This window comes from Triticum dicoccoides, chromosome 5A (assembly GCF_002162155.2).
Source record: "Triticum dicoccoides isolate Atlit2015 ecotype Zavitan chromosome 5A, WEW_v2.0, whole genome shotgun sequence".
NCBI classification, from domain to species: domain Eukaryota; kingdom Viridiplantae; phylum Streptophyta; class Magnoliopsida; order Poales; family Poaceae; genus Triticum; species Triticum dicoccoides.
Window position 1 is genome coordinate 678,159,151 of NC_041388.1, and position 72,089 is coordinate 678,231,239.

Consider the following 72,089-nt stretch of genomic DNA (forward strand, 5'->3'; position numbering starts at 1 on the left):
GCGCCGCCCCTAAAAATATGCTATTAGCGCGCTATAGCGAGACATTGTATACTGATCAATTTAGCGAGCAAAATTCTCTACATGCTATAGCGTGCTATTAGCGGCGCTATAGCGCGCTATTTTTTCAGTGTATATAACGGAATTTAGTACTAGTTTACACAAATTGGGTAATACATATGGATATCACAGAATATAATATATTCATAGAATTGACCATAATTTCGAATTTCCACCTTATAGAAATACTAATTGTTCAAAGATTGAAGTGGCAACATCTAAGATATATAGAGATGGAAAATAAATAATGATAAAAAGCTGACAAATTACAGGTTGCCTGTCCTATCCTTGATGCTTTGAAAATGAGTTTATTTAACTAAGAATCTGCATGTTTGGCAACACTGGAGGAATTTTAGTTTGCTAGTCTGTTAGAGGGTATTCTCTTCAATAAACTATTTAGAAACAAGCTGAGAAGCATGAGATACAGAGAGAAATCAATAACCAAAATCTAATTAGCAAGGTGAATACATCTAATTTCGATGAACAGATCTTATGTACTACTATGTGAACCTAGGGATTTAAAAATGAAGACCAATGTGTGCAAAGAAAAGTACCAGAGAGAGGGGGCGATGGATGACGTACACGTACAGCTGGAATCTGGATGATGCGTCGCTCGCCCGTGGCTGCCGCCGGTTCGTGACCTAGATCGATAGTATTTGGGAACAGGGAAGGTAACTTTTTTTTTGAGGGAACAGGGAAGGTAACTGAACCAGCGATGGATGCATGACGTGCGCGCACGGTGCAGCCTGAAGCATTTTGGGCCTATGGGCCATGGCGTGGGTGGTGAGGGAGGATTGCAAGCTGGGTTTTTGGGCTGAATTGGTTAGCTAGCACGTTTATTGCATCAGTTTCGTTTTTTCTTGTACATACACATGATATACAGTATATATATACCTAGTTTTTTGGCAAAAATAATTAATTGAGGTGGGCCCGCCCCTGGCCGGTGGCTGCCCGTACCTTGTCACTGATCACGCTTCCCCATCGCATAGCGCTGCCTCCGCCCCCGTCCGCTCCTGTCTTGACCATGGAGCCGAGCTTGGGCTCGCCGAACATGCAGACGCCCTGGCGTGTCACGGCCGCCGCGTACTCGCCGGCAGCGCGGGCCTTGCCCTTGAGCACCGCCGCAGCCTCCTTGAGCCGCGGGAGCGGGGCGGCGTTGACCTTGACGCTCTCCGCAACGGACGTCGCCGCCTTCTTCTCGTCCTTCTCCGGCGCCCTATCGGGGCACAGATGACGATGACATGTTATCATGCCCTCCGTGGACGTCGCACCCCGCGCCTCCATACCTGTCAAGGTCAAGAGCGCTGCCCCGTCCTCCAAAGCCCGTGGATCAAATCCTATGTTTTTCTCCATCACCATTCACCAATGTATCACCACGTTACGCTACGCCGGCCGAGATCGGAAATTAATTTGGTGCTATAAGGCCTCGTATATACGCATATTTATATAGCTAGGGCCGATTGATGAATGATGAGGGAGCTCCGGCCTGGACTTGGAGTAAGGGACAAGAAAGAAGGAGATGAAACAAAAATAGGAGTAGAACCAAGTGAAACTTTGGATAATTACGCAGGAAAAGTAACATTTGCTTTCCGTTTAACCACAAATCTATTTGCATATTTCCGTCACCGGCCGTTACATTGCGGGGCACCCTTCTAACATGTCACTGGTCAACGGCGCCAGCTGGCCGATCAGGTGGGCTCGGACAGATTTTGGACCTGAATGACACACTTACCGCACTTCGAAGATGTGAATGCCGATTTTCATAATTTGAGGACCTATATGACACTCCTGAAGTAGTTTAGAGACCTACAATGCACTTAACTCCTAATCTTGAGGCAATGAAAGATAGACTCCAACTCCATCCCTGCATCAAACCTGGAATTATTTTACACTTAAAGGCAGCATCAGAATAGACTTTAGGACCTTTAATGAGAATATCAAATTTACGAGATTGACCCTGCATAGTAAGCTGATTAGAAGAGAGGTGGACCTGAGCTGCAATCTTGGGCCTAGAATGGCTTACCAAGTGATGAGATTCAACAGAATGAGAGGACAAAGCATTAGCAGCAATTTGCACATGGTGAGGTAGAGACTTTTTCCTATCAAAGAGAAATCATTTCTAGCCTTCCAAAGACACCATGATAAAGGCAAGGCAGATGATAAATGTTGAGGAGAGCAAGAATAATAGCATGCATATTAGTATGGTCCTGAAGTAAAACAGGAGCTCTAATGAACCATGGCTGATAGAATCATGCCGCTCTAGCAAAATCACATTGAAAAAACAGGTGAAGTTCATTCTCCTGCTGCATCTACAACAAAATTGAGAAGTGTGAACAGAGAAACGGCCAGCTAACCTACTTGTATACGACTTCTAATCCAGCCTGAATACGGGCTGGCACTAACTCCTGATACGTCACGGACACATACGTCCTGAACGGACCCAGTGCAACTCAACATGCAAAGCCAACTCCAACGTAGACTCCTAGTAGGACTCCAACTTGCACTAACCTTACTGCTAGTCTTACATAACTTAATTAATTCAAGATTATTTCTAACATTCTCTCCTTATTAATCTTGAGACACTTTGTCTTCTGTGCTTCTTTGATCTTGACTCAATGATGATCCGCTCCTTGTCGACTCATCTGTCTCGCACCACAACAAGTCAAATAGTTGGCCTGGTTGTTCGAACAAGTCGGACTTGGAGCCATGGCCGTCGTCGTCGCTCGGGTCCTTGAGGGCCTTGCGGCGGCGGCGGCGCTCCTTCCGAGACAGTCGGGGAGGGTGCATGCGTCTCTCCTCCTCGTCGTGATGCAGGACCGCGATGATCGAACACCGTGTCGCCTCGCCCAGCAACTCCCACCCCACATCGGTGAACAGGCCGTCGAACTGCGGCGAGGGCCGGGGACAGGGTTGCCTTCACCAGAAGCTTCTTCCATCGACGACAGAGATTGATGGCGGAATCGTTCGTTCGAGATTATTGGGATTGGAGATTCAGTGAGGGGTATATATGGACGTGAGATGCCTCCGTGTGTGCGTATGTCCGAGTCGAGCCGGCCCCTCTGTTCCGTTCTGTTGTCGGAACGGACTGCATACTAATACTGATATACTGTACGAAAAGGTCGTCGCGTATATAGATATAGCTGCAATCTTGTAGACTGATACTGTACGTGTGTTTATAGTACGTGTGTACTCCCTCTGTAAACTAATATAAGAGCGTTTAGATCACTATTTTAATAATTTAAACACTCTTATATTAGTTTACGGAGGAAGTACTGTAGTAGTACTACAGAAGAGGCTAACTAAGCCATTGGCTCGGAGTAGTAGTAAATTGTGTAGCAGTACAAGAAAGTGTGTAATTAAGCCATTGGTTCGGAATGAATCTTCTTGGCAGCCTCCCGCTTCGCCTGCACGTCCATGTCGACGTCGATGGTGTCGGTGGACTCGGCCCTGTACTTGTAGCGGTGGGCGAGCACGGCGAACACGACGCAGTTGGCGGCGGCGAGCAGCGTGAGGAAGGCGTAGTAGTAGTCGAGGTGCGCGGCGTTGAGGTTGTCGGCCACCCAGGGGCTCCCCCGCCTGCCCGTCACCCTTGTCACCAGCGACAGGATGAAGCTGCTGAGGACGTTGCCGACGCCGTACGCCGTCAGCGACAGCGCCGTGCCCAGGCTCTTCATGCTCTCGGGCGCCTGGTCGTAGAAGAACTCGATCTTGCCCACCACCAGGAACGCGTCCGCCAGGCCCATCAGCACGAACTGCGGCAGCAGCACGAAGATGCTCAGCCGGAGCTTGCCGCCGGTCTGCAGCCCGTGGCTCCGCGCGTAGCTCAGCCGCTGGCTCTCGATCAGCGACGCCGTGCCCATCGTCAGCACCTGCACCAGCAGCCCGATGCCCATCCGCGTCAGCAGGCTGATCCCTCTCGGGTTCTTGGTGTGCCTCCGCACCGCCTTGACGAAGACCCGGTCGTACACCACGATGGCCACGAGCATGGTGAGCGTCACGAACGCGCCGAGGCTGGCCGGCGGGATCTCGAAGCTGCCCGCGCCCATGTGCCGGTTCATGGTCGTGCCCTGCTTCACGAACAGGGTGTTGGTCTGCGCGATCAGCGTGCACGGCACGAACATGGTCACCAGCAGAGGGATCAGCTTCATGATCTGCTTCGTCTCCTCCACCTCCGTCACCGTGCACAGGCTCCACTTCGCCACCGCCGACGATGACCCGCCGACAACGTCCTTCACGGCGGCCTTGTTGAGGAACCTCATGGAGTTGGTGGAGTCCATCCGGAACTTGTGCTTCTTCGTGTAGGCCTCCAACTCCAGCTCGTGCAGCTCCTTGGCGTCGGCCGGCACGGGGAGGCGCCACTTGCGGAGCGCGGCGCCGACCACCTTGCCCATGCGCGTGAAGGCGCTGCCCTGCGGCAGCTTGTGGCGGTACACGGGCGTGCCGGCGAGGAAGATGGCGATGGAGGCGATGAGGCCGAGCGTGGGGATGCCGTAGCCGACCGACCAGCTGACGTTGTCCTGGAGGTAGACGAGGACGGTGGAGGAGAAGAGGATGCCGACGAAGATGGTGAACATCCACCAGTTGAAGAAGGAGAGCTTGTGGGACTTCTCGCGGGCGTCGAAGTCGTCGAACTGGTCGGCGCCGATGGTGGAGATGTTGGGCTTTGTGCCGCCGTTGCCCAGGGCGATGATGTACAGCCCGCCGAAGTAGACCCCCGCCTGCAGCGCCGACGCCGGCGGGCAGACTTTGCCGACGCACTCCGGCGGCTTCAGCGCTCCCACCGACACGGACAGTGTCAACAGCAGCATCCCCTGCATCAGGACACGCACGTCATTTCTGGTCTAGTACTACTACATCACACATGCATGCATCCATGACAATGAGTCAGCAGAATACATGATACGGTACTTTTATAAAACTTCAAAATGGTTTAACTTTCAATCTCAAATTCGACTTATGATCCGTCGTCATCGTCGGGGTTTTTGACAAGTGTTTCAACACTATATCCCATTGACACCCAAAGGATTAATGAAGTTGCTACGGTATTGGTCGCAAAGTTGTACACAAGAGCAATTGAGCGAACGTCAGTTCATTACCTCGTTTCTAAAGTAGATATAATTTCAGATTTTACATGTAGACAACTTTGACTATTAATCATTGTACAAGTATTTAGTAATTAGTAATCACAATAAACATGTAATTAGTGATCTAAAGGCTCTTATATTTCTTGACAGAGGAAATATCATGCAATTGTTTTCTCATCTCATAATTTCTATTTAATGAAATAAATTGATATTTTTTTGACAGATGGTCCAAGACAAGAAGATTAGGTTGTAGTATCTTATCTTATAGTACAAATACGGCCCTTCTTTTTCTCGACGTTTGTACATTCTATGTTGGTTGCTAATAATCGCCATGGATCATTATTGGTGTATTTTATAAGTAGTAATTAACTACAATTAGCGCCTGATGTGTTAACTATTCAGGTCGCGAATTGATCATAGCTCAGATGGCCCATCAAATTTCAAATCTTAAACTTGATACTAATGATCGCATTTTTCTGATCAATTTTAGGCTTTCCGGTGACGGCGTTTCGTGAGAGGAGACATTTTCGTCGACTGTGAGGCGCATGTGATCACTTCATCAATCTCAAAATGTTGTGTCGTCTCAGTATATTGGAGGTGCTCGTTGAAGTAGAGTGTCCATGTGTGTGTGACTTTATAGGGATGAGTGTATGCATGTAATAGAACACTTGTGTTTGTTTTTGGTTTAAAAAATATATACAATTGGGCGTGTTACCCATAGTTGATTACAGAGCAAGTTTCTTGTCCTATGTGATGGAGCCATGCTATCACTGCGGCCATTTTGGCACATGCCGCCACCTTAGGTGCGTAAGTTGCAAATGATTGTACTAATGACTGATATGCTACTTTAATACTATCACTAACAGGACATGCAAGACGTGACGATTTAGGGGTGGCCACAACTCTCGTGCACTGACTTTTCACCAGTGCATGGAAATTAGCTTACATGCATGCATACATGCGACACACACATGGAATAAAATTATAAAAGGAAAATTCTACCACAATTATTCCACTACTCCACTGATTTGTGTTGTGATAATAGCGTATGTCCCTCTCCAAGAGATACAGAAAATCTACCGTAGAGCACAACTTATTTATTAGCAGATGGTCAAAGATAAGATGATTAGGAAGGATTATCTTATTTATTTATGACAGTAAAATTGAACCTAATTCCAGATTCCAGCAGAACACAACTTCAATGTTTCTGGCCATCAGTTTAAGCGATTTAGGCATTCGTAAAAAGAAAGAAGTTTACACGATTTAGGCGATATTGGCCATCGGATTTGTTGTCTATTTAAGCCTCGACCGTAGTACATATACGGCACTTCTTTTTCTCGGTGTTTGTAGGTTGGCTACTCACAATCGCCATGGATTATAATTGGCTTAATTTATAAGTCACAATTAACTGCAAGTTAGCACCTGATGAACATTCAAGTCAAAATTATATTATAATGTTAAAATTGGACGTCAGATTTTTAATCATGATAAATCAAACGTCGTTTATATAATAAATTATGTTATCGTGAGGATAGCAATTGTTTTTAGCGAGACAACATGACGTGTTACCCATAGTCGATTACTACAAAGCAAGTTTCTTGTCCTCTCTGATGGATGGCCATTTTGGCACATGACATATAGGTGCTCAAGTTGCTAATGATTAATTGTACTAATAACTGATATGCTACTTAATACTACTACTACTAAAAGGACATGAAAGACGTGCCAATTTAGGGGCGCCACAAGCCATGTGCACTGACTTTTCACCCGTGCATGGAAATTAGCTTACATACAAGCGCTGGTATTTACTTGGAGATGATTTACTCACATGGAATAAAAGGACATTCTCCCACAATTATTCCACTACCGCACTGATTTCTGCGTATGATAGTGGCAGATATCGCTCTCCATGAGATACAGAATCTACTGTATTCACTTGCTGGCATTCAACGTTTGAAATATTTCTGTACCAGTTGATCTGAATCGAACGGCCCGTGTCACGCACCACTGACCGCGACACTTTAATGGTCTCCTCCTCCAATAATTGAGCCCGAACGTACGTACAACATAAATTTCGGATGAAGTGGTACATCACGCGTCGTGCGTATGCGTCACACTTACGTGCATGTCATTTGTTCTTTCTTTTTGTGTTGCTGCCGGGGAGCATGTAGAGCCACCGTATCCGTATCTCGTGCATGCACGGTGAGCGTGAGAATCAAAAAGGTCTTGTGGCCAGTCAAAACCTACCGTGCACGTGCAGTGACTTAGGCAGTGTGCTAGACGATAGGGTCGCACACTAGATATGTAGTAGGTCCACTGGACGAGTCAAGATTCCACGGCTGGATCGATCGATCAACTAAGACGGCTATTCTCTGGTCCATGGTGTAGCCCACGTACGTGGTACTCTAAACTCTATAGAGTGTGGAGTCAACAAATATGCACGTCAAAATCAATGGATCGACCTCTCCGGTGCGGCAGTCACGATCTGGACCAGTACGTCCGATCCAGGGCCAAGACAAGATGCTAGACATCTCAGCCCGATCTCGTCCGTATCCCACCATACGCCGGCCATCCCGGCAACGGGAACGGATCAGCTATAGAGTACGTGCGACTCATTCATCTGCACATGCGTGCTACTGGCCCAAGCTCAATCATCCATCCGCGCCAATCCGTCCGAGCCAGGCAGCTGGCTCTAGCTGCGTGGACAAACTTGGAGCACTGGTGCTGCTAGGCTGCCTCCGTCCCGGCTTACTACGCTCCCTAGTTTTTAAATCAGAGTTTGATCATCCATATGACTAACAAAATACAAGACATATGCTACAAAAAGAACATTGTTAGACTTATATTTGAAAGAGTTTTTCGGCGATATAATTCTGTTGACATGTAGTTTATATTTTATTAGTTAATTTGTTGGTTTAATTTTATTTTAAAATGAGAGAGGGGCCTAATAAATCCGGACGGAGGGAGTACATATGTGCTACTGTATGATAGAAATTTTCTACTACTATGCTACATACTACTAGGCAGCTAGCTCTAGTATGTCTCGTGGCTAGGGAGCTACTCGCCCGCCTCCAATTTTCTGTGGCGCGACACGGACGGACGTTTTGTGCCACACCAAACGCGTATGTACTTTTTTTCAGGGTGCCAAACGTATATACTGTATGTATGATACAAATTCCCATCCGACTCTCAAAGACTCCGCCGTAATCGCTCGCTGCCACATCATCGATGATGTTATCACGACAGACCGCAGCGACGTCTTCGGCCGGCGCATATACGCTACGTATCTACGAAGGTTACCACGACCATGAAGTATACGAGGTGAAGTATAGGAACGTGTTGTCAATTACCATGAGGTAAATGGCGGAGCCGACGACGAAGGTCCAGTAGCGGCCGAGGTAGGCGTCGGCGACGTAGGCGCCGAGCAGGGGCGTGAGGAAGACGGTGCCGGACCAGTTGGTGACGTTGTTGGACGCCTCCACCGTGCCCTGGTGCATCTTGTCCGTGAGGTAGATGAAGAGGTTCGCCGCGATGCCGTAGTAGGCCATCCGCTCGAACAGCTCGTACACTAATTCACATATAAAATATGCATTCAGCTTCAGACAAATATGGAGCAGCCCGTGCATGCATCCATGGCGTATGATATTGAGATGGATTGGCTAGCTGGATGAACCGAAGCAATCATGTGTGCATTGATTGGCTGGTACGGTGCGTAGTACCTACGATGAAGGTGCAGGCGGTCCAGCCGCCCCTCTTGGAGCGGAGCACGGGGTTGCCGCGGAGGTCCACCGACCCGTCCTGCGTGTACTCCTTCCCGCCGGCGCCGGTGCCGGTGCCATCCTCCACGGCCAAGCTCTGGTTCGCCACCGCCATCGCTGCTACCTCCTCAAGGCTCACTCTCTATCTAGCTAGCTAGCTAGTCTCTCTCTACACTCTTCGTGGCCGGCCGGCTGCAGGCGGGTATATGTCGACCTCGCCCGAGCTTCAAATAGGGCTGGCTGCACTAGGCTGCTAACCTATCGCTGGTGACGGGACCTCCATTTATAGACTTGGTACCAGTGCTCCTAGCGCTACTCTCTGGTGGTCGTAGCGTCGTCCCCACCACGGAGCCGGGCTTGATGTGGCCTCGGTCGACCACTTGTACGGGGCACCGGCACCGCGGCGTTGTCATCACTTTGTCAGCTAGTACTAGTAGTATCTTGTTACGGTGTGGCCAAAGGGCCGGGGAAGCGTCCGTCCGATTGGGCGACTGCTCATGCTCAAGCGAAAGCGATGCGGATGCTACTTGCGGGTTTGTGTATCTGAGGAGGGTAGAGAACAATCGGTGTTGGATCTCCTCTCCTCATTGTACTACTGGTCCGATGGATGGACGCTGAGCCGCAACCTCGGGTGGCCACACGTAGAGGGACTGCAGCCGCGTACAGCAAATCCGAGCCTGCGAAAGCATCCGGACGCCTCCGCGGGCAATGATCGGTCGTATCTTCTTAATTAGCTCCTCTGCATACGGGTACTTGGTTTCTGAAAGCTTAAATCCATACAAAGCATACAAACAAAGAAATCCACTTACTACATAGATAAAATGACCTATATTACCCTAATTCTCTTCGGAAATGTCCACTATCTCTGTGGCCGGTTTCGGGTACATGGACGGCAGCCGCAACTTCGCTGCTCCGCGTCGGCTTCCACCTCCGCGCCGTATGTTCCTATCGTATGAACTGCCTCTTGGCCTTCACATAGGTCTTATCCCGAATGAACTCCAGGATGGCCTGTTGCTCCGCCATCTCGGCCGTTTGCGCGACCGCGAACTCTGCCTTTGCGTCCTCCATGCTGAAGCCCCAGCCGACGCCAGTGTCACAGCCCTAGAATATTGTTTGTAAATAGTTGCATCTTCATCCAGGCATCATATTTAAATTTCTGAAACATGAGTTGAGGATTGTTGGAAGCCTCAAAACCCTAAATAAAAGAAGGGCAGAAACCCTAAAAATCTCATTCATTGTTCCAAAAATGCTCTTCTTAAATGTTTGATAATTTTTGGCAAGGGTTCTGGTCCCAACCAAAATATTGAACATTTTTAAGGATTTATTTTTGGGACTTTGAATTTAATTCATTAGCTATTTGAATTTGAATTATATTCATATAATTAGAATATAATTTCAAATATCCCTGAAATTTTATGAGCTTTTGGAAAAGTCCATCTAGCAAAATAAAAATATTCAGAGGAGCTTTGGCATTGTTTGAATTATTATTTTAATTCAAAACAGTGGCAAAAGAATTAAATAAAAGAAAAACAGAACTGAAATAGAAACAAAAGACAGAGGAGAGAAACCTTACCCGGCCTCACCCGTGCAGCCCACCAGAGCCGGCCCAGCTCCTGTGCTGGTCCAGCACTGTGCGGCCCAGCCCACCTCCTCCTCCCTGTCGCCTTCCTCCTCGCGCCAGTAGGCAGAGGAGGGACTCGGCGCACGCGCCCGAGCTCGCCACGCCACCACCCTGCTCGTCTGCATCGCCTAAGGCCACCACGACGCCTCGCGCCTTCTCCTCGGCGCCGCCTCGACCCCTGGAACCCTCCCGCTCACTCCCTCGTCCCCATCCCCTCCTCTGTTCTTTCTCTCGCACGCACCCGAGAGCGACCGTCGCCGCCGCTTGCTGCTGCCGCGGCCACCGCCGCCCCCTCGCTTCTCTGACCAGCCCACGAGCTCCGCTTAGAACCCGAGCGCCTCTCCGCCGACCCACGCAAGGCCGGAGGACCCCAAGACGACGCCGCGACCCTTCTTCCCCGACCACGGCCGCCGGATGCCGCCGCCCGATTCGTCGTCCACAGGGCCTCCCTGAGCTCGCCGTCTTCTTCATACGACTCCCTGTGAGCCCCTCTCCCTTTCCCCTCATACCCCGTGGTGGATTTGGTTCGCTAGCTCGATTTCCGCCATCACCGAGAGCTTCTCGCCGCCGCGCTCGTCACTACCAGCGCTAGCAAGCCCCGACGACCAAACCGAGCTCGCAGACTACTTCCGTGTGCTGTGTAGATGCCGCTGCGCTGCTCAGCTCCCTCGCCCGCGAGCTCTAGCCCTCTCAGCCGCAACCACCGAACTCCGGCCGCCGCCGCAAGCTCTGCTCCGGCGAGTGCTGACCACCCCGCGTCCTTCCGTCACCTCCTCCGGATGCGCACGAGCGCTAGGAACCCACAGAGCCTCTCCGCGCGGCGTTTGGCCGCCGGAGCAAGAAATCCGAAGGCCTCCGCCGTCTCGGCCTCGCCGGCGTCAAGCCGCCGGCAGGTTAGGCCCTGCTGACCAGGGGTTTGACCCCCCCTGGGTCGATGACAGGTGGGCCAGCCCCCCCTGTTAATTAGTTTAGTTTATTTTAATTTATTTAGCCACTGTTTCACTGCCATGTGGGCCCGAGGCCCTGCTAATTTGGTTTAGGTACTAATTAAATTTTAGCTAACCCACTGACCCGCTGACTGTGGGCCCCAGCCCTTCTAATTACGTTAGTTAAGAATTAACTAAACCCTGTTTAGTTCCTGTGTCACTGACGTGTGGTCCCCACACGTCAGGTTTGACCGGACCAGCCCAGTTGACCCTGCTGACGTCATCATGACGTCAGGCTGACGCAATAAGTATTTTCTGGATTTAAAAATAATCAGGAAATTTCAGAAAATAGCTAAAACTTCAATAAATCATAGAAATTCAACCGTAACTCCAAATTAAATAATTTATATATGAAAAATTATCAGAAAAATTCAAGGAATCCATCTGTACCATTTTCATGCATGTTAGAACAACTTATCACTACTGTGTAGGGCAAATGAAGTGAAGGGCATTTAAATAATCACATATGGAGTTTGAATTTGAATCTTGTATTCAAACCAACTTCATTTAATCTGTTGCTAGTTGCATTGGCTCAAAACACATTCATTTTGCCATGTCATGATCATGCATCATATTGTGCATTGCATTGATTGTGTTCCCTTCTGTGTTGCCGGTATTTGTCCCCTCTCGATAGACGTGATACCGATGATGTGATCGTTGACACTGATGAAGACTCAATGTTATCTTCAGAAGTGCCAGGCAAGCAAAACCCCCTTGTTCATTCCAATACAATCCTACTCTCTCGCTCCTGCTCTCTTTTACTGCATTAGGACAACACCGATTCATCTGTTACTTGCTGCGGTAGCTGAACCCCTTTATCCTTTGCATGACCTGTCATTGCCACAGTAAATAGATGAAACCCACTAGCATGAGTAGGAGTTGTTTGAGCCCTGCTGTGCCTACTCATTCATGTTTGTTTGTCATGCCTGCTACTGCTTAGAGTTGAGTCAGGTCTGATTCATCGGGGATGAATCAGAGGTGTGTGAACATGTCCTACTGTGTGTGAGCTAAGTGTGTGAACACGATTTGGTAAAGGTAGCGGTGAGAGGCCATGTAGGAGTACATGGTGGGTTGTCTCATTGCAGCCGTCCTCAGGAACTGAGTTCTGTGTTTGTGATCCATGATTCAGCTACTACCACGCATTGGGCCCGAAACCAATGGACCCTCTCGGCTTCTTAATCACCCTTGTCCTCTGTCCAGGAGTTGCAAGTAGTTTCTGGTGTTTGTAGTATGCTGGAGGCCGTGGACAGCGCTGACCGTAGGGGTGGGCTGTGATGCGGTAGGCACGTGGCCGGGTAAACCGGGCACCCGTTTGGTGTCACGGAACCCTGTACACATCGTTTCGGGCTGTGAGCGAAACTCCGGCCGGATCTCCTCATGGATGGAACCCGAATAGGCGATAAACCTGGACTAGAGACTTGAGTGTTTAGGCAGGCTGTGGCCGACACCCACGTTGGGCTTCCGCTTGAAGGTTGCCGAGTACATGTCGTGTAAACGGCGGTAAGTGGTGAGAGCGTGTGTGAAGAAGTACACCCCTGCAGGGTTAACCTAATCTATTCGAATAGCCGTGTCCACGGAAAAGGACCTCTGGGTTGCTTATATCAGTTCATAGACAAGTGAAAGTGGATACTCTAAAATACGCAAGATAAGCGTGAGTGCTATGAATGGCGTTCTCGTAGGGAGACGGGAGCGGATCCATAGTGGTGTATTGATATGGTGAATATGTGGACTCGTGTGCGCCACCTCAAAAGAGTTACTTGCAGTCGTAGTTCAGGATAGCCACCGAGTCAAAGCTGGCTTGCTGCAGTTAAACCCCACCATCCCTTTGTTGATAATGATGCATATGTAGATAGTTCTGATGTAAGTCTTGCTGGGTACATTTGTACTCACGTTTGCCTATTTATGTTTTTGCAGAGAGACTTCGGTCTCGCTAGTAGTTCCACGTGGACTTCGACGTTTAGCTTGATACCTCAGCTACGATCTTGTGCCCCGGCAGGATCTGGTAGATAGTCAGGCTTCTCAGCCTTTTTCATTTATAGATGTCTGTACTCAGACATGATAGCTTCCGCTTGTGCTTTGACTTGTATGCTCTGATTGTTGGGTCATGAGACCCATGTTTGTAATATCTCGCTCCTCGGAGCCTATTGATTAAAATACTTGATTTGTAGAGTCATGTTGTGATGCCATGTTGTATTTGCACATATCGAGCATATTGTGTGTATGTTGTTGAAATGCTTGGTATGTGTGGGATCTGACCATCTAGTTGTTTATCTTTAGTAGCCTCTCTTACCGGGAAATGTCTCCTAGTGTTTCCACTGAGCCATGGTAGCTTGCTACTGCTCCGGAACACTTAGGCTGGCTGGCATGTGTCCTTCTTCGTTCCTGTGTCTGTCCCTTCGGGGAAATGTCACGCGATGAATACCGGAGTCCTGTTAGCCCGCTACAGCCCGGTTCACCGGAGTCCTGCTAGCCCAGTGCTACAGCCTGGATTCACTCGCTGATGACCGACACGTTCGATGCTGGGTCATGGATGCCTGTCCCTGTAAGTTTGTGCCACTTTGGGTTTACGACTAGCCATGTCAGCCCGGGCTCCTTATCATATGGATGCTAGCGACACTGTCATATACGTGTGCCAAAAGGCGCAAACGGTCCCGGGTAAAGGTAAGGCGACACCCGTGGGAATACCGTGCGTGAGGCCGCAAAGTGATATGAGGTGTTACATGCTAGATCTATGTGGCATTGAGTCGGGGTCCTGACAGCGTTGGTATCAGAGCTTGACTGCCTGTAGGATTACCAAGCCAAACTGGTCGAAGTTGAGTCTAGAAATTCTTTAGTTATATAAGGGAATTGATTGTGGGATGGAACGTAAGGCTCTTTTTACTCCTTATACCTTATGCCTTCTGATCTGAGTCATCTTATCTTTCCTGCGGGGATTAAGAACTAGGCTATCTTTTCTTTCTATCAGGATCACGTGTTACTAATCCGTAGACTTATAGATTGTTGGACTTAAGCCTCGTTTCAGTTCCTACTACTTCTGTATGATTACTGTTGATCTCGGAACCTTGATACTGTGATGTTGAGTGGTTATGCCACCATTTTGTGAATGTCTCAAATCTTTTCTGAGCATTTACAGCCGTTATGCTGTCCGAGTCATCCCAGGTTTCTAAATAGTTTGAAGCAATTTGCAAAATCCTTTCCCTCTGGTTTCGATGTTCCTTTATGCCAGCTCAATCACACTAATTGTTGAGTTGAGGTAATTTATTGCCCTGACATATATGTTGGAGCTATTATTATGACCCTAGGTGTCTTAGGGGATCACCTAGTAATTTAGCCATGATTGGTGTCCCAGTGTGATGATTCTGGCCTTTATCCTCGAAAGCATTCCGTGATGCTACTTAGTAATAGGTACTCTGTTCCTGGGTTCTTGAACCCGAGATTCACTCCACCTACTTCGTGTTGATAGTAATTGTTAGTGCCTTCAGGATATTAGTAACCTTTGCGATAGTCCTTGAAGTCCGTGGTATCTTCTTCTTCCAAATACCATGAACTACTTATGGCAGAAGTTCCTCGTTGAACTGAAATATCACAACAGGATTATTCTTGAGGAGTTCTCCATTCATAAATCGTGACTCTGCCAGTTCTACCTTTCTGCATGGGTTATCCGGAAGAATTATGTTGAACTCGGTTCGACATACTAATTTATGCATCCACAACTCAGAAAGTTATATGTTCCTTTGAGTTGTCCCTCTTTAGTTGTCTACTGACCTTCGTCTATCAATTGATAGTCAAGAGTATGCGCGCGTTCGTTTGTCGATGCCTATTACTCTTGTGGCCCGTCAAGCCATTCCGTCCTGAATGACTAGGAGAAACAAACTCCAGTACCTCATCCATATTTAGGATTGGGTCAAAGTAGTTGTGTTCCGCAGATTAAGTTACAATCCAGCTTCTGGTCTGCTCTACCCTGAAGTATTACCTTCTTTATGACAGGAATTTCATGAGAATTGCACCACCTTTTGTGAATTCTTGACATAGTGATACTTCTCGCCATCCTTTTTCATTCCTCGGTTCCGTGTTGATGCAACCGGAATACCGACAAATGAATTGTGATGTGTGAAATCAATACTCCTAGCAACCTCGTTGCTTGGTAGTTAAAGGATAATAATTTTATTCTTAGTATGTTGGTTATTGAATCACCATTCTAAGATTGATCGTGCTACCTAGTCCTTATTTCCTGGTGCACTCTTTGATTGATGAGTTAGGATTTGTCAAGTCCTCGCTCATTTGATCATATCATCTTGCCCTGAAAAGCAAGATTGTTCTCGAGCTTAGTAACATATCGGTGGTTCGTGATTTTCCGAAGATCTTCTCGGAAGTACTACCAGGTCGTCACCTGACCGTTATGTTGAGCCCGTGATCAAGTTGGTTTCTTATGAACCACCTTATTTCCAAGAATCGGTGTTAGATATCCCTGAGCTAGTTGGTTAAGCTGGACAACAACTTGGAGAGTTGGAAGATAAAAACTTGTCTGACTTAGTTCGTTCCAAAGGGATATTCTTGTGTAGTGTGTGTTGAAGAAAGATGATATCTTCATCGATTGGTCCCTGTGATCAGTTGCTGGACCTATTGTCTTATCAATCCCTTGATTTGAGTGTGGGCTATCGTCAAATCAAATCAGTACCAACGATGCTCGTAATGTTGTCCTACTCGTGGTTGATCCCTCGAGCATACACCATTACATCTTTGGTCTGACCAATGCTATCACCGTGTTCACATGATGGTGGAATTCCAGTGATATGGAAATTCCGATGAGTTGCTGTTGAGCCCATCAGTAGCATTTTGTCTCCCCCCATGAATCATGTTGAACATCAACCTAGTGTTGGAAACTTGTGTAAGCATTTCTTCGTGTTTCGTTCATGAAGCATATGTTTGAATGAAAGTAGTGATTTTCCCTAATTCATGTGCATATGATGCAAGTTGCCGCCATGAATTTGAGGAAGATTGTTTTGTTTCCCTGGAATCATTCCAAATTAGTCATGCACACGTGCGAAGTATTCTGTGGTCTGGAGACTTGCAACCTTCATTCCATATGTGTCCCGAGCACACCAAGCCACTGATTGATTTGTTCAAGGGGAAGAAGTTCCTTCATAAGAGCTAATCATATGACTTATGCAAGGACTTCGTTATCCACGGTGATGGTTCCCAACCAGAACTCGGTAGTGTTTTATTGTAAGACTACCACGTGGTCATGCTTGTCCGGGACAACGTGTTCACAAACCAGCTCATGTTTTGGAGCTTACTATCGTAGTTCATTTCCTGAGAATCTCGCAACGTCATCTCGTCGATTTGTGTTGCAAACTTTCATTTTTCTTTCTAGACTTGATGAGTCTGGGATATCCTGACACCAACCAGATCTGAATCTCAGGCAGATATGATGGTTGGAACATTCTCCAAGAACTATAATATTGGTCCCTCGATAACCGGTAAAGTGGATGTCGTGGCCAACACACCCAGCCGGAAGACCTGTTATTATAATATCTTGATTGAGGAAGTTGGCCACCTCCCCATAGGGATTTCGTAGGATTTACTCCCTAGTTGCCCCTATGGATTTTGAGATCCCGAAGTCCGACCTTTTACTTGATGTCCTAGATACCAGACCATTTCTATGAATGGGTTACACTAGCACATCAAGGAGAACATTAGAAGCGGAGTGCTAAATGTTTCTCGGTCGATCATCCAGATTTTGTTTCCTTGGCCTCGCTAAGATGAAATCTGAGTTGATGTTATCCTCCTTTGCATCTGCATCGTCCATCACCATTCATCATGGTAGTAAGTTGTGTTTACCGGACCCTTGACACGGATGTTGATAAAACCTTGATGATTGTGGAAATGCTCAAGTTCTTGAGAGCACGCACAAGCGTTACGTGTTATCATCGGCTCTAACTGGGATTACTCTCAGTTTCCTCGACAATGCTGTGACCTCTTCAAACAGTGAATTCACTCCCTATTGTTGGGCTCTTCCCCAGTTACCAGAATCATTCCCAGCATTTGCATTTTGTTCCCAGCTTGCACCGCCAATGTGCCATTTTACCATGGGTCTCTTCCATTTCCGGTGATAAGCAAACTCATCCATTACGTTGTCTTCAACAAGGTAATCCACATCATCCAAGTCCGAGTATGCCATTCTACCGACCCCCGCCAATCGATTGCTGTGACTTGCCTTAGACTGATATAGAGAGTTTCAATGATCTCTGAATCAAAGGTAATTCTTTTTGCCACTTAAGGGGAGATATCTACGAGTCACGGTTCCGAAGGTGTCTCGTTGTGGTTTCATGGCAACTCAACTCCTCCCTACGTTGACAATCGATTACCACCTTCTTAAGCGTGAAATTGTTGTCTACCTAGTGCACCTTCGTCATCCGTCTCTTTCCACCCCTCTTGATGTGTAACTCGTGTCTCAACCCGAGAGATGGTCCTATGTCTCATTCCGTGAGTTGTTCGATCTTCGAGAAGATCGACCCTTCTAGAGTCTCCTTCTTCCCTCCATGTCATGTTGACAGGATTTCGCAGAGCAAGACTTCAAGACAATGATGGTGAATGAATCAACGTTCAACTGAAGTGCACCCTGGATCGTGAAGATTATACTAGTTGCGTTTACCCTTCACCTTACCCTACGCTTGAATCTCGAGACGAGATTCTTGTTTAGTGGGGGTGAGTTGTCACAGCCCTAGAATATTGTTTGTAAATAGTTGCATCTTCATCCAGGCATCATATTTAAATTTCTGAAACATGAGTTGAGGATTGTTGGAAGCCTCAAAACCCTAAATAAAAGAAGGGCAGAAACCCTAAAAATCTCATTCATTGTTCCAAAAATGCTCTTCTTAAATGTTTGATAATTTTTGGCAAGGGTTCTGGTCCCAACCAAAATATTGAACATTTTTAAGGATTTATTTTTGGGACTTTGAATTTAATTCATTAGCTATTTGAATTTGAATTATATTCATATAATTAGAATATAATTTCAAATATCCCTGAAATTTTATGAGCTTTTGGAAAAGTCCATCTAGCAAAATAAAAATATTCAGAGGAGCTTTGGCATTGTTTGAATTATTATTTTAATTCAAAACAGTGGCAAAAGAATTAAATAAAAGAAAAACAGAACTGAAATAGAAACAAAAGACAGAGGAGAGAAACCTTACCCGGCCTCACCCGTGCAGCCCACCAGAGCCGGCCCAGCTCCTGTGCTGGTCCAGCACTGTGCGGCCCAGCCCACCTCCTCCTCCCTGTCGCCTTCCTCCTCGCGCCAGTAGGCAGAGGAGGGACTCGGCGCACGCGCCCGAGCTCGCCACGCCACCACCCTGCTCGTCTGCATCGCCTAAGGCCACCACGACGCCTCGCGCCTTCTCCTCGGCGCCGCCTCGACCCCTGGAACCCTCCCGCTCACTCCCTCGTCCCCATCCCCTCCTCTGTTCTTTCTCTCGCACGCACCCGAGAGCGACCGTCGCCGCCGCTTGCTGCTGCCGCGGCCACCGCCGCCCCCTCGCTTCTCTGACCAGCCCACGAGCTCCGCTTAGAACCCGAGCGCCTCTCCGCCGACCCACGCAAGGCCGGAGGACCCCAAGACGACGCCGCGACCCTTCTTCCCTGACCACGGCCGCCGGATGCCGCCGCCCGATTCGTCGTCCACAGGGCCTCCCTGAGCTCGCCGTCTTCTTCATACGACTCCCTGTGAGCCCCTCTCCCTTTCCCCTCATACCCCGTGGTGGATTTGGTTCGCTAGCTCGATTTCCGCCATCACCGAGAGCTTCTCGCCGCCGCGCTCGTCACTGCCAGCGCTAGCAAGCCCCGACGACCAAACCGAGCTCGCAGACTACTTCCGTGTGCTGTGTAGATGCCGCTGCGCTGCTCAGCTCCCTCGCCCGCGAGCTCTAGCCCTCTCAGCCGCAACCACCGAACTCCGGCCGCCGCCACAAGCTCTGCTCCGGCGAGTGCTGACCACCCCGCGTCCTTCCGTCACCTCCTCCGGATGCGCACGAGCGCTAGGAACCCACAGAGCCTCTCCGCGCGGCGTTTGGCCGCCGGAGCAAGAAACCCGAAGGCCTCCGCCGTCTCGGCCTCGCCGGCGTCAAGCCGCCGGCAGGTTAGGCCCTGCTGACCAGGGGTTTGACCCCCCCTGGGTCGATGACAGGTGGGCCAGCCCCCCCTGTTAATTAGTTTAGTTTATTTTAATTTATTTAGCCACTGTTTCACTGCCATGTGGGCCCGAGGCCCTGCTAATTTGGTTTAGGTACTAATTAAATTTTAGCTAACCCACTGACCCGCTGACTGTGGGCCCCAGCCCTTCTAATTACGTTAGTTAAGAATTAACTAAACCCTGTTTAGTTCCTGTGTCACTGACGTGTGGTCCCCACACGTCAGGTTTGACCGGACCAGCCCAGTTGACCCTGCTGACGTCATCATGACGTCAGGCTGACGCAATAAGTATTTTCTGGATTTAAAAATAATCAGGAAATTTCAGAAAATAGCTAAAACTTCAATAAATCATAGAAATTCAACCGTAACTCCAAATTAAATAATTTATATATGAAAAATTATCAGAAAAATTCAAGGAATCCATCTGTACCATTTTCATGCATGTTAGAACAACTTATCACTACTGTGTAGGGCAAATGAAGTGAAGGGCATTTAAATAATCACATATGGAGTTTGAATTTGAATCTTGTATTCAAACCAACTTCATTTAATCTGTTGCTAGTTGCATTGGCTCAAAACACATTCATTTTGCCATGTCATGATCATGCATCATATTGTGCATTGCATTGATTGTGTTCCCTTCTGTGTTGCCGGTATTTGTCCCCTCTCGATAGACGTGATACCGATGATGTGATCGTTGACACTGATGAAGACTCAATGTTATCTTCAAAAGTGCCAGGCAAGCAAAACCCCCTTGTTCATTCCGATAAAATCCCACTCTCTCGCTCCTGCTCTCTTTTACTGCATTAGGACAACATCGATTCATCTGTTACTTGCTGCGGTAGCTGAACCCCTTTATCCTTTGCATGACCTGTCATTCCACAGTAAATAGATGAAACCCACTAGCATGAGTAGGAGTTGTTTGAGCCCTGTTGTGCCTACTCATTCATGTTTGTTTGTCATGCCTGCTACTGCTTAGAGTTGAGTCAGGTCTGATTCATCGGGGATGAATCAGAGGTGTGTGAACATGTCCTACTGTGTGTGAGCTAAGTGTGTGAACACGATTTGGTAAAGGTAGCGGTGAGAGGCCATGTAGGAGTACATGGTGGGTTGTCTCATTGCAGCCGTCCTCAGGAACTGAGTTCTGTGTTTGTGATCCATGATTCAGCTACTACCACGCACATTGGGCCCGAAACCAATGGACCCTCTCGGCTTCTTAATCACCCTTGTCCTCTGTCCAGGAGTTGCAAGTAGTTTCTGGTGTTTGTAGTATGCTGGAGGCCGTGGACAGCGCTGACCGTAGGGGTGGGCTGTGATGCGGTAGGCACGTGGCCGGGTAAACCGGGCACCCGTTTGGTGTCACGGAACCCTGTACACATCGTTTGGGGCTGTGAGCGAAACTCCGGCCGGATCTCCTCATGGATGGAACCCGAATAGGCGATAAACCTGGACTAGAGACTTGAGTGTTTAGGCAGGCCGTGGCCGACACCCACGTTGGGCTTCCGCTTGAAGGTTGCCGAGTACATGTCGTGTAAACGGCGGTAAGTGGTGAGAGCGTGTGTGAAGAAGTACACCCCTGCAGGGTTAACCTAATCTATTCGAATAGCCGTGTCCACGGAAAAGGACCTCTGGGTTGCTTATATCAGTTCATAGGCAAGTGAAAGTGGATACTCTAAAATACGCAAGATAAGCGTGAGTGCTATGAATGGCGTTCTCGTAGGGAGACGGGAGCGGATCCATAGTGGTGTATTGATATGGTGAATATGTGGACTCGTGTGCGCCACCTCAAAAGAGTTACTTGCAGTCGTAGTTCAGGATAGCCACCGAGTCAAAGCTGGCTTGCTGCAGTTAAACCCCACCATCCCTTTGTTGATAATGATGCATATGTAGATAGTTCTGATGTAAGTCTTGCTGGGTACATTTGTACTCACGTTTGCCTATTTATGTTTTTGCAGAGAGACTTCGGTCTCGCTAGTAGTTCCACGTGGACTTCGACGTTTAGCTTGATACCTCAGCTACGATCTTGTGCCCCGGCAGGATCTGGTAGATAGTCAGGCTTCTCAGCCTTTTTCATTTATAGATGTCTGTACTCAGACATGATAGCTTCCGCTTGTGCTTTGACTTGTATGCTCTGATTGTTGGGTCATGAGACCCATGTTTGTAATATCTCGCTCCTCGGAGCCTATTGATTAAAATACTTGATTTGTAGAGTCATGTTGTGATGCCATGTTGTATTTGCACATATCGAGCATATTGTGTGTATGTTGTTGAAATGCTTGGTATGTGTGGGATCTGACCATCTAGTTGTTTATCTTTAGTAGCCTCTCTTACCGGGAAATGTCTCCTAGTGTTTCCACTGAGCCATGGTAGCTTGCTACTGCTCCGGAACACTTAGGCTGGCTGGCATGTGTCCTTCTTCGTTCCTGTGTCTGTCCCTTCGGGGAAATGTCACGCGATGAATACCGGAGTCCTGTTAGCCCGCTACAGCCCGGTTCACCGGAGTCCTGCTAGCCCAGTGCTACAGCCTGGATTCACTCGCTGATGACCGACACGTTCGATGCTGGGTCATGGATGCCTGTCCCTGTAAGTTTGTGCCACTTTGGGTTTACGACTAGCCATGTCAGCCCGGGCTCCTTATCATATGGATGCTAGCGACACTATCATATACGTGTGCCAAAAGGCGCAAACGGTCCCGGGTAAAGGTAAGGCGACACCCGTGGGAATACCGTGCGTGAGGCCGCAAAGTGATATGAGGTGTTACATGCTAGATCTATGTGGCATTGAGTCGGGGTCCTGACAGCCAGCTCCTCCTCCGGTTGCTCCGTCTCGTCCTCTTGCGAATCCGCCACCTTAATCGGAACTAGCTGCTGATCCTCTTCCTACTCCTCCTCCTTATGTTGCTCCTCCTCCTCCGGCTCCAGCGAGTCCGGAGGCAGACTGGCTGCGGTGTAGGCGGCGCACCTCGCTCAGATGATCTTCTCAATCTGGAAGCGGCGCTCCGGCGTGAGCATAGCACATGTCGTCTTCTTTTCCCGAGCCATGTCGAACGGCGAGGGAAGAGGGAGGTGGAGACAGAGAGAAATGTGCTTGAGGCAGTGGTGCAGAGAGGCGGAAGAGGTTGTGGCTAGGGTTGGGGAAGCCGGCCGGCTTAAATAGCCGAACTTTGGCCTCGTGCGGTGAGCCGGAGTGACGCCACGTGGCGTTCACACCCCCATCGGAGGAGACACCCGTCGGGGTATTGGGTTTTCGGGCGATTCTGTGTGAGACCCAGACGTCAGGCTGACATGAGGGACGTGTCCGGGCCTCCTCATATTCGCTCTATATTTGGGCTGGATATGAGGGTACCGGTCAACCCAAGTGTTTGAGGTTCATTTGAGGCTTCCGTCTAGGTTGTTTTTCTGCAGCCAGTGACCAGACTGTCCGCTAGGGCTTATGAGGTGGGTTTAGGGTGGCCGGCTCTAGATGCTCTTAGCCGGACGGGAAGGAGAGCACGCGTGGACTAGGGTGGTCAAGGTGGCAGGCATTTTCTTCCCCGCCGACGGCGACCTACTCTCGGCCGCGCAACACAGGACATACGCACGACGGCCGGATAAGCGCCGCTGCAGCGCTTTGCTTTGCCTCGGCATTACGTGTCAGGCATCACCGGTGCACGGTGCTGCACACACGAGCACGCCCGCGCCTCATACCAGTTACGTGTACCCGGCAGCTGACGCAGACGAGATTAGAGCCAACCACTGCCCTGCCCCTCCGGTTCGAAACGACACGTTTTGGAGCAGCTCGTGCGAGCGTAGCTTTGACGTACACCATTCTACTATACTCCCTCCATTTTAAAATATAATGCGCCCGCGCTTTTCGAGGTTCAACTTTGACCATAAATTTAACCAACGAGACCAACTGCGGTAGGAGAAAAAATTATATAATTGAAAACTTCTTTTCGAATACGAATTCACTGATATAATTTTTGCTCCTGCCGTAATCGGTCTTGATAGTTAAATTTACGGTCAAAGTTGAAGCACGGGGATAAAGGAAGCACTACATTGTGGAATGGAGGAAGTACTAGCCAACAGATAAACATATTTTTTCTTTCTCTTGCTTGTCTTGCTATGCGTACGACTCTTGCTATGTGTTGCTAATGAGCCTTGCTATGCATACAGACTCTTGCTTGTCCGATTTCATACGACATAGTAGATCAAGCTCCAAACGGCAGCACACCACTAGATTAGGCATCATATAAAGTCGGACAGAGTAAAATCATACGCTGCTGATGGCATGGCGGTCGTATAATATTGTTGGTGTGATCCACAAGATTCTTCCCATGACCTCACAACACAACAGACTAATAATTATCCCTTATGATTGCAGAGCAGATGAACACGATCCCCGGCTGCAGCTACTATATGGCAGAAACATGACGAGATCGATCCTCCAAAGTCGTATAGTAGTAATAAGCGGCCGGGAGCAGATTAACAAGGCGGCGTCACGCACCAATCAGGCACCAGTGCACCACGGCGTCTGTCCCGCAGCTATTATATAGAGTAGATGATGCCCCTTGCTTTCGGATCCATCGAGCATCAAAGTACCGAAAACTCCACGACATGGGCCACCATGCCCGATGGATCCGCATGCTCCATTCGTCGAGACGTAGCTGTCCGGGGTTGCCAAAGACGCCGCAGCGACGTGCTCGATCGATCCACCGGCAGCGCTGCGTTCAGACTTGAGACGGCCGGCCGGACGACGCCGAAAGCTGGAACCGTGCTAGGCGCCGCTCTCCTATCTTGCTTCCACTGTTATGCTGTCGCTGCGCTCTACAGTGGTGTCATGTGCCGCTTCCGGTTGCTAGCTGCTCCCTTGAGCTGTTGCTGGCCAAGCAAGGAAGTTGCGTCCGTCGCTGCTGCTGCTGTGCCTCTACATGCCGTTCCTGGAGCAAGAAGGGGACAAGCGGCCGGCCGGCCGTACGTGCGCACAACCGTTCCGTCACCGCTAGACCTTGGCCTGTAGGAGATCCGAGATCGTTGAGCAAACGGCCAAGATGCAAGAGCTGCAGGGCAGTCTATTTGCTCTTTGCAGCTGCCGACATGCAGTGGGTACGCTCGCGGCCTCCAGCTTACAGTTAGCAATATATATACATTGGTTAATCAAAGTTATGCTAAACGAAAATACATCGGAGCACCAGTGGTCTAGTGGTAGAATAGTACCCTGCCACGGTACAGACCCGGGTTCGATTCCCGGCTGGTGCAAAGCATCTTTTTATTACTTTTGCCGCATCTCATACGAAAGGAAAATACACACCCGGGGTCGTTTCACGGCTGGTGCAGAGTCTTTTTTTCCCTCTCTAACCTTTTGCATCTCGTAAGAATGGCACAATTCTGATAAGTTGGCCATCAAAGTTTGATTTTCTTGTTCAGCCCACATGGAATCGTCCTTCGGCGTCGTCGATCGGTTGCTCATTCCCCGGCCGCCGTTGAACAAACAGTGATCACGAGCGCTCAACACAAGGAATCGTCCTTCGGCGTCGTCGATCGGTTGCTCATTCCCCGGCCGCCGTTGAACAAACAGTGATCACGAGCGCTCAACACAAGGAAAAGCGCTACTCGCCTTTTTGCAGAGTGAATTGCACAAAATCACCACATTACAGCGTAGGTTTGCAGAAAAGACTCTTCTACGAAACTGTTGCAGAAAACACTTATTCTCGGCCTAATCTTTTGCAAAAAGCATCGATACATCTGTTTAGGCGTTTTAACCTCGTTTATGACAAGTGGGGCCCAACTTTGATGACATGGCATAACTTTTGGTCCTAGACGGCGTTAGACATGGTGTGATGTGAATTTACCAAATAGTCCCAGGTATTTTTACAGAGGCACCCTTCTATCAGTAAACAAAAATGCAATCAGGCCCTTGCCATGCCAAGCTTGACCATACTCTGCCGCCAACCATCCCGCGCTCGTGTGCTGTCTCCCACGCTGGTGCCCCGGCAGCGGCGGAGCTCACCGACGAAGGTCGCTGCTTGGTTGCGCTCGTGCTGATCGCCGCCGGGCCGCCGTTGCTGCTTGCGCGTTGTCGCTGCTTGCTCCAGGCCTGCGTGCCGCCGCGCCGTTGCTGCTGTTTGCGTGCTGACGTTGCTGCTTGTGCTCGTGTTGTGGGCCGCCACGCCGCTGCTTGCTCTTGTGATGTGCGCCGCCACCGAGGCTTGTGTCCGTGCTGCGCGAGGCCGCGCCGCTGCTTGCTCCAGGGCCGAGGTCGGGGAGGCCACCGGGATGCGCGCCGCCTGCTCGGGAAAGAGAGAGAGGAGGGAGTATGGTGAAGGGGAGGCGCGACCGCCGCTGCTTGTGCCAGGGCCGAGGTCGGGGAGGCCGCCGGGCTCGCCGTCGCTGCTGTCGCGCGAGTCCCCGACGCCTCGGGCCCATCTCCCCTTCCCCGCGTCCGCAGCCACAGGCCGTCGACCTTAGAGCCGCCCCTCGGCTACCCCCTAGCCATCGACGACGGCGCCCATTATCGCTGCGCCATCACCGCCCCCGGCGGAGATAGAGGAATCAAGCGCGCGAGCCGCAGCTCGGACGGACGAACGGTCCCCGCGATCGATATGGATTTATGTTTGTGAGGGAGGGTTTTTCTTTAAAAAGATCAGTCTACCGCGAAACGTTATGCTACGTCATGAATTGTGGGACCCATGTCATAATCATGTTAAAATGGCCTAAGCGGTCGATCAGTGTATTTTGCAAAAGATTGGGCCGAGAACCAGTGTTTTCTACAACAATTTTGTAGAAGAGTTTTTTCTGCAAACCCAAGCTGTAATGTGGTGGTTTTCTACAATTCTTTTGCACCGGAACAAACACAACTATGCGAGCATGAATACCAAGTACGTGGGAGCATCGCTAATGTCTTTAAAGTTACATATTTGCTAAGTCACATCTACATAAAATATAGTTATCTCACATCTAACTTCCTAACCATTAGATATAGCATATTAAGGTTCGTGTTTTTTTGACCTCGCTTCTTCCTTGTTTGTTCGCCAAGAGAGCGACGCGAGCCTAGCAGCTTTGCTTTGCCTGGGCTGTTCCCTGTTGTGGCCTTTTTTTCAACGATTTTCTGTGTGCTGGTCTCCTCTAGTCTTTTGAGCTGGTTGTTTATTCTTTTTAGCCATCCGTGTTGGTTGTGGTGTGGGATCCAGGCGTCATTTTTTTCCATTTTGTTTATGTATTGTGTTTTATTTGCAAAAGCTAGTACATTATGTTTTTTAGTTGTAAGTCCACCCTCTATTCACAACCGGCATCGTCATAGTTTTGTGTAGTTGTTCGAGTCGCAAGTTCTAAGATCGTAGTTGTTCAGAAACGCAATATTTCAAAAATTCTCTTATGATCACGCAAGATCTATCTATAAGATGCATAGCAATGAGAGGGGGAGAATGTATCCACGTACCCTCGTAGACCGATAGCGAAAGCGTTTAATAACGCGGTTGATGTAGTCGAACATCGTCACAATCCAACCGATCCAAGCACCGAACGTACGGCATCTCCGTGTTCAGCACACGTTCAGCTTGATGACTTCCCTCAAACTCTTGATCCAGTTAAGGACGAGGGAGATTTATGTCAGCACGACGGCGTGTTGACGGTGATGATGAAGTTACCGGCGCAGAGCTTCGCCTAAGCACAACAACGATATGATCGAGGTGTGTAACTGTGAAGGGGGGCACCACACACGGCTAAGAGAAGACTTGGTGTCTTTGGGGTGCCCCTGCCCACGTATATAAAGGAGGGAGGGAGAGAGGCTGCCCCTCCTAGGGACGCGCCAAGAGTATGGAGTCCTACTAGGACTTCCAAGTTCTAGTAGGAATCCCTTTCCTTCTCGGAGTAGGAGAGAAGGAAAGAGGGAAAGAGAGAGGGTCAGGAAAAGGCAAGGGGGGTCCGCCCCCTTCCCCTAGTCCAATTCGGACCCATGGGGGGGCACCTCCCATTGGCATGCCTCCTCTTTTCCCGTATGGCCCAATAAGGCCCATTACTTCTCCTGGTGAATTCCCGTAACTCCTTGGTACTTCGAAAAATACCCGAATCGCTCGGAACCTTTCCGATGTCCAAATATAGCCTTCCAATATATGAATCTTTACGTCTCGACCATTTCGAGACTCCTCGTCATGTCCGTGGTCTCATCCGGGACTCCGAACAAACTTCGGTCATCAAATCACATAACTCATAATACAAATCGTCATCGAACGTTAAGCATGCGGACCCTACGGGTTCGAGAACTATGTAGACATGACCGAGACACATCTCTGGTCAATAACCAATAGCGGAACCTAGATGCTCATATTGGCTCCTACATATTCTACGAAGATCTTTATCGGTCAAATCGTATAACAACATACGTTGTTCCCTTTGTCATCGGTATGTTACTTGCCCGAGATTCGATCATCGGTATCATCACACCTAGTTCAATCTCGTTACCGGCAAGTCTATTTACTTGTTCCGTATTGCATCATCCCGTAAGTAACTCATTAGTCACATTGCTTGCAAGGCTCATAGTGATGTGCATTACCGAGAGGGCCCAGAGATACCTCTCCCCTACTCGGAGTGACAAATCCTAATCTCGATCTATGCCAACTCAACAAACACCATCGGAGACACCTGTAGAGCATCTTTATAATCACCAGTTACGTTGTGATGTTTGATAGCACACAAGGTGTTCCTTTGGTATTGGAGACACTGATCCGGATGACCCTATTGTTGGGATCTACGGTAGGGTGCGTCGACTGCAAATTAAAATTTCCTACGCGCAGAACAACCAAGAACATGCTACGGTAGGGTGCAGCGGAAGAAGAGTTGGGGCATCGCGTCCGTGTGGATCGTCTCCTCCTCGTTCGATCTCCCTCGTACAACCGGTGGTCGGTTCCCACGTATAGGTTCGCCGAAGCGGCGCAAGTGCACCGCCTCTAACGGTATCCGCGCATGCAGGAGGAACGTCGTGCGGCGGACTGCTAGGTCCGATCACACAATCGGCATTGAGTGGAGGTGTCTATTCGCAACACATGCAAACCCTAGTGACAGCGCCGAAGCGATCAACTACGTGAGTGTGTGGCACCTCCACTACATATAGGCGTCCGTCGTGGGCTCAACACTTGGGCTTCGCACAGACCCTAAAGCCCATAAGTCTACTCGGCCACAATCCGAATACAGTTCGGATCACATCCGACCAGTGTCCTCGGATCTGACCTCGTAGGTTCCTTCCCTTAAGCGCGTGACCCCTTAGGTTCAAGTCGGCTTGGTCGCAGTTCGGATCACCTCCGAACTGCACGATTGGTAGCGGCCTCTAGCAAGGCATGCCGAACACCAAGCAGACTATGAAGCCGGTTAGCGAACCTGTACATCACACTTCCATTCCTTTTGCCACACGATATATGTTGTCGAGCTCAAGGCGAGTCAGTCATCCTTGTGCTAGCCCGACCTCTTTCTCGTTCCAGTGATGCCGACCACAAACCGGATTATCTCATAATCCTTGTCACATGGCCATGCTTATCCTGGTCAGATCACACGAGGGGCCCAGAGTATATTCAACCCAAATTTATTGATTCGACACAAGGGGAGCCAAAGAATATTCTCAAGTATTAGCAGTTGAGTTGTCAATTCAACCACACCTGGAAACTTAATATCTGCAGCAAAGTATTTAGTAGCAAAGTAATATGATAGTAGTGGTAACGGCAGCAAAAATAATATTTTTGGGTTTTATAGTGATTGTCACAGTAGCAACGGAAAAGTAAATAAGCGAAGAACAATATATGAAAAGCTCGTAGGCAATGGATCAGTGATGGATAATTATGTCGGATGCGATCAATCATGCAATAGTTATAACATAGGGTGACACAGAACTAGCTCCAGTTCATCAATGTAATGTAGGCATGTATTCCGAATATAGTCATACGTGCTTATGGAAAAGAACTTGCATGACATCTTTTGTCCTACCCTCCCTGTGGCAGCGGGGTCCTATTGGAAACTAAGGAATATTAAGGCCTCATATTAATAGAGTATCGAACCAAAGCATTAACACATAGTGAATACATGAACTCCTTAAACTACGGTCATCACCGGTAAGTATCCCGATTATTGTCACTTCGGGGTTAACGGATCATAACACATAATATGTGACTATAGACTTGCAAGATAGGATCAAGAACTCACATATATTCATGAAAACATAATAGGTTCAGATCTAAAATCAAGGCACTCGAGCCCTAGTGACAAGCATTAAGCATAGAAAAGTCATAGCAACATCATTCTCAGAACATAGTGGATATTAGGGATCAAACCATAACAAAACTAACTCGATTACATGATAAATCTCACCCAACCCATCACTGTCCAGCAAGCCTACGATGGAATTACTCACGCACGGGTGAGCATCATCAAATTGGTGATGGAGGAAGGTTGATGATGACGATGGCGACGGAATCCCCTCTCCGGAGTTCCGAACAGACTCCAGATCAGCCCTCCCGAGAGAGTTTAGGGCTTGGTGGCGGCTCCGTATGAATCCTTTTCTCTGATTTTTTTCTCCCCGAAAGTGAATATATGGGGTCACGATGGACGTCGGTGGAGCGTCAGGGGGCCCACGAGGCAGGGGGCACGCCCAGGGGGTAGGCGCGCCCCCACCCTCGTGGAGAGGGTGTGGGCCCCTTGACGTGGATCTTTTCGCCAGTATTTTTTATATATTCCAAAAATAATCTCCATTGATTTTCAGGTCATTCTGAGAACTTTTATTTCTGCACAAAAATAACACCATGGCAATTCTGCTAAAAACAGTGTCAGTCCGCGTTAGTTCCATTCAAATCATGCAAGTTAGAGTCCAAAACAAGGGCAAAAGTGTTTGGAAAAGTGGATACGATGGAGACGTATCAACTCCCCCAAGCTTAAACCTTTGCTTGTCCTCAAGCAATTCAGTTGACAAACTGAAAGTGATAAAGAAAAACTTTTACAAACTCTGTTTGCCCTTGTTGTTGTAAATATGTAAAGCCAGCATTCAAGTTTTCAGCAATGATTATGAACTAACCATATTCACAATAACACTTAGGTCTCATGTTTACTCATGTCAATGGCATAATCAACTAGCGAGCAATAATAGTAAATCTCGGATGACAACAGTTTCTCAAAACAATCATAATATGATATAACAAGATGGTATCTCGCTAGCCCTTTTTGAGACCGCAAAACATAAATGCAGAGCACCTTTAAAGATCAAGGACTGACTAGACATTGTAATTCATGGTAAAAGAGATCCAGTCAAGTCATACTCAATGTAAACTAACAATAATACATGCAAATGATAGCGGTGCTCTCCAACTGGTGCTTTTTAATAAGAGGATGATGACTCAACATAAAAGTAAATAGATAGGCCCTTCGCAGAGGGAAGCAGGGATTTGTAGAGGTGCCAGAGCTCGGTTTTGAAATAGAGATGAATAATATTTTGAGCGGTATACTTTCATTGTCAACATAACAACCGAGAGATCTCGATATCTTGCATGCTACACACATTATAGGCGGTTCCCAAGCTGAATGGTAAAGTTTATACTCCCCACCACCAACAAGCATCAGTCCATGGCTTGCCTGAAACAACGGGTGCCTCCAGCTAACAACAATCCTGGGGGAGTTTTGTTTGCAATTATTTTGATTTGATTTGAGCATTGGACTGGGCATCCCGGTGACCAGTCATTTTCTCGTGAATGAGGAGCGGAGTCCACTCCTCTTGAGAATAACCCGCCTAGCATGGAAGATACAGACAACCCTAGTTGATACATGAGCTATTCGAGCATACAAAACAGAATGTTTATTTAAAGGTTTAGAGTTTGGCACATACAAATTTACTTGGAACGGCAGGTAGATACCGTATATAGGAAGGTATGGTGGACTCATATGGAATAACTTTGGGGTTTATGGAATTGGATGCACAAGTAGTATTCCCGCTTAGTACAAGTGAAGGCTAGAAAGAGACTCGGAAGCGACCAGCTAGAGAGCGACAACAGTCATGAACATGCATTAAAATTAATAAACACTGAATGCAATCATGAGTAGGATATAATTCACCATGAACATAAACATCGTAGAGGCTATGTTGATTTTGTTTCAACTACATGCATGAACATGTGCCTCGTCAAGCCACTTGAAACGTTCAAAGGAGGATACCACCCCATCAAACCACATCACAACCATTTTAATAGCATGTTGGCACGCAAGGTAAACCATTATAAACTCCTAGCTAATTAAGCATTGCATAAGCAACTATAATCTCTAATTGTCATTGCAAACATGTTTCATTCATCATAGGCTAAATCGGGAACAATGAACTAATCATATTTACAAAAACAAGAGAGGTCGAGTTCAAACCAGCTTTTCTCATCTCAATCAATTCATCATATATCATCATTATTGCCTTTCACTTGCACAACCGAATAGTGTGGATAATAATAATAGTGCACGTGCATTGGACTATGATGGAATCTGCAAGCATTCAATTCAAGAGAGAAGACAAGGTAATATGGGCTCTTTGTTAGATCAACAATAATGCATAAGAGAGCCACTCAACATTTTCATTATGGTCTTCTCCTCTCGACCCCCAAAGAAAAGAAAGGAAACAAAACTATTTACACAGGAAAGCTCTCAACAAGCAAAAGAAGAACGAGAAATATTTTTGGGTTTTCTTTTTAGTTACTACTACTACAGGCATGGAAAGTAAACTAGCTAAAAGCTACAACTAATTTTTTTGGTTTTCTTAAGGTTTTTCCAACACACAAGAAGAAAGCGAGAAAATGAAAATAAACTAGCATGGATGATACAATGAAAAAAATATGAGCACCGATTACTAGCATGAGTGTGTGAACATGAATGTAATGTCAGTGAGAGATACTTACTCCCCCAAGCTTAGGCTTTTGGCCTAAGTTGGCCTATGCCCATGGATCAAAACTGCTCTCTCCTGTGTACTGAGGAGGATCCTCAGGCTGCCACTGGTTGGCGATCTCCCCGGATTCCACTGATAAACAGACTGACGGTGAGGATCAGATGGTGGCTCCGGCTCTACAGCTGACATCTGGCTCCGGTAGGCATGAATGGCCTCCGGCAGAACAAGGTACATGCCTGGAAATATGTTGAACAAAGAGGGCGCAAGCAAGGTAATAAACTCACAATATTTTTTTAAATATCAATTTATATTTGAGTGTCTTATTCTTATCCTTAACAATAAACTCATGTGCTACCATACTCTTATAACCTAGAACAATAGGAGGCAACAACTATTCTTCTTTCTCATAATACCTGATAGGTATGTTAAAGTGTGCAGCAAGGCGCGAGGCAAAGATGCCTCCGAGGACGGGGCCCTTAGTATGGTTTAGATTTAACCGTTTAGCAACAATAGCGCCTAAACTGAAAGTAGTATCATGAAACAAGGCATGGCGCAAAATAACAATATCAGGGGCACTAAGGTTTCCACAGTTCCCGCGACCAATTAAGCATCTACTAGGAAATATTGCGAAGTAACGTAGAACAGGAAAATGTATGCTAGTGATTCTTGCATTGAAAACTCTCCTCATTTCCCCTACAATAATCATATCAATAAATCCCTCCACATCATTATGATGTGGTTCCTCTATGCTGCCCTCAAAGGGTATCAAACAGACCCAGCAAAAATCATAAAGTGACATCTCCTTATGCTCATCATATAAATAAAATTCCACCGAAGGTGGTGATTTTCTAGCATGGAAATGAAAATTTTGCACAAAGATATTGGTGAGTAAGAGATACTGTTCACGCTGGTCGTGGAGGAAGGAGGTGAGGCCTGCATTCTCAGCCAAATGATAAAAATCTTCATGAATCCAAGCTTCTCTCAAGAACTCATCACAAGGCCATTCACATGGCCAAACCTCCGCAGTACGAGGGAGGTTATACTTGGGCTTCTTGTTCTCTTCACTTTGCTTATCCTTCGAGCTTCGGCTCGATGAGCCCCTCAAAAATCTCTTCATCTTTTTCTGAAAATTTCTGAAATTTTTAGTAACTTAAAATAAAAGTGAACCAAACTCAACAAGATTGATAGCAACTACTCCTACAAGTTCCTAGAGGCCATATCATGCATTAAAACTACTTTTGGCCACATAAATTTGACATGCAAGCTCAAGCACAGGGTCACCTAAGCAGCAAAAATTTGCAATAAATAAAGCACTAGAACAAAAAGTAATTGGACCATTGGAGGAGTCACATACCGAAGAACAATCCCGCAAAGCAGTTTTGTGAGAGGAGCTTTGAGCAAGGAGATCGAAAGTGGCAGCAAGATGAGCTAGAACTCGGGTTTGAGCTGGCTAGTGATTTTTTCTGGAGCAAGACAAAGTATGTGGTGAAAGGATAAGTGGAGGGGACCCGCATGGGGTCCACGAGGCAGGGGGCACGCCCAGGGGGTGGGCGCTCCCTCTACCCTCGTGGGCATGTGGCTGCTCCCCCTACTGTGTTCTCAGTGCCTAAAATCCTCAAATATTCTAGAAAAAAATATATTTCATTTTCAGGGCATTTGGAGAACTTCTATTTTCGGGGTATTTTTTTATTGCATGGATAATTCAGAAAACAGACAGAGAATACTATTTTTGCTTTACTTAATATAAATAACAGAAAGTAAAAAGAGGGTACAGAAAGTTGTGCTTTCTAACTCCATCCATCGCATGCTCATCAAAAGGAATCCACTAACAAGGTTGATCAGGTATTGTTAACAAACTCATTTCGAATAACATGAAATCGGAGAAATTTCGAATAACACTAGGTTACTTCAACCGGGATATGCATGTCCGCAACAATAAGAATATCATATTTGTTCTTGACAGTAGGAAGAGGAAATTCAAAACCTCCAATCATAATTGTTGAAATTTTTCTAATAGAATTGATACTGTGGACTTGAGGTTGTTTCCTCGGAAAGTGTACCGTATGCTCATTACCATTAACATGAAAAGTGACATTGCCTTTGTTGCAATCGATAACAGCCCCTGCAGTATTCAAAAGGGTCTACCAAGGATAATCGACATACTATCGTCCTCGGGAATATCAAGAATAACAAAGTCCATTAAAATAGTAATGTTTGCAACCACAATAGGCACATCCTCACAAATACCGACAGGTATAGCAGTTGATTTATCAGCCATTTGCAAGGATATTTCAGTAGGTGTCAACTTATTCAAATCAAGTCTACGATATAAAGAGAGAGGCATAACACTAACACCGGCTCCAAGATCACATAAAGCAGTTTTAACATAGTTTCTTTTAATGGAGCATGGTATAATTGGTACTCCTGGATCTCCTAGTTTCTTTGGTATTCCACCCTTGAAAGTGTAATTAGCAAGCATGGTGGAAAATTTAGCTTCCGGTATCTTTCTTTTATTTGTAACAATATCTTTCATGTATTTAGCATAAGGATTCATTTTAAGCATATCAGTCAAATGCATACACAAAAAGATAGGTCTAATCATTTTAGTAAAGCGCTCAAAATCCTCATAATCCTTTTTCTTGGATGGTTTAGGAGGAAAAGGCATGGGTTTCTGAACCTATGGTTCTCTTTCTTTACCGTGCTTCCTAGCAACAAAGTCTCTCTTATCATAATGTTGATTCTTTGATTGTGGGTTATCAAGATCAAGAGCAAGTTCAATCTCTATATCATTGTCATTGCTAGGTTGAGCATCAACATGAACATCATCATTAACATTATCACTAGGTTCATGTTCATTACCAGATTGTGTCTCAGCATCAGAAATAGAAATATCATTGGGATTCTCAGGTGTGTCAACAACAGGTTCACTAGAAGCACGCAAAGTCCTATCATTTTTCTTTTTCTTCCTTCTAGAAGGACTAGGTGCATCAACCTTGTTTCTCTGAGGATCTTGCTCAATTCTCTTAGGGCGGCCCTCAGGATACGAAGGTTCCTGAGTCATTTTACCCCCTCTAGTCATAACTCTAACAGCATTATCATTTTTCTTAATATTTAATTCATTGAGCAAATCATTCTGAGCCTTAAGTACTTGTTCTACTTGAGTGGTAACCATAGAAGCATGTTTACTAATAAGTTTAAGTTCACCTTTAACTCTAGACATATAATCACTCAAGTGTTCAAGCATATCAGCATTGTGTTTCAATTTTCTACCAACATAAGCATTGAAGTTTTCTTGCTTAACAATAAAATTATCAAACTCATCTAAGCATTGGCTAGCAGACTTATAACGAGGAATATCACCTTCATCAAATCTATAGAGAGAATTTACATTTACTACGTGTGTCGGGTTATCAAGACCATGTATTTCTTCAATAGGTGGTAAATTCTTAACATCTTCAGCTTTAATACCTTTTTATTTCATAGATTTCTTTGCCTCTTGCATATCTTCATGACTGAGAAATAGAATACCCCTTTTCTTCGGAGTTGGCTTAGGAGTTGGTTCAGGAAGTGTCCAATCATTTTCATTACACAACATATTATTTAATAGCAATTCAGCTTGATCAACAGTTCTTTCCCTGAAAACACAACCAACACAACTATCCAGGTGGTCTTTGGAAGCATCGGTTAGTCCATTGTAAAAGATATCAAGTATTTCATTTTTCTTGAGAGGATGATCAGGCAAAGCATTAAGTAATCGGAGAAGCCTCCCCCAAGCTTGTGGGAGACTCACTTCTTCAATTTGCACAAAATTATATATTTCCCTTAAAGCAGCTTGTTTCTTATGAGCGGGGAAATATTTAGCAGAGAAGTAATAAATCATATCTTGGGGACTACGCACACAACTAGGATCAAGAGAATTAAACCATGTTTTAGCATCACCCTTTAATGAGAACGGAAACAACTTAAGGATAAAGTAATAGCGAGTTTTCTCATCATTAGTGAATATGGTGGCTATATAATTTAGTTTAGTAAGATGTGCCACAACAGTTTCAGATTCATAGCCATAGAAAGGATCAGATTGAACCAAAGTAATTAACTCAGGATCGATAGAGAAATCATAATCCTTATCAGTAACAAAGATAGGTGAAGTAGCAAAAGCAGGGTCATATTTCATTCTAGCATTCAAAGACTTTTCTTTAAGCTTAGCTAATAATTTCTTAAGATTAGATCTATCATTGCAAGCAAGAAAGTCTCTATCAGTTTCTTCATCCATGACATAACCTTCAAGAACAACAGGTAATTCATATCTAGGGGGAGAATCTTCATCATCACTTTCATCAATATTATCAGTTTCAATAATTTCATTCTCTCTGACTCTAGCAAGTTGTTCATCAAGAAATTCACCTAGTGGCACAGTAGTATCAAGCATAAGAGTAGTTTCATCATAAGTATCATGCAAAGCAGAAGTGGCATCATCAATAACATGCGACATATCAGAATGAATAGCAGGAAGAGGTGTTGCAAGTTTACTCAAAACAGAAGGTGAATCAAGTGCAGAGCTAGATGGTAGTTCCTTACCTCCCCTCATAGTTGAGGGAAAAATCTTGGTTCTTTGATCTTTCAAGTTCTTCATAGTGATAAGAAGATATAAATCCCATGTGACTCAAAGAATAGAGCTATGCTCCCCGGCAACGGCGCCAGAAAATAGTCTTGATAAGCCACAAGTATAGGGGATCGCAACAGTTTTCGAGGGTAGAGTATTCAACCCAAATTTATTGATTCGACACAAGGGGAGCCAAAGAATATTCTCAACTATTAGTAGCTGAGTTGTCAATTCAACCACACCTGGAAACTTAATATTTGCAGCAAAGTATTTAGTAGCAAAGTAATATGGTAGTAGTGGTAACGGTAGCAAAAGTAGTAGGGCTTTTATCATTTATGCCACTAGTTGTGTCTCACTACTCAATTTTGCCATTAGAAGTTACAACTACTCAAAAGTGCCATCGATCTGTGAGATGCTTGCTCAAGAATGCCATTAGATATCTCAAAAATGCAATCGTTCCGTTAGATGTTTGCTCAAAAATGCCATTAAACATTGTTATTTTGACGTCAAACCTGTTGACCATGTTATATGAAAAAAATAACCCTAGACCCACATGCCGGTTCTCTCTATCTTACAATGATAAGTGTTGCCCACTTGTCAAGAGTAACCAAGCGAATAATTTTACAGGAAAATAAGAACGCTGTTGGGATCAAGTAGGCCCCACACTTTATTGCAGTGAGATAGAGGGAGAGCTGGCATGTTGGTCCATACGTATTTATGTCAATATAACATGGCAAAAGAGATTTGAGATCACAATAATGGTGTCCAGTGGCATTTTTGAGCATGTGTCTAACGAAGCGATGGCATTTTTGAGCGGTTGAAATTCCTAGTGGCAAAACTGAGTAGTGGGACACAACCGATGGCATAAATGATAAAAACCCAAAGTAATATTTTTGGGTTTTATAGTGATTGTCACAGTAGCAACGGAAAAGTAAATAAGCGAAGAACAATATATGAAAAGCTCGTAGGCAATGGATCAGTGATGGATAATTATGTCGGATGCGATCAATCATGCAATAGTTATAACATAGGGTGACACAGAACTAGCTCCAGTTCATCAATGTAATGTAGGCATGTATTCCGAATATAGTCATACGTGCTTATGGAAAATAACTTGCATGACATCTTTTGTCCTACCCTCCCGTGGCAGCGGGGTCCTATTGGAAACTAAGGAATATTAAGGCCTCATATTAATAGAGTATCGAACCAAAGCATTAACACATAGTGAATACATGAACTCCTTAAACTACGGTCATCACCGGTAAGTATCCCGATTATTGTCACTTCGGGGTTAACGGATCATAACACATAATATGTGACTATAGACTTGCAAGATAGGATCAAGAACTCACATATATTCATGAAAACATAATAGGTTCAGATCTAAAATCATGGCACTCGGGCCCTAGTGACAAGCATTAAGCATAGCAAAGTCATAGCAACATCAATCTCAGACCATAGTGGATACTAGGGATCAAACCCTAACAAAACTAACTTGATTACATGATAAATCTCATCCAACCCATCACCGTCCAGCAAGCCTACGATGGAATTACTCACGCACGGCGGTGAGCATCATGAAATTGGTGATGGAGGAAGGTTGATGACGACGATGGCGATGGATTCCCCTCTCCGGAGCCCCGAACGGACTCCAGATCATCCCTCCCGAGAGAGTTTAGGGCTTGGTGGCGGCTCTGTATCGTAAAACGTGATGAATCCTTCTCTCTGACTTTTTTCTCCCGGAAAGTGAATATATGGAGTCAAGATGGACGTCGGTGGAGCGTCAAGGGGCCCACGCGGCAGCGGGGCGCGCCCCCATCCTCGTGGACAGGGTGTGGGCCCCCTAACATGGATCTTTTTGCCAGTATTTTTTATATAGTCCAAAAATAATCTCCGTTGATTTTCAAGTCATTCTGAGAACTTTTATTTGTGCACAAAAATAACACCATGGCAATTCTACTGAAAACAGCGTCAGTCCGGGTTACTTCCATTCAAATCATGCAAGTTAGAGTCCAAAACAAGGGAAAAAGTGTTTGGAAAAGTAGATACGACGGAGACGTATCATAGATCAAGATTATGACTTCGAGTATCAGAGAGGTATCTCTGGGCCCTCTCGGTAATGCACATCACTATAAGCCTTGCAAGCAATTTGACTAATGAGGTAGTTGCAGGATGATGCATTACACAACGAGTAAAGAGACTTGTCGGTAAGGAGATTGAACTAAGTATGATGATACTGACGATTGAATCTCGGGCAAGTAACATACCGATGACAAAGGGAATAACGTATGTTGTTATGCGGTTTGCCGATAAAGATCTTCGTAGAATATGTAGGAGCCAATATGAGCATCCAGGTTCCACTATTGGTTATTGACCGGAGATATGTCTCGGTCATGTCTACATAGTTCTCGAACCCGTAGGGTCCGCACACTTAACGTTCGATGACGATTTGTATTATGAGTTATGTGATTTGATGATCGAAGTTTTTTCGGATTTCCGGATGAGATCTCGGACATGACGAGGATACTCGAAATGGTCAAGACATAAAGATTCATATATTGGAAGGTTGCATTTGGACATCGGGATGGTTCCGAGTGGTTCGGGCATTTTTCCGGAGTACCGGGAGGTTACCGGAACCCCCCGGGAGAAGTATTGGGCCTAGTGGGACTTATTTGAGGAGAGGGAAAGGGCCACAAGAGAGGGGCGCGCCCTTCCCTTGTCTAAACCGAACTAGAATAGGGGAGGGGGGCGGCCCCCCCTCTTTCCTTCCCCCTCTCTCTCCCTTCCCTTTCCCTCCGGTGGAAGAAAGGAAAGGGGGGGGGGGGCGAATCCTACTTGGACTAGGAGTCCAAGTAGGACCCCCCCTTGGCGCGCCCAACCTGGACGTCCTCCTTTCTCCCTCCCTCCTTTATATACAGGGGAAGTGGGCACCCCATAGACACACAAGTTGATCTTTAGCCGTGTGCGGTGCTCCCGTCCACAGTTTTACACCTCGGTCATATTGTCGTAGTGCTTAGGCGAAGCCCTGTGAGGGAGTCCTGGATTAGGGGGTATCCAGATAGCCAGACTATATCCTTTGGCCGGACTGTTGGACTATGAAGATACAAGATTGAAGACTTCGTCTCGTGTCCGGATGGGACTCTCCTTGGCGTGGAAGGCAAGCTTGGCAGTACGGATATGTAGATCTCCTTCCTTGTAACTGACTCTGTGTAACCCTAGCCCCCTCCGATGTCTATATAAACCGGAGGGTTTAGTCCGTAGGACCAACAACAGTCATACCATAGGCTAGCTTCTATGGTTTAGCCTCTTTGATCTCATGGTAGATTGTACTACTCATATTATCAAGAACAATCAAGCAGGATGTAGGGTATTACCTCCATCGAGAGGGCCCGAACCTGGGTAAACATCGTGTCCCCTGCCTCTTGTTACCATCCGCCTAGACGCACAGTTCGGGACCCCCTACCCGAGATCCGCCGGTTTTGACACCAACATTGGTGCTTTCATTGAGAGTTCCTCTGTGTCGTCATCGTTAGGCTTGATGGCTCCTTCAATCATCGATAGCGATGCAGTCTAGGGTGAGACTTTTCTCCCCGGACAGATCCTTGTATTTGGTGAACCCGCACTGCGGGCCAACTCGCTTGGCCATCTGGAGCAGATCAAGAGTTACGCCCCTGGCCACCAGGTCAGGTCTGGAAGCATAAACCACATGGCTGAAATCCATGGAGACTTAATCTTCGACGGATTCAAGCCCTTGCCGAGTGCGCCGCACGGTCACGATGAGCATGATTTAGCTCTACCATCGGATAGTGTTCGGGAGATCGCACCGGCGACCGCTCCGACCCTCAATTCGGAGCCAGTTGCGCCATCCAAGGACAGGTGGATAGACCCCGCCACGGAGGCCGCACCTTCAGCGGCGATCAAGCCAAATACCGACCTTACCCTTCACGGGAGCCGTGACGCCGAACTACCGGATTCTTCCCCGGCCACGGACTCCGAACCATCTGCGCCCGTGCCTATCAAATCCAATTGGGCGCCGATCATGGAGTTCACCTCCGCGGATATCTTTCAACACTCGCCCTTCGGCGAGATACTGAACTCATTAAGGTCTCTCTCCTTGTCAGGAGAGTCCTGGCCGGACTATGTCCGGCAGGATTGGGATGCGGATGACAAAGAAATTCGCCGCCCACCCACCACCCACTAAGTAGCCACTGTCGACGATTTGACCGACATGCTCGACTTCGACTCTGAAGACATCGACGGTATGGACGACGATGCAGGAGACGAATAGGAACCATTGCCCACAGGGCACTGGACGCCCACTTCATCATATGATGTATACATGGTGGACACACCCAAAGAAAACGACGATGAGGAACGGAAGGACGCAATGAAGGATCGTTCCCTCGAGAAGCAGTCAAAGTGGTGGCGTAAGCACCGCTCCAAATCCCGCCTCGGCAGAAACAGCGACCATACAGACCCAGCGATAGAGCAGGCTGAGCCAGCGGACGACAAACACAACATTGAACCACCGTCCGACCACGGCAACACGGAGAATCAAACCGAACAACCCGTCTCCGGCGAAGATAACAGTCCGGATGACATCACACTGGACAGGCACCCGGAGCAACAGAATACCCATCAAAGGCTTGTCGCCACTGCGAGGAGTCTGAAAAAGCAGAAGCAAAGGCTCAGGGCTGCACAAGACACACTCAGAATTAGATGGAGTGAAGTACTCAACACTGCAGCAAAGTACGACGGTAGTCGCCACACAAAGAGCTACCGAAGCGAAAGCTACTACCTGAATTCGATGAGGAGGCTTTAGATCCCCCGTAATCAAAAAACAAAACAGCCATCCGGTCGGATAGACGACCTCGTGGCCAACATAGCATGGCAAACGACGCCACACACAAGCCAGTACACGATCCACGTGAGGGCCCGCATCAAAAGGACGGCGCAACCAGATCCATCTACGGGCCAAGAAAGTGCGCTCCAGCACGCAATACAACACAACAAAAATCCGAACACCACGGTACACCCAAATACAGGGGTGCCGCACACTCCGTATGTTTCACCGATGAGGTGCTGGACCATGAATTTCCAGAGGGATTCAAACCCGTAAACATAGAGGCGTACAACGGAACGACAGATAGTGGGGTCTGGATTGAGGACTACATCCTCCATATCCACATGGCTCGAGGAGACGATCTCCACGCCATCAAGTACTTACCCCTCAAGCTCAAAGGGCCAGCTCGGCACTGGCTTAAAAGCCTCCCCGAAAACTCCATTGGAAGCTGGGAAGAGCTCGAGGACGCTTTTCGGGCAAATTTTCAAGGGACCTATGTCCGACCACCGGATGCAGATGTTTAAGTCATATAACTCAACAGCCCGGAGAGTCAGCCCGAAAGCTTTGGAACAGGTTTCTCACTAAAAAGAACCAAATAGTCGAGTATCCGGACGCCGAAGCCTTAGCAGCTTTCAAGCATGGCGTTCGAGACGAATGGCTTGCCAGACACCTCGGCCAAGAAAAGCCGAGAACAATGGCAGCATTAACAAGCCTCATGACCCGCTTTTCCGCGAGGGAGGACAACTGGTTAGCCCGATGTAGCACCAGCGACCCAAGTACATCCGAAGTCAGGGACGGAAACGGGAAGCCACGACGCAGCAAAAACAAGCACTGGAATAAAGAAGACAGCTCGAAGAGCACGGCGGTAAATGCCGGATTCATAAGCTCTCGGCCAGGTCAGCAAAAGCTGCCCTCCAAAGGCAACAGAGACAAACTGTCCAGCCTGAACAAGATTATGGACAAACTATGTCAGATACACAGCATCCCCGATAAACCTGCAAATCATACCCACAGAGAATGTTGGGTCTTCAAGCAGTCCGGTAAGCTCAACGCCGAACACAAGGGGCAGGATACACCAAGCGAAGACGAGGATGAGACTCGCAAGCAAAGCACTGGGGAACAGAAGAAATTCCCACCAGAAGTCAAAATAGTAAACATGTTACATGTGATGAAAGGGAGAAACAAAGCGGCACTCCTAGAGACACATGCCCCAGGGCCTATCACCGCGGAGTTCTGCCACTGGTCATCCAAACCAATCACCTTTGACCATCGGGATTACTCGGCAAGTATCCGGCATGCAGGATGGGCTGCCTTGGTGTTAGACCTGATAATTGACGGATACCACTTCACACGAGTCCTGATGGACGGCGGCAGTAGTTTAAACCTGATATATCAGGACATAGTCCGCAAAATGGGGGTAGACCCAACAAAAATCAGCCATAGCAATACTACCTTTAAAGGACTAATGCCAGGCCCAGAAGCCCATTGCACGGGCTCCCTACTACTAGAGGTTATATTCGGTTTCCCCGATAACTTCCGCAGTGAAAAGTTAACCTTCCACATAGCTCCATTCCAAAGTGGCTATCAAGCACTACTCGGACGCGATGCTTTCGCTCGCCTTAACATGATACCACATTATGCTTCTCTCACGCTTAAGATGCCCGGTCCACGTTCCATCATTACAGTAAATGGAAATATTGAGCGCTCCTTGTGCGCGGAAGACCGTGCAGCTGCCTTGGCAGCCGCACACTAGACGGCCTCACCAACTGGTGCATCTGACAGGTCGTTAAGACCACAGACACAGTTAGACGAGTCCGGTGCAGCTATATATAATTGATACAGGTTTAATGGCTATACCCCTATAAAAATACAAGGGGCTCAACGCGTGTAAACAAGTGACAATTCGGCTCAACTTTACTCATCTTGAACTGTACATGGTTTATTCAGTATAACCTACCTTTTGCACAACAACTTTTCAACTAAGTTCCTCTCTTTTACAGATAACCATCGCGCTACACCCGTCCAGGATACGGCACAACCGACACACAGGCGCAGACGTGCAGCATGGACCCATTCCAAGGATTCTCTTCAGATTAAGACCCTGCGTAAACCTTTTTTACTATCTCTTGTTGATACACATCCCCCGGATTCTCAGTACAATTGAGAAGGATGCTGACGTATTGGCATGTGGCCACGTCAGAATATTGCGCGTACCTGGACACCCGTTGCTGATTACAAAGGGCTTTGTTTAGCCCAGTTTACATCATAAAGACCGAATACCTTAGGGAGTGTTCGGCGTCGCGAGTTTGGCCTTATATGCATCATCTCCGAATCATGTCTTTGGTCAAATGTTGGGTTTGCCCGGCTCCTGTGTTTTGCTGGCTTACGTTCCGCTCTATCGGCTAAGGTGGCACCAGGAGTGAAGGAAATATGCCCTAGAGGCAATAGTAAAGTTATTATTTATTTCCTTATATCATGATAAATGTTTATTATTCATGCTAGAATTGTATTATCCGGAAACATAATACATGTGTGAATACATAGACAAACAGAGTGTCACTAGTATGCCTCTACTTGACTAGCTCGTTAATCGAAGATGGTTATGTTTCCTAACCATGAACAAAAGAGTTGTTATTTGATTAACGGGATCACATCATTAGATGAATGATCTGATTGACATGACCCATTCCATTAGCTTAGCACCCGATCGTTTAGTATGTTGCTATTGCTTTCTTCATGACTTATACATGTTCCTATAACTATGAGATTATGTAACTCCCGTGTGCCGGAGGAACACTTTGTGTGCTACCAAACGTCACAATGTAACTGGGTGATTATAAAGGTGCTCTACAGGTGTCTCCAAAGGTACATGTTGGGTTGATGTATTTCGAAATTAGGATTTGTCACTCCGATCGTCGGAGAGGTATCTCTGGGCCCTCTCGGTAATGCACATCACTTAAGCCTTGCAAGCATTGCAACTAATGAGTTATTTGCGGGATGATGTATTACGGAACGAGTAAAGAGACTTGCCGGTAACGACATTGAACTAGGTATTGGATACCGACGATCGAATCTCGTGCAAGTAACATACCGATGACAAAGGGAACAACGTATGTTGTTATGCGGTCTGACCGATAAAAGATCTTCGTATAATATGTAGGAACCAATATGGGCATCCAGGTCCCGCTATTGGTTATTGACCGGAGACTTGTCTCGGTCATGTCTACATTGTTCTCGAACCCGTAGGGTCTGCACGCTTAAGGTTTCGATGACAGTTATATTATGAGTTTATACGTTTTGATTTACCGAAGGTTGTTCGGAGTCCCGGATGTGATCACGGACATGACGAGGAGTCTCGAAATGGTCGAGACATAAATATTGATATATTGGAAGCCTATGTTTGGATATCGGAAGTGTTCCGGGTGAAATCGGGATTTTACCGGAGTACTGGGAGGTTACCGGAACCCCCCGGGAGATATATGGGCCTTAGTGGGCCTTAGTGGAAGAGAGGAGAGGTAGCCAGAGATGGGCCGCGCGCCCCTCCCCTCCCTTGGTCCGAATAGGACAAGGAGAGGGGGCCGGCCCCCCTTCCTCTTTTCCCCCCTCCGCGAATCCTATTCCAACTAGGAAAGGGGGGGGAGTCCTACTCCCACAGGGAGTAGGACTCCTCCTAGCGCGCCTCTCCTGGCTGGCCGCACCCCCTTTGAGCCTTTATATACGGAGGCAGGGGCACCCCCTAGAGACACAAGTTGATCCATGTGATCATATTCTTAGCCGTGTGCGGTGCCCCCTTCCACCATAATCCTCGATAATATTGTAGCGGTGCTTAGGCGAAGCCCTGCGACAGTAGTACATCAAGATCGTCACCGTGCCGTCGTGCTGACGGAACTCTTCCCCGACACTTTGCTGGATCGGAGTCCGGGGATCGTCATCGAGCTGAACGTGTGCTAAAACTCGGAGGTGCCATAGTTTCGGTGCTTGATCGGTCGGGCCGTGAAGACGTACGACTACATCAACCGCGTTGTACTAACGCTTCCGTTGTCGGTCTACAAGGGTACGTAGATCACACTCTCCCCTCTCGTTGCTATGCATCACCATGATCTTGCGTGTGCGTAGATTTTTTTTTGAAATTACTACGTTCCCCAACAGTGGCATTCGAGCCTAGGTTTTATGTGTTGATGTTATATGCACGAGTAGAACACAAGTGAGTTGTTGGCGATATAAGTCATACTGCTTACCAGCATGTCATACTTTGGTTCGGCAGTATTGTTGGACGAAGCGGCCCGGACCGACATTACGCGTACGCTTATGCGAGACCGGTTCTCCCGACGTGCTTTGCACAAAGGTGGCTAGCGGGTGACAGTTTCTGCAACTTTAGTTGAACCGAGTGTGGCTACGCCCGGTCTTTGCGAAGCTTAAAACATCACCAACTTGACAAACTATCGTTGTGGTTTTGATGCGTAGGTAAGATTGGTTCTTGCTTAAGCCGTAGCAGCCACGTAAAACTTGCAACAACAAAGTAGAGGACGTCTAACTTGTTTTTGCAGGGCATGTTGTGATGTGATATGGTCAAGACATGATGCTAAATTTTATTGTATGAGATGATCATGTTTTGTAACCGAGTTATCGGTAACTGGCAGGAGCCATATGGTTGTCGCTTTATTGTATGCAATGCAATCGCGCTGTAATGCTTTACTTTATCACTAAGCGGTAGCGATAGTCGTGGAAGCATAAGATTAGTGACACGACAACGATGCTACGATGGAGATCAAGGTGTCGTGCTGGTGACGATGGTGATCACGACGGTGCTTCGAAGATGGAGATCACAAGCACAAGATGATGATGGCCATATCGTATCACTTATATTGATTGCATGTGATGTTTATCTTTTATGCATCTTATCTTGCTTTGATTAACGGTAGCATTATAAGATGATCTCTCACTAATTATCAAGAAGTGTTCTCCCTGAGTATGCATCATTGCGAAAGTTCTTCGTGCTGAGACACCACGTGATGATCGGGTGTGATAGGCTCTACGTTCAAATACAACGAGTGCAAAACAGTTGCACACGCGGAATACTCAGGTTATACTTGACGAGCCAAGCATATACAGATATGGCCCCGGAACACGGAGACTGAAAGGTCGAGCGTGAATCATATAGTAGATATGATCAACATAGTGATGTTCACCAATGAAACTACTCCATCCCACGTGATGATCGAACATGGTTTAGTTGATTTGGATCACGTAATCACTTAGAGGATTAGATGGATGTCTTTCTAAGTGGGAGTTCTTAAGTAATATGATTAATTGAACTTTAAATTTATCATGAACTTAGTCCTGGTAGTATTTTGCAAATTATGTTGTAGATCAATAGCTCGCGTTGTTGCTTCCCTGTGTTTATTTTGATATGTTCCTAGAGAAAATTATATTGAAAAATGTTAGTGGCAATGATGCGGATTGGATCCATGATCTGAGGTTTATCCTCATTGTTGCAGAGAAGAATTATCTCCTTGATGCACCGCTAGGTGACAGACCTATTGCAGGAGCAGATGCAGACTTTATGAACGTTTGGCTAGCTCAATATGATGACTACTTGATAGTTTAGTGCACCATGCTTAACGGCTTAGAATCGGGACTTCAAAGACGTTTTAAACGTCATGGACCATATGAGATGTTCCAGGAGTTGAAGTTAATATTTCAAGCAAATACCCGAGTTGAGAGATATGAAGTCTCCAACAAGTTCTATAGCAAAAAGATAGAGGAGAATCGCTCAACTAGTGAGCATGTGCTCAGATTGTCTGGGTACTACAATCGCTTGAATCAAGTGGGAGTTAATCTTCCAAATAAGATAGTGATTGACAGAATTCTCTAGTCACCATCACCAAGTTAGTAGAACTTCGTGATGAACTATAATATGCAAGGGATAACAGATACAATTCCCAAGCTCTTCGTGATGCTAAAATCGACGAAGGTAGAAATCAAGAAAAACATCAAGTGTTGATGGTTGACAAGATCACTAGTTTCAAGAAAAGGGCAAAGGAAAAAAGGGGAACTTCAAGAAAAACAGCAAGCAAGTTGCTGCTCAAGTGAAGAAGCCCAAGTCTGGTCCTAAGCTTGAGACTAAGTGCTTCTACTGCAAAGGGACTGGTCACTGGAAGCGGAACTACCCCAAGTGATTGGCGGATAAGAAGGATGGCAAAGTGAACATAAGTATATTTGATATACATGTTATTGATGTGTACTTTACTAGTGTTTATAGCAACCCCTCGGTATTTGATACTAGTTCAGTTGCTAGGATTAGTAACTCGAAACGGGAGTTGCAGAATAAACAGAGACTAGTTAAGGGTGAAGTGACGATGTGTGTTGGAAGTGGTTCCAAGATTGATATGATCATCATCGCACACTCCCTATAATTTTGGGATTAGTGTTGAACCTAAATAAGTGTTATTTGGTGTTTGCGTTGAGCATGAATATGATTTGATCATGTTTATGTAATACGATTATTCATTTAAGTAAGGGAATAAATTGTTGTTCTGTTTACATGAATAAAACCTCATATGGTTACACACCCAATGAAAATAGTTCGTTGGATCTCGATCGTAGTGATACACATAATCATAATATTGAAACCAAAAGATGCAAAGTTAATAATGATAGTGCAACTTATTTGTGGCACTCCCGTTTAAGTCATATTGGTGTAAAGCGCATGAAGAAACTCCATGCTGATGGGCTTTTGGAATCACTTGATTATGAATCAGTTGATGCTTGCGAACCATGCCTCATGGGCAAGATGAATAAGACTCTGTTCTTCGGAACAATGGAGCGAGCGACAGATTTGTTGGAAATCATACATACTGATGTATGTGGTCCAATAAATATTGAGGCCCGACAGGTATCATTATTTTCTGATCTTCACAGATGATTTGAGCAGATATGAGTATATCTACTTGATGAAACATAAGTTTGAAACATTTGAAAATTTCAAAGAATTTCAGAGTGAAGTGAAAAATCATCGTAACAAGAAAATAAAGTTTCTACGATCTGATCGTAGAGAAGAGTATTTGAGTTACGAGTTTGGCCTTCAGTTAAAAACAATGTGAAATTGTTTCACTACTCACACCACCTAGCACACCACAATATAATGGTATGTCCGAATGTCATAACCGTACTTTATTAGATATGGTGCGATCTATGATGTCTCTTACCGATCTACCACTATCGTTTTGGGGTTATGCATTAGAGACAGCTGCATTCACGTTAAATAGGGAACCATCTAAATCCGTTGAAAGGACACCGTACGAACTATGGTTTGGCAAGAAACCTAAGCTGTCGTTTCTTAAAAGTTTGAGGTTGCAATGCTTATGTGAAAAAGTTTCAACCTGATAAGCTCAAACCCAAATCGAAGAAGTGCGTCTTCATAGGATACCCAAAAGAAAATGTTGGGTACACCTTCTATCACAGATCCGAAGGCAAGATATTCGTTGCTTTGAATGGATCCTTTCTAGAGAAGGAATTTCTCTCGAAAGAAGTGAGTGGGAGGAAAGTAGAACTTGATGAGGTAACTGTACCTGCTCCCTTATTGGAAAGTAGTTCACCATAGAAATCTGTTCCTGTGACTACTAGACCGATTAGTGAGGAAGCTAATGATGATTATCATGTAACTTTAGATCATGTTACTACCGAACCTCGTAGGTAAAACCAGAGTGAGATCCGCACCAGAGTGGTACGGTAATCCAGTTCTGGAGGTCATGTTACTTGACCATGACGAGCCTACGAACTACGAGGAAGCGATGATGAGCCCAGATTCCGCGAAATGGCTTGAGGCCATGAAATCTAAGATGAGATCCATGTATGAGAACAAAGTATGGACTTTGATTGACTTGCCCAATGATCGGCGAGCCATTGAGATTAAATGGATCTTCAAGAGGAAGACGGACACTGATAGTAGTGTTACTATCTAAAAAGCTAGAATTGTCGCAAAAAGGTTTTCGACAAGTTCAAGGTGTTGACTACGATGAGAGTTTCTCACCCGTATCTATGCTTAAGTCTATCCGAATCATGTTAGCAATTGCCGCATTTTATGAAATCCGGCAAATAACAAAACTGCATTCCTTAATGAATTTATTAAAGAAGAGTTGTATATGATACAACTAGAAGGTTTTGTCAATCCTAAAGGTGCTAACAAAATGTGCAAGCTCCAGCGATCCATCTATGGACTGGTGCAAGCATCTCGGAGTTGGAATATGCGCTTTGTTGAGATGATCAAAGCATATAGTTTTATACAGACTTGCGGTGAAGCCTGTATTTACATGAAAGTGAATGGGAGCACTACAGCATTTCTGATAAGTATATGTGAATGACATATTGTTGATCGGAAATAATGTAGAATTATTCTGCAAAGCATAAAGGAGTATTTTGAAAGAAGTTTTTCAAAGAAAGACCTCGGTGAAGCTGCTTACATATTAAGCATCAAGATCTATAGAGATAGATCAAGACGCTTGATAAGTTTTTTTCAATGAGTGCATACCTTCACAATATTTTGAAGTAGTTCAAAAATTGGAACGGTCAAAGAAAGAGTTCTTGGCTGTGTTACAAGGTGTGAAATTGAGTAAGACTCAAAGCCCGACCACGACAGAAGATAGAAAGAGAATGAAAGTCATTCCCTATGCCGCAGCCATAGGTTCTATAAAGTATGCCATGTTGTATACCAGATCTATTGTATACCCTACACTGTGTTAAGCAAAGGAGTACAATAGTGATCTAAGAGTAGATCATTGGACAGCGGTCAAAATTATCCTTAGTGGATTAAGGAAATATTTCTCAATTATGGAGGTGACAAAAAGGTTCGTCGTAAAAAGTTACGTCGATGCAAGTTTTGACATAGATCTGGATGACTCTAAGTCTTGATCTAGATACATATTGAAAGTGGGAGCAATTAGCTAGAGTAGCTCCGTGCAGAGCATTGTAGACATAAAGTTCGCAAAATACTTACGGATCTGTATGTGACAGATCCGTTGACTAAAATTATCTCACAAGCAAAACATGATCACACCTTAGTACTCTTTGGGTGTTAATCACATAAACGATGTGAACTAGATTACTGACTCTAGTAAACCCTTTGGGTATAGGTCACATGACAATGTGAACTATGGGTGTTAATCACATGGTGATGTGAACTATTAGTGTTGAATCACATGGCGATGTGAACTAGATTATTAACTCTAGTGCAAGTGGGAGACTGAAGGAAATATGCCCTAGAGGCAATAATAAAGTTATTATTTATTTCCTTATATCATGATAAATGTTTATTATTCATGCTAGAATTGTATTAACCGGAAACATAATACATGTGTGAATACATAGACAAACAGAGTGTCACTAGTATGCCTCTACTTGACTAGCTCGTTAATCGAAGATGGTTATGTTTCCTAACCATGAACAAAAGAGTTGTTATTTGATTAACGGGATCACATCATTAGATGAATGATCTGATTGACATGACCCATTCCATTAGCTTAGCACCCGATCGTTTAGTATGTTGCTATTGCTTTCTTCATGACTTATACATGTTCCTATAACTATGAGATTATGTAACTCCCGTGTGCCGGAGGAACACTTTGTGTGCTACCAAACGTCACAATGTAACTGGGTGATTATAAAGGTGCTCTACAGGTGTCTCCAAAGGTACATGTTGGGTTGACGTATTTCGAGATTAGGATTTGTCACTCCGATCATCGGAGAGGTATCTCTGGGCCCTCTCGGTAATGCACATCACTTAAGCCTTGCAAGCATTGCAACTAATGAGTTATTTGCGGGATGATGTATTACGGAATGAGTAAAGAGACTTGCCGGTAACGACATTGAACTAGGTATTGGATACCGATGATCGAATCTCGTGCAAGTAACATACCGATGACATAGGGAACAACGTATGTTGTTATGCGGTCTGACCGATAAAAGATCTTCGTAGAATATGTAGGAACCAATATGGGTATCCAGGTCCCGCTATTGGTTATTAACCGGAGACTTGTCTCGGTCATGTCTACATTGTTCTCGAACCCGTAGGGTCCGCACGCTTAAGGTTTCGATGACAGTTAGATTATGAGCTTATACGTTTTGATGTACCGAAGGTTGTTCGGTGTCCCGGATGTGATCACGGACATGACGAGGAGTCTCGAAATGGTCGAGACATAAAGATTGATATATTGGAAGCCTATGTTTGGATATCGGAAGTGTTCCGGGTGAAATCGGGATTTTACCGGAGTACTGGGAGGTTACCGGAACCCCCCGGGAGATATATGGGCCTTAGTGGGCCTTAGTGGAAGAGAGGAGAGGTAGCCAGAGATGGGCCGCGCGCCCCTCCCCTCCCTTGGTCCGAATAGGACAAGGAGAGGGGGCCGGGCCCCCTTCCTCTTTTCCCCCCTCTGCGAATCCTATTCCAACTATGAAAGGGGGGAGTCCTACTCCCAGAGGGAGTAGGACTCCTCCTGGCGCGCCTCTCCTGGCCGGCCGCACCCCCCCTTTGAGCCTTTATATACGGAGGCAGGGGCACCCCCTAGAGACACAAGTTGATCCATGTGATCATATTCTTAGCCGTGTGCGGTGCCCCCTTCCACCATAATCCTCGATAATATTGTAGCGGTGCTTAGGCGAAGCCCTGTGACGGTAGTACATCAAGATCGTCACCACGCTGTCGTGCTGACGGAACTCTTCCCCCACTTTGCTGGATCGGAGTCCGGGGATCGTCATCGAGCTGAACGTGTGCTAAAACTCAAAGGTGCCGTAGTTTCGGTGCTTGATCGGTTGGGCCGTGAAGACGTACGACTACATCAACCGCGTTGTGCTAACGCTTCCGCTGTCGGTCTACAAGGGTACATAGATCACACTCTCCCCTCTCGTTGCTATGCATCACCATGATCTTGCGTGTGCGTAGGATTTTTTTTTGAAATTACTACGTTCCCCAACAGTGGCATCCGAGCCTAGGTTTTATGTGTTGATGTTATATGCACGAGTAGAACACAAGTGAGTTGTGGGCGATATAAGTCATACTGCTTACCAGCATGTCATACTTTGGTTCGGCAGTATTGTTGGACGAAGCGGCCCGGACCGACATTACGCGTACGCTTATGCGAGACCGGTTCTCCCGACGTGCTTTGCACAAAGGTGGCTAGCGGGTGACAGTTTCTCCAACTTTAGTTGAACCGAGTGTGGCTACGCCCGGTCTTTGCGAAGGTTAAAACAACACCAACTTGACAAACTATCGTTGTGGTTTTGATGCGTAGGTAAGATTGGTTCTTGCTTAAGCCCGTAGCAGCCACGTAAAACTTGCAACAACAAAGTAGAGGACGTCTAACTTGTTTTTGCAGGGCATGTTGTGATGTGATATGGTCAAGACATGATGCTAAATTTTATTGTATGAGATGATCATGTTTTGTAACCGAGTTATCGGTAACTGGCAGGAGCCATATGGTTGTTGCTTTATTATATGCAATGCAATCGCGCTGTAATGCTTTACTTTATCACTAAGCGGTAGCGATAGTCGTGGAAGCATAAGATTGGTGACACAACAACGATGCTACGATGGAGATCAAGGTGTCGTGCCGGTGACGATGGTGATCACGACGGTGCTTCGAAGATGGAGATCACAAGCACAAGATGATGATGGCCATATCATATCACTTATATTGATTGCATGTGATGTTTATCTTTTATGCATCTTATCTTGCTTTGATTGATTGTAGCATTATAAGATGATCTCTCACTAATTATCAAGAAGTGTTCTCCCTGAGTATGCACCATTGCGAAAGTTCTTCGTGCTGAGACACCATGTGATGATCGGGTGTGATAGGCTCTACGTTCAAATAAAACGAGTGCAAAACAGTTGCACACGCGGAATACTCAGGTTATACTTGACGAGCCAAGCATATACAGATATGGCCTCGGAACACGGAGACCGAAAGGTCAAGCGTGAATCATATAGTAGATATGATCAACATAGTGATGTTCACCAATGAAACTACACCATCTCACGTGATGATCGGACATGGTTTAGTTGATTTGGATCACGTAATCACTTAGAGGATTAGAGGGATGTCTTTCTAAGTGGGAGTTCTTAAGTAATATGATTAATTGAACTTTAAATTTATCATGAACTTAGTCCTGGTAGTATTTTGCAAATTATGTTGTAGATCAATAGCTCGCGTTGTTGCTTCCCTGTGTTTATTTTGATATGTTCCTAGAGAAAATTGTATTGAAAAATCTTAGTGGCAATGATGCGGATTGGATCCCTGATCTGAGGTTTATCCTCATTGTTGCAGAGAAGAATTATGTCCTTGATGCACCGCTAGGTGATAGACCTATTGCAGGAGCAGATGCAGACGTTATGAACGTTTGGCTAGCTCAATATGATGACTACTTGATAGTTTAGTGCACCATGCTTAACAGCTTAGAATCGGGACTTCAAAGACGTTTTAAACGTCATGGACCATATGAGATGTTCCAGGAGTTGAAGTTAATATTTCAAGCAAATACCCGAGTTGAGAGATATGAAGTCTCCAACAAGTTCTATAGCAAAAATATAGAGGAGAATCGCTCAACTAGTGAGCATGTGCTCAGATTGTCTGGGTACTACAATCGCTTGAATCAAGTGGGAGTTAATCTTCCAAATAAGATAGTGATTGACAGAATTCTCTAGTCACCATCACCAAGTTAGTAGAACTTCGTGATGAACTATAATATGCAAGGGATAACAGATACAATTCCCAAGCTCTTCGTGATGCTAAAATCGACGAAGGTAGAAATCAAGAAAAACATCAAGTGTTGATGGTTGACAAGATCACTAGTTTCAAGAAAAGGGCAAAGGAAAAAAGGGGAACTTCAAGAAAAACAGCAAGCAAGTTGCTGCTCAAGTGAAGAAGCCCAAGTCTGGTCCTAAGCTTGAGACTAAGTGCTTCTACTGCAAAGGGACTGGTCACTGGAAGCGGAACTACCCCAAGTGATTGGCGGATAAGAAGGATGGCAAAGTGAACATAAGTATATTTGATATACATGTTATTGATGTGTACTTTACTAGTGTTTATAGCAACCCCTCGGTATTTGATACTAGTTCAGTTGCTAAGATTAGTAACTCGAAACGGGAGTTGCAGAATAAACAGAGACTAGTTAAGGGTGAAGTGACGATGTGTGTTGGAAGTGGTTCCAAGATTGATATGATCATCATCGCACACTCCCTATAATTTCGGGATTAGTGTTGAACCTAAATAAGTGTTATTTGGTGTTTGCGTTGAGCATGAATATGATTTGATCATGTTTATGTAATACGATTATTCATTTAAGTAAGGGAATAAATTGTTATTCTGTTTACATGAATAAAACCTCATATGGTTACACACCCAATGAAAATAGTTCGTTGGATCTCGATCGTAGTGATACACATAATCATAATATTGAAACCAAAAGATGCAAAGTTAATAATGATAGTGCAACTTATTTGTGGCACTCCCGTTTAGGTCATATTGGTGTAAAGCGCATGAAGAAACTCCATGCTGATGGGCTTTTGGAATCACTTGATTATGAATCAGTTGATGCTTGCGAACCATGCCTCATGGGCAAGATGAATAAGACTCTGTTCTTCGGAACAATGGAGCGAGCGACAGATTTGTTGGAAATCATGCATACTGATGTATGTGGTCCAATGAATATTGAGGCTCGCGACAGGTATCATTATTTTCTGATCTTCACAGATGATTTGAGCAGATATGAGTATATCTACTTGATGAAACATAAGTTTGAAACATTTGAAAAGTTCAAAGAATTTCAGAGTGAAGTGAAAAATCATCGTAACAAGAAAATAAAGTTTCTACGATCTGATCGTAGAGAAGAGTATTTGAGTTACGAGTTTGGCCTTCAGTTAAAAACAATGTGAAATAGTTTCACTACTCACGCCACCTGGCACACCACAATGTAATGGTATGTCCGAACGTCATAACCTTACTTTATTAGATATGGTGCGATCTATGATGTCTCTTACCGATCTACCACTATCGTTTTGGGGTTATGCATTAGAGACAACTGCATTCACGTTAAATAGGGAACCATCTAAATCCATTGAAACGACACCCTATGAACTATGGTTTGGCAAGAAACCTAAGCTATCGTTTCTTAAAAGTTTGAGGTTGCAATGCTTATGTGAAAAAGTTTCAACCTGATAAGCTCAAACCCAAATCGAAGAAGTGCGTCTTCATAGGATACCCAAAAGAAAATGTTGGGTACACCTTCTATCACAGATCCGAAGGCAAGATATTCGTTGCTTTGAATGGATCCTTTCTAGAGAAGGAATTTCTCTCGAAAGAAGTGAGTGGGAGGAAAGTAGAACTTGATGAGGTAACTGTACCTGCTCCCTTATTGGAAAGTAGTTCATCACAGAAATCTGTTCCTGTGACTACTAGACCAATTAGTGAGGAAGCTAATGATGATTATCATGTAACTTTAGATCATGTTACTACCGAACCTCGTAGGTAAAACCAGAGTGAGATCCGCACTAGAGTGGTACGGTAATCTAGTTCTGGAGGTCATGTTACTTGACCATGACGAGCCTACGAACTACGAGGAAGCGATGATGAGCCCAGATTCCGCGAAATGGCTTGAGGCCATGAAATCTGAGATGAGATCCATGTATGAGAACAAAGTATGGACTTTGATTGACTTGCCCAATGATCGGCGAGCCATTGAGATTAAATGGATCTTCAAGAGGAAGATGAACACTGATAGTAGTGTTACTATCTACAAAGCTAGAATTGTCGCAAAAAGGTTTTCGACAATTTCAAGGTGTTGACTACGATGAGAGTTTCTCACCCGTATCTATGCTTAAGTCTGTCCGAATCATGTTAGCAATTGCCGCATTTTATGAAATCCGGCAAATAACAAAACTGCATTCCTTAATGGATTTATTAAAGAAGAGTTGTATATGATACAACTAGAAGGTTTTGTCAATCCTAAAGGTGCTAACAAAATGTGCAAGCTCCAGCGATCCATCTATGGACTGGTGCAAGCATCTCGGAGTTGGAATATGCACTTTGATGAGATGATCAAAGCATATAGTTTTATACAGACTTGCGGTGAAGCCTGTATTTACATGAAAGTGAATGGGAGCACTACAGCATTTCTGATAAGTATATGTGAATGACATATTGTTGATCGGAAATAATGTAGAATTATTCTGCAAAGCATAAAGGAGTATTTTGAAAGAAGTTTTTCAAAGAAAGACCTCGGTGAAGCTGCTTACATATTAAGCATCAAGATCTATAGAGATAGATCAAGACGCTTGATAAGTTTTTTTCAATGAGTGCATACCTTGACAATATTTTGAAGTAGTTCAAAAATTGGAACGGTCAAAGAAAGAGTTCTTGGCTGTGTTACAAGGTGTGAAATTGAGTAAGACTCAAAGCCCGACCACGGTAGAAGATAGAAAGAGAATGAAAGTCATTCCCTATGCCGCAGCCATAGGTTCTATAAAGTATGCCATGCTGTATACCAGATCTATTGTATACCCTACACTGTGTTAAGAAAAGGAGTACAATAGTGATCTAAGAGTAGATCACTGGACAGCGGTCAAAATTATCCTTAGTGGAATAAGGAAATATTTCTCAATTATGGAGGTGACAAAAAGGTTCGTCGTAAAAAGTTACGTCGATGCAAGTTTTGACATAGATCTAGATGACTCTAAGTCTCGATCTAGATACATATTGAAAGTGGGAGCAATTAGCTAGAGTAGCTCCGTGTAGAGCATTGTAGACATAAAATTCGCAAAATACTTACGGATCTGTATGTGACAGATCCGTTGACTAAAATTATCTCACAAGCAAAACATGATCACACCTTAGTACTCTTTGGGTGTTAATCACATAAACGATGTGAACTAGATTACCGACTCTAGTAAACCCTTTGGGTATAGGTCACATGACAATGTGAACTATGGGTGTTAATCACATGGTGATGTGAACTATTCGTGTTGAATCACATGGCGATGTGAACTAGATTATTAACTCTAGTGCAAGTGGGAGACTGAAGGAAATATGCCCCAGAGGCAATAATAAAGTTATTATTTATTTCCTTATATCATGATAAATGTTTATTATTCATGCTAGAATTGTATTAACCGGAAACATAATACATGTGTGAATACATAGACAAACAGAGTGTCACTAGTATGCCTCTACTTGACTAGCTCGTTAATCGAAGATGGTTATGTTTCCTAACCATGAACAAAAGAGTTGTTATTTGATTAACGGGATCACATCATTAGATGAATGATCTGATTGACATGACCCATTCCATTAGCTTAGCACCCGATCGTTTAGTATGTTGCTATTGCTTTCTTCATGACTTATACATGTTCCTATAACTATGAGATTATGTAACTCCCGTGTGCCGGAGGAACACTTTGTGTGCTACCAAACGTCACAACGTAACTGGGTGATTATAAAGGTGCTCTACAGGTGTCTCCAAAGGTACATGTTGGGTTGACGTATTTCGAGATTAGGATTTGTCACTCCGATCGTCGGAGAGGTATCTCTGGGCGCTCTCGGTAATACACATCACTTAAGCCTTGCAAGCATTGCAACTAATGAGTTAGTTGCGGGATGATGTATTACAGAACGAGTAAAGAGACTTGCCGGTAACGAGATTGAACTAGGTATTGGATACCGACGATCGAATCTCGGGCAAGTAACATACCGATGACAAAGGGAACAACGTATGTTGTTATGCGGTCTGACCGATAAAAGATCTTCGTAGAATATGTAGGAACCAATATGGTCATCCAGGTCCCGCTATTGGTTATTGACCGGAGACTTGTCTCGGTCATGTCTACATTGTTCTCGAACCCGTAGGGTCTGCACGCTTAAGGTTTCGATGACAGTTATATTATGAGTTTATACGTTTTGATGTACCGAAGGTTGTTCGGAGTCCCAGATGTGGTCACGGACATGACGAGGAGTCTCGAAATTGTCGAGACATAAAGATTGATATATTGGAAGCCTATGTTTGGATATCGGAAGTGTTCCGGGTGAAATCGGGATTTTACCGGAGTACCGGGAGGTTGCCGAAACCTCCCGGGAGATATATGGGCCTTAGTGGAAGAGAGGAGAGGTAGCCAGAGATGGGCCGCGCGCCCCTCCCCTCCCTTGGTCTGAATAGGACAAGGAGAGGGGGCCGGCCCCCTTCCTCTTTTCCCCCCTCCGCGAATCCTATTCCAACTAGGAAAGGGGGGGAGTCCTACTCCCAGAGGGAGTAGGACTCCTCCTGGTGCGCCTCTCCTGGCCGGCCACACCCCCCTTTGAGCCTTTATATACGGAGGCAGGGGCACCCCCTAGAGACACAAGTTGATCCACGTGATCATATTCTTAGCCATGTGCGGTGCCCCCTTCCACCATAATCCTCGATAATATTGTAGCGGTGCTTAGGCGAAGCCCTGCGAGGGTAGTACATCAAGATCGTCACCACGCCGTCGTGCTGACGGAACTCTTCCCCGACACTTTGCTGGATCGGAGTCCGGGGATCGCCATCGAGCTGAACGTGTGCTAAAACTCGGAGGTGCCGTAGTTTTGGTGCTTGATCGGTCGGGCCGTGAAGACGTACGACTACATCAACCGCGTTGTGCTAACGCTTCCGCTGTCGGTCTACAAGGGTACGTAGATCACACTCTCCCCTCTCGTTGCTATGCATCACCATGATCTTGCGTGTGCGTAGGAAGTTTTTTGAAATTACTACATTCCCCAACAAGGAGAACTACTGTGATTGTGCCCTGGTTCATCCGGATGAGCACCTCAGTAGAGAAAGCCGAAAACTGACTGTCATGATATAGCGTGAGACTGGTCAACCACTCGATGACCTAGTGGAATCTTTGGGATTCCTCCGCCTTGACGAAGGGCCGTTTCCTGGCCAGGCATGTACGGGCCCCGAATTTGGATGAGCGCGGAGCCACCAGGGGCTATATAGTAGCCCCACTGTCAAACTCCTCTGGCTAAGTGAAAGTGTTAAAGCATTATAGTCCGATTGCCTAGTTCGTTGCGCTATCACCTCCTTAATGGACCAAGACGTTGGATCAAGTGTGAACATGCGTCTTCTGCGAGCACCCCCGCATTATATGCGTGGGGGCTGAAGCCGACGACTGCCATCTTTCAGGTTATATACATATATACATAAACGGCCGCACATGAGGCATCATAGTACTTTCGGGCAAAAGTATAAATACAGCCTTGATAATTAAATAAAACATTGTTTTTACAATGGGAATACATGTCACTCAAACATAATATTCTTCGAGCACTGAGCCTCTATCGAACGAGCGCCTTAAAGAACTTCTTCAAAGTAGTGCTCGGCAGCCACTCGGCCTATGGCCGAACCCTGTGCCGCAACAATGGTGGCATCCATCTCTGCCCAGTATGTTTTGACACGAGCAAGGGCCATCCAAGAGCCTTCTATGCACGTCGACCTCTTTACAACATCAATGCATGGCACATCACCAAGGAATTGTTGCACTAAGCTAAAGTAGCTATTTGGCCTTGGCCCTCTCGGCCACAAATGATCCACAACGGACCTCATGGCAAGTCCGGATAATCCATGGAGCTCGGCCCACTCGGCAATTTGCTCATTCAACAACAGCGGACGGGCTGGAGCATGATACTGTGACCAAAACAGTTTTTCCACTTCGTGATCTTTTTGATCTCGGAAGTATTCAGCCGCATCAGCAGCACTCGCCGCTAAGTCCAGATATGCATCCGCAGAACTCCATAGCCGGTCCAGAGGTGCATACTTCGGATCCCCGAACTTAGTCCGCAACAAGAAGGGCTTCCCAGATACAATATCCGCAGCTTGATGCAGCTCCTCCTTCGTCGCTCTAATTTTGGAGCGGGCTTCCTTGGCAGCCACCCGGGCCTGTTCCAGGTCCGTCGCCTTCACCCAGTTTTGTTCTTCAAGAAGCCGGTAACGGTCAGCAGCATCTTTTAACTCTACAGCCATCTTGGCTATTTTTTCTCTGCTCTCGCAATTTGCGGCCTGTTCGGCCCTTAACTCTTCGGCCGCCGTTAAAGCGGCCGCATTACTACTCCTTGCTTGCTCCTTGGCTCGGGCAAGCTCCCCCCGAAGGGTCTCCACGGTGGCAGCTCCATCTGTAGTCATAACATATTAAATATACTGGCATCATGCTGCTCTTATTATGTGACAATCACCAGAAAAACCACTCACCCTGTGCCTCGTCAAGCCGCTTGTTAACAAGCACGATGTCGGCATCTGCCGCATCCAGTTGCGGCCTTAGTTCGGCAAACCCATCAGTCCGGCTAGCCACTGGAGCTTCAATCACCTGCACTTAAAGGCGGTCTGGTTATTACCTGGGAATATGATCCTCTGTTTGCTGCCGTTTTCGATGACAACCAGAGTCTCAGGGGCTACTATCTACACAGGGCACATCTAAAAATGTGCGGTACTGTTAAAAATGTATATCATTTCGCGTACCTCAAAACCCGATAGTAGACTCATAAAGGCTTCATGCAACCCGCTTTCGGCGGACGAAATCCTTTCAATCACCGTACCCATCAATGTGTGGTGCTCTTCTGAGATAGCCGCTTGCTCTAGCAGATCCCTCAGTACGTCCGACCGCACACCCGATGGTGCCGGACTCTTTCGATTGCTCTCTTCAAGAGACGGATACTGAGGACTTCGGGTGGCCATAGGATTACCTTCTGGCCTTCCCGGATTAGGAGAAACCCTCCGTGAAGACACCTCAGGGTCGCCCGCCTCATGAGGCGGTATGGTAGGGGGAGGCGTTTCGCTCTCCATCATCTTTGGAAGAAGATGCCCTGAAGACGAGCTCTGCTAAGAAGGGCTAAGATCCGAACTGCAAGATAAATGCTTTGGTTATTTTCCTCAGAAGTAAAGCAAGATATTTTCATTATGAAGTACCCTTTTACTTACAGCTCGGTGGAGGGCTGATCCTCTTGAGGACATAGTGCGGCTGCGGTAGCCCCTGGGGTAGGACCCTCCGGTGAAGATTTCTTCCCCCGTTTGGAGACCATTCTCTCCGGGTCCTCGGAGGCGGTCCTCTTCCTTCCCCGGGGAGAGGAAGTTTCAGTCCCTCCTCCCCGGCTAACCTCCTTCACAGAGGCGCTAGCCTCCTTGTTCCCCCCTTTATCTTCTCCTGAGGGCGCTTGATAAGGCGCGATCTCTAGCATCCTGGTTAGCACTGGATTTGATGAGGTCTCGGGAAGGGGGGCCAGACACCTGATCAACTTTGCCTTCGCTATCCAATCCTGGTCAAAGAGCGGCTTTTTTGGGGCAACGTTGCGATAAATAAATGGATAGTGTGTTCGGGTGCGGGGCTACTTACTTGGGTATCCGGGCGATTGCAGCTCAGACCTGCGTCCTCAGTGATGTCCGGACACATTATTTGTGGTTTGAAGAACAATTTGTACATCTCCTCGGGCGTCATGCCGAGGAAATTTTAATAGCTCGCGGTCCTTCCGGGTTGAATTCCCACATGCGAAGGGGCCGGCGTTTGCAAGGCTGGATTCGACGAACTAGCATAACTTGCGCTACCATAACCAGACTGAAATCTCTCTCGAAGAGATCTCAGATACGGTTTTGCAGTATTGGCACGTCCTTAGCTGGACCCCAGCTCAACCCCCTGCTGATCCATGACGTCAGTTGTGGTGGGGGGCCTGAGCGAAAGGTGGGGGCAGTTACCCACTTGGCACTTCGGGGAGTTGTGATGTAGAACCACTCCCACTGCCACAATCCGGACACTTCTGGGAAGCTACCCTCAGGCCATGGAGCATCGGCAATTTTGCTTATTAAAGCGCCTCCGCACGCTGCATGCTGCCCCTCGATCATCTTCGGCTTCACATCGAAGGTCTTGAGCCACAAGCCGAAGTGAGGGGTAATGCGGAGGAAGGCCTCACGTATGACAATAAATGACGAAATGTGAAGAAGGGAATCTGGGGACAGATCGTGAAAATCTAGCCCATAATAGAACATAAGACCCCTAACAAAGGGATCCAGAGCGAGGCCTAGTCCTCGGAGGAAGTGGGAGACGAACACGACGCTCTCGTTGGGTTCGGAAGTAGGGATGACCTGCCCTCGGGCGGGCAGCCGATGCGAAATTTCGGCGGTCAGATATCTGGCCTCTCTCAACCTCTTGATGTCCTCCTCCCTGATGGAGGAAGGCATCCACCGACCTTGAAGGTTGGATCCGGACATAGTTGAAGGTCCGAAGCACCTGACCTGTGTTTTGGGTGTTAGAACTCGAGGCGGGGGAAGGATTTGATTGAGCACGAGAGGGAAAAAGAAAAAGCCTTGTAAAGAGGGTGAATATCAAGCGTCCTCCTCGTGGCCGTTTGGGACTTGCCTAAGATCTAGGAGTCCTACCAATAGGCACGGTTGGGTTACCCACGTCCATATTGATGAGAATCCCATAATAAAGGGGACACAATCTCTGCTTCGACAAGACGTGCCAAGGAAACTGCCTCGCGAAACACGCTGAGATTGGTTATGAAAAACGATTCGAATAAAGACCTGGCTATGGTGTGATGTCACATTACGGGGTACGTCAGCAGATTAGATTTATGGAAATATTATTCTCTCTACGGTGGTATGTGGAACTTATTTTGCAGAGCCGGACACGATCCTCGTGTTCAAAATCTTCTATGAAGTATTCAGAGGAGGAACCCGCCTTGCAATGCCGAAGACAATCTACGCGCCGGACTCATCGTCATTGAAGCCTGGTTCAGGGGCTACTGAGGGAGTCCTGGATTCGGGGGTATCTGGACAGCCGGACTATATCCTTTGGCTGGACTGTTGGACTATGAATATACAATATTGAAGACTTCGGCCCGTGTCCGGATGAGACTCTCCTTGGCGTGGAAGGCAAGCTTGGCAGTACGGATATGTAGATCTCCTTCCTTGTAACCGACTCTGTGTAACCCTAGCCCCCTCCGGTGTCTATATAAATAGGAGGGTTCAGTCTGTAGGACCAACAAAAATCATACCATAGGCTAGCTTCTAGGGTTTAGCCTCTCTGATCTCGTGGTAGATCAACTCTTGTACTACTCATATTATCAAGAACAATCAATCAGGACGTAGGGTATTACCTCCATCAAGAGGGCCCGAACCTGGGTAAACATCATGTCCCCTGCCTCCAGTTACCATCCGCCTAGACGCCCAGTTCGGGACCCCCTACCCGAGATCCGCCGGTTTTGACACCGACACCCTGTGTCGGTAACTTCATCATCACCGTCAACACGCCGTCGTGCTGATGGAACTCACCCTCGGCCTCAGCTGAATCAAGAGTACGAGGGACGTCACCGAGCTGAACGTGTGCAGATCGCGGAGGTGCTATGCGTTTGGTACTTGATCGGTTGGATCGTGAAGATGTTCGACTACATCAACTGCGTAGTAAATGCTTCCGCTTTCGGTCTACGAGGGTATGTAGACACACTCTCCCCTCTCGTTGCTATTCATCTCCTAGATAGTTACCCAACAGGGGGGCGCGCCACCTCCCCTTGGCCTACCTCCTCTTTTCCCATATGGACCAATAAGGCCCATTACTTCTCTTGGTGAATTCCCATAACTCGCCGGTACTCCAGAAAATACCCGAATCACTCAGAACCTTTCCGATGTCCGAATATAGCCTTCCAATATATGAATCTTTACGTCTCGACCATTTCGAGACTCCTCGCCATGTCCGTGATCTCATCCTGGACTCCGAACAAACTTCGGTCATCAAATCACATAACTAATAATACAAATCGTCATAGAACATTAAGCGTGCGGACCCTACGGGTTCGAGAACTATGTAGACATGACAGAGACACATCTTCGGTCAATAACCAATAGCGGAACCTGGATGCTCATATTGGATCCTACATATTCTACGAAGATCTTTATCGGTCAAACCGCATAACAACATACGTTGTTTCCTTTGTCATCGATATGTTACTTGCTCGAGATTCGATTGTCGGTATCATCATACCTAGTTCAATATCGTTACCGGCAAGTCTCTTTACTCGTTCCGTAACACATCATCCCATAAGTAAATCATTAGTCACATTGCTTGCAAGGCTCATAGTGATGTGCATTACCGAGAGGGCCCAGAGATACCTCTCTGATACTCGGAGTGACAAATCCTAATCTCGATCTATGCCAACTCAACAAACACCATCGGAGACACCTATAGAGCATCTTTATAATCACCCAGTTACGTTGTGACATTTGATAGCACACAAGGTGTTTCTCCGGTTGTCGGGAGTTGCATAATCTCATAGTCAGAGGAACATGTATAAGTCATGACGAAAACAATAGCAATAAAAGTAAACGATCATTATGCTAAGCTAACGGATGGGTCTTGTCCATAAAATCATTCTTTAATGATGTGATCTCGTTCATCAAATGACAACACATGTCTATGGTTAGGAAACTTAAACATCTTTGATTAACGAGCTAGTCAAGTAGAGGCATACTAGGGACACACTATTTTTTCTATGTATTCACACATGTACTAACTTTCTGGTTAATAAAATTCTAGCATGAATACTAAACATTTATCATGATATAAGGAAATATAAATAACAACTCTATTATTGCCTCTAGGGCATATTTCCCTCAATAGTTCGTTTCATCCCAATTGCAAGCCTACCCTTAACTCACAACTAGGCATGTGTTTTTTCTTTCGTCTCAGCTACAAGTTCACCCTTGACTCGCAATTGGATCCATAGTTGTTTCATCCTAGTTGTAAGTAGACCCTTTACTGATATTTGGGCTCGTAGTTTCGTAGTTGTCCCTGGTGCAAGTCCATCCTCGACTCACAACCGGGCTCATAGTTGTCTGAGTTGCAAGTCCACCCTTGACTCACAACTGGAGCATGTGTTTTGTTTTTCATCTTAGTTGCCAATCCACCTTTGACTCGCAACTAGACCCATAACTTTGTTTTCATCCTAGTTGCATGTTGACCCTTGACTCGCAACTGCGCTTGTATTTTCATACTTGTTCCAGTTGCAAGTCCACCCTCAATTGGTAGGTGCGCTTGTAATTTTCTGAGTTGCAAGCCACCCCTGACTCGGAATTGGAGTGTGTGTTTTGTTTTTCATCCTAGTTGCAAGTCCACCCTTCGCAACTGGGCCTATAGTTTATTTCATCCCAGTTGCAAGCCGACCTTTGAATCGCAACTGGCGATGTTTCTTTGTAGTTGTCCCAGGTGCAAGTCCACCACCCACTCACAAATGGGACCGTAGTTTGTCCCAATTGTAAGTCTACCCATGACTTGCAACTGGACATTCATTTTTGTTTTTATCCCAGTTGCAAGTCCATGCTCGACTCGCAACTAGGTTCTTAGTTTGTTGCTATCCCAATTACAATTCCACCATCGACTCGCAAATGGTATCGTAGTTTTGTGTAGTTTTCCCAGCTGCAAGTCCGTCCTAGAGTCACAATTAGGCTAGTAGTTTGTTTCATCCGCATTGCAAGTCTACCCTTGACTCACAATTGGGCTTGTAGTTTGATACGTCTCCAACGTACTATAATTTTTGATTGGTCCATGCTATATTATCTACTGTTTTGGACATTATTGGGCTTTATTATCCACTTTTATATTATTTTTGGGACTAACCTATTAACCGGAGGCCCAACCCAGAATTGTTGTTTTTTGCCTGTTTTAGGGTTTCAAAGAAAAGGAATATCAAACGGAGTCCAAACGGAATGAAACCTTTGGGAACGTGATTTTCTCAACGAACAAGACCCGGGAGACTTGGACCCTACATCAAGAAAGAAAAGAGGAGGCCACGAGGTAGGGGGGCGCGCCTGCGTACCCCAAGCGCGCCCTCCACCCTCATGGGCCCCCTGTTGCTCCACCAACGTACTCCTTCCTCCTATATATACCTACGTACCCCCAAACGATCAGGTACGGAGCCAAAACCCTAATTCCACCGCCGTAACTTTCTGTATCCACGAGATCCCATCTTGGGGCCAGTTCTGGAGCTCCACCGGAGGGGGCATCGATCACGGAGGGCTTCTACATCAACACCATAGCCTCTCCGATGAAGTGTGAGTAGTTTACCTCGGACCTACGGGTCCATAGTTACTAGCTAGATGGATTCTTCTCTCTTTTTGGATCTCAATACAACGTTCTCCCCCTCTCTTCTTGCAGAACTATTCGATATAATCTTCTTTTTGCGATGTGTTTGTTGAGACCGATGAATTGTGGGTTTATGATCAAGTCTATCTATGAATAATATTTGAATCGGCTCTGAATTCTTTTATGTATGATTGGTTATCTTTGCAAGTCTCTTCGAATTATCAGTTTGGTTTGGCCTACTAGATTGATCTTTCTTGCAACGGGAGAATTGCTTAGCTTTGGGTTCAATCTTGCGGTGTCCTTTCCCAGTGACAGTAGGGGCAGCAAGGCATGTATTTTATTGTTGCCATCGAGGATAACAAGATGGGGTTCTCTTCAAATTGCATGAGTCTATCCCTCTACATCATGTCATCTTGCTTAAGGCGTTACTCTGTTTTTAACTTAATACTCTAGATGCATGCTGGATAGCGGTCGATGAGTGGAGTAATAGTAGTAGATGCAGGCAGGAGTCGGTCTAGTTGTCTCGGACATGATGCCTATATACATGATCATGCCTATATATTCTCATAACTATGCTCAATTCTGTCAATTGCTCAACAGTAATTTGTTCACCCACCGTAGAATACTTATGCTCTCGAGAGAAGCCACTAGTGAAACCTATGCCCCCTGGGTCTATCTTTATCATATTGATCTCCTACTACTTATTTATTTCCTTTGCTATTTACTTTGCCTTTATTTTACTTTGCATCTTTATCATAAAAATATCAAAACTATTATCTTATCATATCTATCAGATCTCACTCTCGTAAGTGGCCTTATAGGGATTGACAACCCCTATTTGCGTTGGTTGCGATGATTTATTTGTTTTGTGCAGGTACGAGGGACTCGCGCGTAGCCTCCTACTGGATGGATACCTTGGTTATCAAAAACTGAGGGAAATACTTACGCTACTTTGCTACATCATCCCTTTCTCTTCGGGGAAAACCAACGCAGTGCTCAAGAGGTAGCAAGAAGGATTTCTGGCGCCGTTGCCGGGGAGGTCTACGCAAAAGTCAACATACCAAGTACCCATCACATACCCTTATCTGCCGCATTACATTATTTGCCATTTGCCTCTCGTTTTCCTCTCCCCCATTTCACCCTTGCCATTTTATTCGCCCTCTCTCTCTATCCTCCCTCTCTTTCTCTATTTGCCTCTTTTTGCCCGCTTGCTTTTGTTTGCTTGTGTGTTAGTTTGTTTTCTTGTCGTTATGGCTAGTCCTTTACCTTTTGCCGCTATGTCGGAAATTGGGGAAACTATTGTCGATAATAATTCTGATGCTCCTACTAAAGAGCCCACTATCTCACATACAAAAAGATTCCGTGTTGGTAGTGGTAATATTATTGGAAAAGGAGTTATTCAAGATTTCTTCACTTGTGTCAGTGCTTTACCTTCTATGGGTAGTTCCATCCTTCATAGAACTAGTAGTCTTGCGGACGCTATTGCCATGCTAGTAGTTGAACTTGAAAGACAATTCATGCACATGCATCCTTCCATACAAAGGATTTTTCTAGAATTTTCTAATATTGAGCATTCTTCTGTTAGCATGCTGCTACTATCTTTTTGGCTCATGAGTTTAGATTCATAATAAAAGAGGCCAAAGAAATCTTTGCACATTATAGGGTGGACGCTTGCCGTCCTCCCATAGAGGCTATCCTCTTTGATCAAGAAGAAATAATGCATTTTCAATCTCTAGACTATGTTGCTTTCAATGAAAATCTTAGAAAAAGGGTTCCTACCAATGTTTTAGTTGACAGAATCTCTGAACTTAATGATGATTTGGCTATTCGAAATAATGAACTAGGATATTCTCTTGAATATAGGCTCACAAAGTTCTGTCAAAAGAATGCTTATAATGATGAATTGGCTGTGCAATATGAAGGACCAAAGGAGGAACCTATACCTCCCAAGGTTGATCTTAGGGACTTTTGTCCCATTAAATTTAGCCCTTTTGATTACTTTTGCTTGCCTCAAAGAAAACTTGCCGCCGAACATAGAGAATATGAGATGAGTTTTAATAATCTATCTTACTATTATGGCAGTACCTAGATCTACTCTTGCTTGTTATGCCTAGCTAGGGGCTTTAAACGATAGCGCTTGTTGGGCAGCAACCCACTTTTATTTTTATTCCTTGCTTTTTGCTCCTGTTTAGTAATAAATAATTTATCTATCCTTTGTTTTGGTTGTGTTTTTTGTGTTTAATTAGTGTTTGTGCCAAGTAGAACCGTTGGGAAGACTTGGGGAAAGTCTTGTTGAACTTGCTGTAAAAAACAGAAACTTTAGCGCTCACGATAACTGCTGTCATTTTTATTTGGAAAGTGATATTTAGTTAATTATTTTTGAAGATGATTAATAGATAAATTCCTCACGTCCAGCAATTCATTTTAGAATTTTTGGAGTTCCATATCTTGCGCTAGCTATAGATTACTACAGACTGTTCTGTTTTTGACAGATTCTGTTTTTCGTGTGTTGTTTGCTTATTTTGATGAATCTATGGCTAGTAAAATAGTTTACAAACCATAGAGAAGTTGGAATACAGTAGGTATAACACCAATATAAATAAAGAATGAGTTCATTACAGTACCTTGAAGTGGTCTTTTATTTTCTTTCGCTAACGGAGCTCACGAGATTTTCTACTTTAAGTTTTGTGTTGTGAAGTTTTCAAGTTTTGGGTAAAGATTTGATGGATTATGGAACAAGGAGTGGCAAGAGCCTAAGCTTGGGGATGCCCATGGCACCCCCAAGATAATCTAAGGACACCTAAAAGCCAAAGCTTGGGGATGCCACGGAAGGCATCCCCTCTTTCGTCTACTTCTATCGGTAACTTTACTTGGAGCTATATTTTTATTCGCCACATGATATGTGTTTTGCTTGGAGCGTCTTGTATTATTTGAGTCTTTGATTTTTAGTTTACCACAATCATCCATGCTGTACACACCTTTTGAGAGAGCCATACATGATTTAGAATTTGTTAGAATACTCTATGTGCTTCGCTTATATCTTTTGAGTTATATAATTTTGCTCTAGTAATTCACTTATATCTTTTAGAGCACAGTGGTGGATTTGTTTTATAGAAACTATTGATCTCTCATGCTTCACTTAGATTATTTTTAGACTTAATAGCATGGTAATTTTCTTAAAATCCTAATATTCTAGGTATTCAAAGTTAGTAAAATTTTCTTAAGAGTGTTTTGAATACTAAGAGAAGTTTGATGCTTGATGATTGTTTTGAGATATAGAGGTAATAATATCAAAGTCGTGCTAGTTGAGTAGTGAAATTGAGAAATACTTGTGCTGAAGTCTTCAAGTCCCATAGCATGCATGTCGGTGTCAAAACCGGCGGATCTCGGGTAGGGGGTCCCGAACTGTGCGTCTAGGCCGGATGGTAACAGGAGGCAAGGGACACGAAGTTTTACCCAGGTTCGGGCCCTCTCGATGGAGGTAAAACCCTACGTCCTGCTTGATTAATATTGATGATATGGGTAGTACAAGAGTAGATCTACCACGAGATCAGAGAGGCTAAACCCTAGAAGCTAGCCTATGGTATGATTGTTGATGTGTATGTTGTCCTACGGACTAAAACCCTCCGGTTTATATAGACACCGGATAGGGTTAGGGTTACATAGAGTCGGTTACAATGGTAGGAGATCTTCATATCCGCATCGCCAAGCTTGCCTTCCACGCCAAGGAAAGTCCCTTCCGGACACGGGACGGAGTCTTCAATCTTGCATCTTCATAGTCCAGGAGTCCGGCTGAAGGTATAGTTCGGCTATCCGAACACCCCCTGATCCAGGACTCCCTCAGTAGCCCCTGAACCAGGCTTCAATGAAGACGAGTCCAGCGCGCACTTTGTCTTCGGCATTGCAAGGCGGGTTCCTCCTCCAAGTACTTCATAGAAGATTTTGAACATAAAGATAGTGTCCGGCTCTGCAAAATAAGTTTCCACATATTGCCATAGAGAGAATAATATTTACACAAATCTAATCTGCTGACGTATTCCGTAGCGTGAGACACCACGGCCAAGCCTTTATCCGAGTCGTTTCAGTATCCCACCTCAGCGTGTTATGCGAGGCGGTTTCCTTGGCACATCTTGTCAAAGCAGAGATCGTGTCCCCTTATTCCGTGATTCTCATCAATACGGGCGTGGGTAACCCAACCGCGCCTTTGATTACGGTGCTTGGAGATAAGTGAGTTTTACCAGGCTGGTGGGGACATGTAGTTGCGTCCACCCATATAAGGGGATAAGGATCCACCTTTTCACCCACGCCTTCTTCCTCCTTTGCCTATCCATTCTTGCGCACTCGAGCTCGAGCGCCCAAGTCCACACTACCACCTCAACCTTCTCCAGTCATGTCCGGAGCGGGAGGCAAGTGGATGGTCTCCTCCGTCATGGAGGGACACATCAAAAAGCTGAGGAAGGCCGGATATCTCGCTAGCGACATCGCGCACCGGCTTCCTGAAAAGGGGCAGCTCATCCCCACTCCTAGGCCCCATGAGAGGGTGGTATTCCTCCCCCATTTCCTCCGCGGACTGGGCTTCCCTCTGCATCCATTTGTCCGGGGACTCATGTTCTACTACGGCCTGGATTTCCACGATCTGGCCCCGAACTTCGTCCTCAACATCTCGGCGTTTATCGTCGTGTGCGAGGTGTTCCTCCGCATCCGCCCCCATTTCGGCCTATGGCTTAAGACTTTCAACGTCAAGCCAAAGGTAGTGCGTGGAAGCCAGGCGGAGTGCGGCGGTGCCATGGTTGGGAAGACGGCCAACGCCCTGTGGCTTGAGGGCTCCTTTGTGGAGACCCTGAAGGGGTGGCAATCATGGTGGTTTTACGTCACCGAGCCGCGCGACGCCGAATGGGTCGCACCCCCTGAGTTTCGATCCGGCCCCCCTACGCGGCTCACCTCCTGGAAG

At 45.9% G+C, this 72,089-nt stretch overlaps 1 protein-coding gene and 1 non-coding gene across 2 annotated transcripts; one reads left to right on the plus strand and one right to left on the minus strand.

Annotated features, from left to right (window-relative positions):
- Positions 1 to 3,353: 3,353 nt before the first annotated feature.
- LOC119304072 (protein NRT1/ PTR FAMILY 5.2-like) lies at positions 3,354 to 9,361 on the minus strand. The gene is made up of 3 exons (XM_037581229.1): positions 8,861 to 9,361; positions 8,492 to 8,709; positions 3,354 to 4,868 (listed from the first exon to the last, which is right to left on the minus strand). Exons 1-3 carry the CDS (start codon positions 9,012 to 9,014, stop codon positions 3,414 to 3,416), a joined length of 1,827 nt encoding a protein of 608 aa, XP_037437126.1. The 5' UTR covers positions 9,015 to 9,361; the 3' UTR covers positions 3,354 to 3,413.
- A 15,501-nt stretch (positions 9,362 to 24,862) lies between these two features.
- TRNAG-GCC lies at positions 24,863 to 24,933 on the plus strand. The gene has a single exon. It is a non-coding gene; the product is annotated as a tRNA-Gly (tRNA).
- The last annotated feature ends 47,156 nt before the right edge of the window (positions 24,934 to 72,089 follow it).

Excerpts from the sequence above, each read along its gene's own strand:
- LOC119304072 (XM_037581229.1), bottom strand. The coding sequence starts at position 9,014 with ATGGCGGTGGCGAACCAGAGCTTGGCCGTGGAGGATGGCACCGGCACC. Across the intron at positions 8,710-8,860 it reads CGCCTGCACCTTCATCGTAG|TGTACGAGCTGTTCGAGCGG; the intron begins GTACTACGCACC and ends TATGTGAATTAG. Across the intron at positions 4,869-8,491 it reads GCTCCGCCATTTACCTCATG|GGGATGCTGCTGTTGACACT; the intron begins GTAATTGACAAC and ends GTCCTGATGCAG.